The following is a 72,089-nucleotide window of genomic DNA, read 5'->3' on the forward strand; positions in this document are numbered from 1 at the left end:
ATTAAAAAGACTTAATGTGTCACACAATCAATTCTTTATTTGTAATGCCAATACCAAATACAGGGGATTAGGCCTAGACATGATTTCCTTGAAACAGTGGATCATCCAAATTGGATTTTATATAAACTGTAGAAAACAAGATAAAAGACAATGAAATGGCTGCTAATGCCCCATGTAATATTGACACTGGTGAACCATTCTGTATCCTTCACGTATTATTGTGTTGTTCACAGAGATAAAGCAGTTCAATCTGAGTATAATGCTCACATCATCTGGAAAATAATGTTAACGACAAAATAGATACTTCCAAGGAGATAGGGAGATACAGACAGCTGTTGTCAGACTCAGGCTGGGTTTTGTGTTGGTGTATATAAATTTAGGGCTGGAGGCTGTAGAGAAGAATAGGGAGCTGTAACTACTGCATTCCGAGATGTAACTTTCTGTTGACAAAGTAATGGCAGAAGGTCAAGCTCTGGTCTAGCTGACCCAGTTTTTTCAATCACAATGGCCAGCATTGCTCACTCTATTCCCCTTTTCACCAGAAGAAGCTCTGGGTCTTGACCACACACTATCTCAAGTAGATCAGCAAACTAGGTTCCAACCTAAGACCATGATGCTCTCAGGTAAGTCTATGGACTCGGACAGTAGTTGTCTACAAGACCTTCAGTGAACGTGGACACTTGAAAAAGCAGGGCCAGTTCTATCATTAGGCATGGTGAGGCAGATTAGTCAATTGGTGGATGTTGGGGAGTCTGGAACAGGAGTGAGATGGTGGACGACAGTGTTGCTTGTGCCATGAGGCTGATTCTGTGCTACCCTGCTGCCCTCAGGAGTGATGGGGCATGCTGCTTAAACAAACCTGTAAGCACCTCTTGTTGTACTTTAGGACCATGACAAGCTTGTCATTTTACTTTCTTACAGGTTTATGCCCTCATTCACCCTCAGGAAGGGGTGAACCTGCAATGTCTGTTTTCTCTTTCAGGTAAGATAATGCAAACCTTCCATCCTTTGGAGTCTTAACAATAAAACTGATGCTTCCCATCACTAATAAAATAACAACAACAACCTGTAAGAAAAGATCTGTTATATAAAGATCTGGTGGAAAAACAGATTTGCTTCTAACAATATTGTACCCCACAATTTGCACAATTTGCTTCAGTCATTTTTTACGTTTGTTTAGTTGACTACATACTTTATGATAATATTTGCATGGAGTGGATATGTTCACTGTAATTATTTGAGAGACTTTTATATGTATTTATATAACCTGCTTCTAAAGCCTAACGAGAAGCATGTTTACGCAGTCCAGATTCTAGAAGAATATTCAGGTTTTACAAATGCTATTGCCTGTTTGCTTATAGAAAGCAGACAACACAATGAAATTCAACTTAAAAGTAGTCCCCAAGTTTCAAAACTCTAATATTATGTATTCAGAATGATTGTTTCATTTTTCAGGTTTTCATTTTGCAGGATTCTTAGATATTTTAGTTCTAATACTTTGCAGGGAACATATAAAAAGTACCTGGAGCTTTATAAATTCAAAGAGTGATAGGCAGATAGCCTGGAAAGATTACATATAACATATTCTGAGATTGAAAGTGTTTCAGACTCCATTTTCTTTTTTATAGTTGTCTACTCTGGCATCAATCCTGATAAATTGACTTTAAATGTATCAGATGAATCCATGCAAATGTAAATGTGAAGTCAAAATTAGATTTTTGTTATGCAGAAGTGTCCTGTCTGAGCCTGAATAATATTACTGTAGGATCTGTCTGCAGCTGTAGCATTTGGGCTGTGATCCTATGCACTGAACACATTTCTGAGTGAACATACATAGGATTGCATGGTAAATGTTTTATGAGCACAATCTCATCTGCGGATCCTACAAAATTCAGTGGAGCTGAACCCCAAGTATAGAATCATAGAACTGTAGCACTGGAAGGGACCCTGAGGGTTATCTAGTCCAAATCTAGTAATTTAAAGTTTTAGGTTAGGATTTTCAAGTAGTCTTTTTCAACATACTGCTGTTATTTGATAACATTCTGCAAAACCGCAGGCTATGCCAAAATGCATTGTATAAAAGACAAATGCCATACACAATGGATAATGACTAGTGTGTTTGTGTTACAGGGCTAGGAGTGTGATCAAGTTAACATGGTCTAATAAAGTGCTTGTTGAACTTGTCAATAAAAATCCTGGTTCAGCTTTGTACTAAAATTTTGAGGTGTTCACCAACCAGAAGTCCATCTGAGTTTGCTTTGTCCTCCCGGCCTCAAAATAATGGCTATAGCTTCCTCATCCCTTTGAGCAGAAGTGGATAAAATTTGCAGACGTGCCATCACTTACCTGGGACTAACCCCCACAGGCCTCAGGAGGACTTCCCTTTGACTAGAAATATATAGGGCTGTGCAGCCAGAGTTCTCTTTCTCCTTTTATGAGCAACATTTGAGAAACTTGCTAACCTAAGGTACTGTAGACAGGCGCATACATAAAAAGGGAATTAATTTCAAAGTATAAGTATCATGTATGGTTCAGAGTGAAGCGGGTGACCCTCAGGGCCCTCTAAGACTTCTCAAAACACAAGGCCTGGTGAAAACAAAGAACTCCATGTTTAAGATTCCATTAAGCTTTCACCTTGAAAGCTGAAATTCTCTTTTATCAAGAAATATACCATTCTGTTCTTTATACTCCCTTCTAACCCCATTGTGTGCTTAATTATAGCAAATTAACATTCCGGTTTCTTTGTGTGCAAGAAACAGACAGTAATACATCGCAGACAATAGAAATATTCTCTCTCCCATTTCTGAAGCGTCTTCTTTTCTTATTCCAATCTTTCCTCCCTGCAGCCTTTTAATACTACAGGGCATCCTACATTGCATGTGGGATGCTATTATCAAGGTCAAAAGATAGCTGAAGGAATTTATCACGATGCTGCAGAGGGGATGTGAATCCTGGCAAGACTTTCCTATTTTCTTGCTCTATTGTTAAAATGCAATTTGCATGCTGGCAACATAACTCAGAGAAAATGATACTTAACTCATATTCTATGGTAAAAAAAAATCTCTGGAGATGAAAGAAAAAGAAGTAAAGGGAGCTAAATAGACACAAAGGCTGCAATCCTATACACATTTACCCTGGAGCAAGTTCCACTGAACTCAATGGGATTGACTTCTGAGTAGACACGTGTGGGACTGCACACTCTCAAGCAGAAGGGCAAGGTGAAAAGGACATCTATTAACTCAAAGCATTGTTTTAAATGATTATTCAAGTAAAAATTCGAGGCTGTGTTTATTTAAGCATGTGACAAACAGAGAAGACAATGGATGGTGGATAACCAAACTGGGTAGTTGCAAACCAATTATTTGTACTGTAAATGTCAGAATAATTAAAATATCAATTAATGCTTTTCTAGTTGAGACAGTCCATCTGTAGTTCATCCATTACATAAGGCACATGTAGTGTGTGTGCTGTGTGTGTAACACAAAGATTTATGTGCACTTTGGAGGAATTATTTGGGATATGTACGCTCAGAAAAAAAGCCAAAATGTTACCAAGGTAACCCAAATTCTGCTGTACGAAAGAAGGATGAGACTTCTATTTATATGTATTTAGAATGTGGGTGTAAAGCAGTTTCACAGAATTGATTCTGCATATTCATGACTTCCCCCTCAACTATATGCACACATACAGAGAGAGACATCGGGCTGCGGTGACTGGTAAACGCAAACTGTTATCCACTATGATTAGAAAAAGAAACTTTGGTCTGCAAGAACTTTAAAGAAATACAATTATAGTTTGAACCCAGCAATCTTCTGCTATCTAGAACCCCCAAAGTGTAGGGTTCCTGTGTATCATATCAAAATTCAAATAATGTTATCTTCTTCACAGGTGTTGAATAGACTCATCAATTTTGTCTTATGAGTCATATAGATATTTACTATGTACTTACACATAAATTGTTTTATGTATTCTATAGTATACGTATAGTATAGTATGCAGGTTTTGGTGTCCTCGGGTGTCTTCCCGTGTAAAAGTTGGGGTGTCTAGGCGACGTTTCGACGAGGTCTCACTCGTCATCTCACTCGTCGAAACGTCGCCTAGACACCCCAACTTTTACACGGGAAGACACCCGAGGACACCAAAACCTGCATTCCTGTACCCGTGAAAATCTACGAAAGCATAGTATAGTATATGTATACTAAACCATAGCTTTAACTATACGGACCTTTGTTGGCAAGGTGATGTCTCTGCTTTTTAAGATGCTGTCTAGGTTTGTCATTCCTTTTCTCCCAAGAAGCAGGCATCTTTTAATTTCGTGACTGCTGTCATCATTTGCAGTGGTCATTGAGCCCAAGAAAGTAAAATCTCTCACTACCTCCATTTCTTCCCCTTCTATTTACCAGGAGGTGATGGGACCAGTGGCCATGATCTTACTTTTTTTGATGTTGAGCTTCAGACCATATTTTGCGCTCTCCTCTTTCACCCTCATTAAAAGGTTCTTTAATTCCTCCTCACTTTCTGCCATCAGAGTTGTGTCATCTGCATATCTGAGGTTGTTGATATTTCTTCTGGCAATATCCCCACCATCCATAGTGTACATTTTTTCATAGCCATGAAAAAAAAAATCTTACCTCATGTCAAGCAGACTTTACCTAATAGAGCGGAATACTGTTGTATGCTCCCCTCCCCTCTGTCACTCTTGTAGGTCCACCTACCTGCTCCAGGGTCAGGCGGCATTGTGGAATTGCGCCTTCTGTCCTTGGCTGGATCCGATGAGGGGGCAATTGTCTCAGGGCTTTCCTGATTGGTGAGATCCCTAGATGGGCCTGCACACTAGGCAGGGAAGTCAGATTGCAGACTGCCCACAAATTAGCCAGTTTGCTGGCTTCAGTGGGCACTGTAAGGGATAATGGTCATGACATATGCTTACCCCTTTCTTCCTGCACAGTTATTCCAACAAATCCTCCTCCTCCCCAAAGCTGTATGACATGGGAGGGATGCTTCCATATTGTCTCCTACAGCGAACTGTCCATGAGAGCAGCAAGGGAAGAAACCCCACCTTTGGGCAGTTTTTGCCATAGCAAAAGCAGACAGAATCTCTCCAAGGTTAAGCACTTCCAAGCCTGACTGATATTAACAAGAGATAACTGAGCATTTGTTCAACACTCCCATAGAAACCAGTATGAGGTTAAATGTTCTTTTGTTATTGGATCGTGCTTGTTATTTTCAAAGCTTAAGCATAAATACAAGGGAACAGCATCTGCATAAAGAGTTTGAATGCTGGTTCGAAAAGAGAAAGCCAAAGATGAAAATGCACTACTTCTGAACATTTAACTGGGGTGACTCATGCTCACTCAAGATAATGGCCTGAGATAGGAAAATAACCCCATTTTTTGCTCATGCATTACCCTTTTGATAATATGAACATTATTGTTAGTTCATGGATAACAGAGATATCTACTTGCCTTGCCCTCTTGTTGGGGAAATTTCAATGAAGAAACCACAGGATAAAAATGAAAAAAGCAATAGCCGATGGTAATAGCATCCCATTTTACTAAAGCAGAAAAGTTACATTACACACACACACACACACACCACTGCTGCCATAATCTGCTTCCTTCACCTCAAACCAAATGACTTTTTTAAGTCTTACATTTCTTCAAGGGAACTGATTGCCTCAATGTGTCTTCTGAACAAATGATTATGATCAGAGTCCCATGTAATTCAGAGGCTGCTTCCAAAGCTTAATCTAATAACTTCTGATTAAATACTTCCTGCCGGCGAGCCTTCTTCTGAAGTAATGTGGCCCTCATTTCGTCGGACAATTAAACACATGCCACACCAACATTGTGGCACTGGGGCAAGTGTGATTCCATCACATTCAAAATGATTTGTGATTTTTTTGTACCTTGCCATGTGCCAGAGGAAACAAGGACTAGCATAAGTCAGGGAAGACCAAAATGTTTGCTCTGAACCAATTCTTACTCATTGAGGTAGTTGATTCTACGACACAATTCATGTTTCACTAATGCTTTCACTTGTAAGGAGATGAACAAAGGTTTTCATATCTTAATAAACCTTTAATATAACATCTCTTTTCTAATGTTGTATGTGAAGGACGGGGAACTTGTCACCCTCCAGTTGTTGTCCCATGATCACTGGCCATTGGTCATGCTGGCAAGGGCTGATGGGAGTTGTAGTCCAAATGTGTCTGAAGGGTGCTTGGTTGTGGAAGAATGATATATGCTTTTAAGGCTGCAATTCTACATCACTAGCGAAGAGGGTTAAGCAATCCATTGGTAGGTTTCTAGGCAGTAAAGTAATTCACAAAGAAGCTCATGGTGCTGTTGGGTGACAAATCCAATGTGTCATCCTTTGGCAAGCAAAGTGAAACAGAAAGAAATCTTTATCATGAAACATTAGTATACTATAGATTGTATAAAACAATTTATGTGTAACCTAAGTACATAGTAAACATCCTTATGATTAATAACAAAGAGTCTATGAAACTACTTAACAGCTGTGAAGATAAAACTATTTGAATTTTGATGTGATGCTATCAAGATATAGCTGGAAAATTAGGACATGCTATATGGAAAATTGAAGGAAAGTCAAGGCAGTAAATTTTACACCTGGACTTCTAGAACCTTCCCAGTAATGTGCTATGCACACGTCAGCAACAGCATTGCAAGTCTTCGGGAGCCACATTTAGAATCGTAGAAATGTAAAGATGGAATGGACTGTGAGGGTCAAAATTTAAGTGGGATGCAACAACAGGTAAATATGCTTAAGATAAACAATCACGGGCATTGACACAAAGTCCACAAATCTGTATGCTTGTGAGTACAACAGCGTGTGAGGATTTCTCCTCTTCCCTTGAGCAAGCAGGAGGGAAGGGTTGTTTTTTTAAAAAAGAAAAGTCACATCTTCCTACATAAGTAGAAAGCAGGAAGGTTTCATGAGTATGCAGGGATTGAAGTAGTCAGCTGCTGTACTCACAGATCCTGGATCAGGGTGCCATCTGCCCATAGAAGCTGTTCTGGAGAATGCTGGCTAGTTCCCCAACCCCATTTCACAGCAGTCTCTTGTTCGTAATATGAAGGTGTTCCCTGCATGCAAGCCTGCTTCCACACATTGATTGACCATGGATGGATCAGGGCCAGCATGCATTTTAAATCTTTCACATCCATTCCAAAGATTGTAGTATAGCATCAATCTGGCTATGAATAAAATGCCAATAGTCATGATATCAAAAGAGGCAAACCTCATTCCAGTTCCTCTTAAGAGCAATCTGCTGGAAGGGATGATTCATAAAATGGAACAGGAGGGATAGGGTTGACTTATGGCTAAACCACAAAGTAGGTTTATGTATTTGTTAAAATATGGGAACAGGCTGATATTCTGTAACTCAGGTTTTGCCAACATTGTTCTCCGCAGATTATGGTGGATCCAACTCCCATGAATCCCAGCCAGCATGACCCAGGGATGATGGAAGTTGAAGTCCAACAACATCTGGCAGGCACCACATTGTCTCCCTCTGTAAAACAATGTAAGAATGTAAAGTTAGCAGAAAATAAGCTCTGGATCTAAAGTAAATTATGAATGGTCATATCCATTTAAATGGAAAAGGTTCAAAAATGAAACTGAAATACTGTATGGTTGGCAACTCATCCAATCATATTCATAATTTCCTAAACCTTTTTATGTCTTGGCAGTATGATCTCAGCCAAACAAAAACAAAAAACTATCTACACCAATGGTACTGTGTCTAGCGTTATCAGATAACTATTCAGTTGTGTATAATAAAATGTAGAGTTCTTTCCAAGTTATCTCCATATTAGGTTTGGCAGTATTACAAATCAAGGTAATATAGTATTGGCATCAATCAGATGAATTATGTCTTTCCTTATAGAAATGTGGAGATGATTTATAAGCGGACAAGATCATTTTAGATCACTCAAATATCAAAGTCACCCCCCGATGTTATTAAAATGTTGGATTTGTCTTTGGTCATTTTATGGGTTTCCTCTGATACATGATCACTAAAACTTTCAAGTCTGCTTTGTTGAAGGCATTCTTTATATATTGGTGATGATTTCCTTATCAATTGTCACCAATAAACAAATTGTGTAAACAGTATACCATAAAAAGTATAGTGGTCTAGCAATGTCCCCATTTATGCAGTGAAACGATTGCTCCCACGGTTTTGCCTCAATACTCCCTGAATGACTGGCTTGAATGGGAAAAGTTCAGGGCAGCCAGTGAGGAGGGACAATTCCATGCACCTGCCCTCCTGACAGTGGATTCACTACCTCTTACGGGAGAGGAGTTGGGGCCAAGGCAATGAGAATAATAATATTGTGTGGATGCACCAACAGAGCCAATCCACTGTCAGAACACCTGGTGCTTGACTTTGCCCCTCCTGGCCAGTTGCTATGGCTTCAAGGAGAGAAGGAGCTGAATTGAGCTTGGCTCTCGGCTGTGATGTCAGAGAGGACCCTACACTTTCCTCCACTCTCCACTCAGCAGATATGTAGAATGATTGTGAATATACGAAAACTGCAGGAAGGGAGGAGCCGAATGAGGCTGGATTTGGTGCCAATCCGGTGGAGTGGGCCCTGCTCCCCTTCTTCCCTGGCCTCCTTCTCCTCCAGTGTTGTATCACCTCCAACTCTCCATTCTTTTCAGTGCAGCAATTAATGCATTGCCTTTTCATGTTCATACTTCTATTTAAATAGCACATCCTCTGTTTTTATTTAATCTCACCTTTTCATACGTTGTACAACATCAAACGCTGAAAACAGCATGCCTGAGCAAACAAGCCGGCAGTAGAGTTGCTCTTTTATTCCCTTCTTTATCATTCAATATAATCCTCTGCATACAGATTAACTTTGTTTGCACAACATTTAGTTTTGCTCTACCTGCTTGGAAGATGAAACACTAAATGCTTCAACAAATGGATTACAAGGTCATGTCGTTTCAAGCAGCTTTTTTAAGTAGCTCACCACTATCTGCTGAAAAATCTGCATTGGAATGTTGGACTGTAGAATGAGAAGATGTTTTCATAGCTCACTTACTGCTCTGGGATGCATGATAGATGTACAGAGCCATTGCTTCATGGGCTTGCAAGTCCTTGTGAGACCATGCACAAGGTTGCGTGGAATTCCACTATAATAGTATAACCCCGCCTTACAATATTGTTGTAAAGAAACTGTTCAAGAAAGGCCTCATATATGTATCCATGGCATTGGGAAGTAATGTTTGTATACACTCAAATTATTTCTGATTCGCGGTCTGATTCAAATCTGTTAAACCTGAAGGTCTCTTCCCCACTGACTCCATTAGCTATATTGAGAAATCCAAAACTTGCCACCTTCCGCAGAAATGGATGAAATTTGCAGGCAAGGAAGCCCCCTCTTCCCAAGCGAATAAGCCTGCTAGGCTGCATGAAGATCTATCCAGGGGTTTTCATGAAGGAAACTTAAATGATGTTGTTTGTGTCTGCTCAGCTAAATAGTCTAAGAATCCTCCCTGGTAACCCTCCTTAAGTTTAAAAAATCCCCTTTCAGACCTATATCTCAAAATGCAAGGATGGTGGCAATGTTGTGCTATTTCCTCACTATACCAGTATGTTTATTTTATAACAACATTTCAGTCTGTAGGAAGCAATTTTCTTTAGATTTATTCTTTTTAAAAATATTTGCTTCAAAAACATTTAAACATTTTAATTCATCATAAGGCTTATGGTTGCAATTCCACAGAGAAAACATATATGCTATCAGAAACGAAGAAGAAAGGCTACAATACAAACCACATTTACCAAAGGGGTAAGCCCCACTGAAACAGCGAGAGTTACCTCCAAGGAAACGTTGTTGTTGTTGATCTTGTTAGTAGGAGGAGGAGGAGGAGAAGGGGGAGGAGTATTCATTATATTTGTTACTCAGCCTTCATCATGAGGTTCCAGTGTGGTTGGCCATAATTTGAAAATATAGGTAGAATTCAAAGCAATGGTTGTCTAATCAAACAATCTCCCTTCTCCATACAAATCTGCTCTGCTTTTGATCTGCTTGACCCCACCCCCTAATCTGATTTAGGGGTATTTGGAGGGAGGTGGGAAAGTCCCATTGCACTAAAAGGATTTCTTATTCTGGCTCCCGCTAGCACAACTATTTAGTTGAATCTGGACCGTAAGATTAAAATCAATTGGAATCGATTGAACTTATTTGACTACAAAAATATGCACACATCAAAAACTTTTTGATATCTCTCCTTACATAAGTTGCAATAGCTAGCTGACTATTTTAAATCTTATGACATGGCAATTCTTTGTGTCATCTGTTTGTTAAAAATTAGTTTCTTCCCGTGGAGTATTTTTAATTAAGTATTTTTTGTGACTGGTAATATGTGTGTGTGCATTTTTATTAAACAATATTTATTATTAGAATGGTTGTACTGCAGCCCATGCTTATCTCTGAGTACTTACTAATATTCTTTATCAGGTCCTTTTAGCTGAGAGAGAAGGGATTTTTTATATATAGCTTAGAGTGGCCTGTTTATTGGAGTCTGCTTTTGTAAAAGGCTTCCTAATCCCCTCTTACCGTCTTTAAATCCTAGGTTCCAATTTGCATTGGAATAAAACACCCAGTCCAAGTGTATATAGAGTCTGGAAACTGCCATAGCTAGGAAATTAGGGTGCACGGGATAGTCTCAAAATAAATAGTAGATTAGCTTTACAATGTCTCACACTTCTTGCTGTGTTATGCCAGAAGTGTAGTGTGCATATACCATCTGGTATATGTCGCTGTGCACACTGGAAGAGAAGGGAGATGTCTTTTCCAGAGCTGCGTGTACCGGAGGACCCTCAGAGTTCTGGGGGCTTGCAGGCACCCCCAGGGCGTTTTCCAACAGATGAGGCACATGAATAATGGTGAAAGGAAAACCCTTTGACAGGCTTCTGATTAAAAAGAGAAAGTGGGTAATAGTGTAAAAAAGTGCAACATTCAGGATAACCTACGTTGATGCTTTCTGGCTGCTTAGTAAAAATAGGCTCACCAAGCAAACACCCCCCAAATCACATCAGAGGTGAATTTAGGGGAGCACGACTGGTTCAGTCATAGTGGGCATGGAGCCTCAGCAGCGCTGTAGGGTTCAGCTATTATATGGAATGGAGTGTGAGAGGCAGGGGGCACCAAATTTTGGCATCACACAGGGTGCCTTTTAAATTTGAGACCACACATTTTGAAAGCCCATTGTTTCAAAGAGTTCAAAATGGTGCTGGCTTCATTGTTTCCTGTCCATGTTCTTCATCCAATTAGGTCTAGGCAAATCAGAAACAACAACATGTTGTGGAATATGCAGAAATGGTGAAACTTACTGAAGAATAAGAAATGAAGATAACAAACTTTTTATAAAAGAATGGAAATGGTTTATTGAATATTTATAGATAAATTGTAAACAGATAAGAACATTGTCAGGATTATTGTAATAACCTGCTGTTTTATAAGAATATACAGTGGTACCTCGGGTTACATACGCTTCAGGTTACATACGCTTCAGGTTACAGACTCCGCTAACCCAGAAATAGTGCTTCAGGTCAAGAACTTTGCTTCAGGATGAGAACAGAAATCGTGCTTTGGCATTGCGGCAGCAGCAGGAGGCGCCATTAGCTAAAGTGGTGCTTCAGGTTAAGAACAGTTTCAAGTTAAGAACGGACATCCAGAATGAATTAAGTACTTAACCCAAGGTACCACTGTATATTTAAAGTAGATGAATAAATCAGCAAATTAAGTTAATTTGGATATGCAGAAGATATTAAAAATAAATTTAAGGGACTGCAGAAATAGAGGGAAGGAAGCCAAGTTTCACAATGTTAAAATGATTGTAAAATCAGTGAAATGTATAAACCTGAAAAGCATAAATAAAAAAAGAAACTACAACGTGTATCAGGGCTGCACACATCTGTGAAGTAACAAAGCTTATGCATATTTAAAGGGGAACTTCTAGGGAGGATAGAGTTACTAACCAGGGCAGTCTGGGAATTTCTGCCATCCAGGACAACAGAGAAATACCTAGGACAAATAAAAAAAGCAACAACTATTTTTTTCCTACTTAAAAAAAGGTTTTTAGCATTTTAAAGTAAAATGTCATCATCAGGTCAAGTGAATTGAGGACATTCATGTGTTTGCTTGGTAGAGAACTCAAACTGTGAGCAACAAGCTGCTTAGACCTCTCATTGCCAAATATTAAATATAATATAAATTGGGGGTGACCAGCATCGCTCCAGATGTTGTTGGAGTATAACTCCCATCAACCTCAACCAGCATGGCCAATGACCAGGGATGATGGGAGTTGCAGTCCAATGATATTTGGAAATTCATGGGTTAGCTGCCCTGATCTATAACCTAAATAATAGAAGCTGTTCTGCTGAGATGTTATGCCAGTTTAGGATATTTGAGTTTTCTCTATGTGGAATAGCTTCAAGGATGAGACCTTGTGAAGGGGATAAATCTGGCTCAGCTCATCCACAAACACTGACATCAATATGTGAAAGGAAGGCAGCTGAAAAAATGGACTGCGACATTTATTCCTATTAGCATTTGGGACTCATATCTAAACATCTGCTCTCTTATTGGCCTTGTATTGGAAATATGGGTACTGAAAAATAATTTCTGCTAAAATATAATAAGTTAATATTTCAGAGCATAGCCCAGTTCACACTGACAATTGCGACCGTTTCTAATAAAATATGCTGGATCTCTTCTTGCTAAAATGGCAGAAATAGATCATGTATACTGTCTTGCAATTAAATTCAAAGTTAGTTCAATCTGCTATTATATCATGGGAAACTTGCCCTTAAAACTTCCCGGTTTCTGAAAAGAAAACTGCTACAGCCATCTTCGCTAATGCAGCCCTCATCGAGCAATTTACAGGTGTCAGCATTTTAACTGATGAGTCACGAGCTTTCAACTTTCAGCTGAAAACATTAACATCTGATAGATGTGTAAGAAATTGCTCTCACTGTACTTGCCTCATTATTTAAAAATAGACTTGAAAAGACTCATCTCCCAGTGGGGATGTATCTCATGAACTTCTGAAAGCCTTGGTATTGCTCCCCAAAGTCCAACTTAATATACAGATATTTTCCATTTAATTCTTTCCCAATTATAATTATGACCCCACCTCTTTATTCTTGTGTAATTTTAAAAGTAATAAGTATCCATGAAACCCATAAAACTGATTAACATGAAATGGAAAACAAGGGTGGATATTCAACACTCTACAATAACAAATCAGTAGTTCTGTGTGGACAGAACTAAAGCAATCTGGAAGGACATGCCCATACACCTAGCAGATCATAATACTGTATTCTCTAAGACTCATCGTCCGTGTAGGTGGGTAACTGTTTTTCTGCCTGCTCCAGAGATTTGCCACATCTTTCTTTCTGCAGCCAAACTGAGCATGATATCAGTTTGAAGAAACAATGTATTCTCTGTACAGTGGTACCTCAGGTTACATACGCTTCAGGTTACATACGCTTCAGATTACAGACTCCGCTAACCCAGAATTAGTGCTTCAGGTTAAGAACTTTGCTTCAGGATGAGAACAGAAATCGTGCTTCGGCGGCGCGGCGGCAGCAGGAGGCCCCATTAGCTAAAGTGGTGCTTCAGGTCAAGAACAGTTTCAGGTTAAAAACAGACCTCCAGAACGAATCAAGTACTTATCCCGAGGTACCACTGTAGTCTGCAATGATTGCTGTGGTTATTCCACCGGATGTTCCCAGTACAGTAGAATTTCCAAGAAGGCAGAAACTGATGGTGAAGGAAGATTTTTTATTTATTTGTTTGTTTTCTTTTTTAGGAGAGCATGACAGCCATGCATGTAAATAGGTGTATGTGTGTGGCTGAGCTAGAACTAGCATGGACTAGATTGTTGAACAGGGTCAGCTTATATTTGACCATTTATAAAGGTTGTCTTAAGGTTCATCCACACATTTCATCTTACAACAAAACAAAGCCCCCAAACCTAGTGGTTACGTCAATGACGTGGTTAAGACAATGAGATATGAGCCAGAAAATGCCTTGTTTATATCTCACTCTGCAGAATGCTTGGTTGTTTTCAGCACAGCAGTTCCCACTATTAAAGGGTCAAGTCTGCTTTAAGAAATGGATCATCGGCTTGTCATTTATGGGAGAGAAGTGTCACTCCAAAGAGAAACACAACAAACAAATCTGCCCTGGTGAGGTTCTTACCCTACTTTCACTGTTTTGGATTCCACACAGTTCACTTTTTGTGGATTTCAGCCAATACATTATAAAGCACTAAACTTATATACATTGGTATTTTAAAACACTTTTATGTGGGTTATAAAGCACTAAATTTATAGCTGCCCGTGCAGCAACATGTAGCCTCTTGGTGTGTGCTATAAAATAAAATAAAAACAATGATCATGAGCATTATTAAGGGCAAGTTTATGCAATAATGGCTTGCTATTAAATTATGCCTATCATTCACTCATGGCTTAGTTTCCTGGAAAAAGGCACCATCACATGATATGATTTAAGCTTGACTTGAAATATTACATGATTAAAATACAGATAAATATAAAGCTGATTTACAAGGCAGGAGCAGAGAAATGGATCTGGCTTATGAGCTGGATCCTGACCTCTCGCAATCCAAGGAGCATGAACAGCATGAGGAAGAGAAACACACACACATGCAGAGACTGAATCACATGAGAACCACTTTTTATAATTTCATCTGATTTCCCAACGATATATGTGAACACCAGAACAGAGCCAATTGCCTGGGTTTTCCAGCTGCAGTTGCCATCATCCCCTGGCAGGTTGCTGATTGGGTGGGAAAGACTGACCCAGTCATCTCCCCCATAGTCACATGGGGCATAACCATGGACAGTTCCTCCCTTGTGGCTGAGTATGTGTGTACATATGCATAGATGTGTGCATTTGGTATGAGTGACCTGCTTTTCATGACCACTCAGGTGTATTTCTCTCAGGACTATCCATGTTGTTCATGATAAACCCTGACAAATCTTGAACTTACTGTGTATTTGAGACTCATTCTTTTGCTTGTCTGTTTTACAATTCCACTCGACTTGTTTGGAAAGACTAATCTCTTTTACTTGCCTGGCTGCAAAGAACTCAAGAGACTATTTGCATTTTGCTTTCCTTTTTTTGCTTATAGCCTTCAGCTGTTGATGCTGGTGAATGCTTGGTAATTTCACTTTTGCCTGCAGTTTCCCAGCTGCTTAATGTAGATATCCAAGAGAGTGCCCATGAAGCAAAGGCAGGTTAAACTTAATTGTAAAAACAATCAAATTACTCTTCACTTGCATATCTTTCCAACAGCTGTGGTTTGAGGGTAAGAAAAGAAGCATTTCTGAGGTCAAGGCCACTGAATCCTCTAGTTCAACATCTTATAAACTAAATTCCACCATACAGGTGTCTTCAGAAGATTCAGAAACTGAACATGACAGTAACCCATTGTGTGTGTGTGTAGCTGAGTTAGAACTGGGCAGGGACTAGTGTGCTGAACAGAAAAAGCTCTTAGTCAAAGAATATAAGACAAGCCTGCTGGATTAGGCCAGTGCTCCATCTTAGACCAGTATCTTGTTCTCAGAGGCTGACCAGATGCTTTGGGGAAACCTGCAAGCTGGACATGTGAGCAACAGCACTCTGCCTACCTCTGGTTCCTAGCAGCTCATATGATAGTAGAATCAGAATGCACTTGGCTATTTTTTAAAGCTATCATTAAAGCTACAAGTTTAGTCCAATAGCTTAAAAAAAACCAACCCCCCCCCGAGTGCAGTGGTTTAGACAATGAGCTGTGAGCCAGGAAATGCCTTGTTTAGATCTCACTCTGCAAAGGCCCTTTAGGAGGCCTTAGAAAAACAGCTATAAGCTTCAGAGTATGCCACTCCCATCAATCTTGGATTACACTGTCTTGATTTACAAGAATGTGGCCAGCCTTATTGAGATACTCTTTGTGAATATGTTTAGCACTTTGGAAATTTATTATAGAAGGAAAATGCTATATAATTCTCACACATCTATTATTGCATCCAGAAAGTAGAATAAAAACAGATCTCTGGTTTCCTACAGGTGAACCATGGCATGAACATCTGTTTGTTTTTCCAATAACATTAATACAGAACTTCCAGTGGACTCCACATCTCTATTCCTTACAAGTAGATATCACTCACTGTGGGGTTTTTTTAAAAAATTTTAAATTGTGCAGCACAGAAGCTGGCTGATCAGCTCAACAACCTCCCCACAGCTCCTTCATTATCTTCTCACCAGGCAGCTGGCACAGGCTTCTCAAGTGCTCTCTGAGCTGGTTCACCACTGCTTCCAGCTGGACAGACTCATCCACTTATCTTGTTGAGAACAGTCCCTGTTCCACTGGGACTTCACCCTGCCAATACTTGCAGATTCAGTCTTATTGCAGTTTGCCCAGATAGCTGTCTTTTGCCATGATTAAAGGGACATGAAACTAGTCACAGGTTTAGCAAACAAGCAAACAAAATCAAAGAGCTGCATGCATTTTAAGAAATGCTATTGAGTTAATAGGATAAACTGAAGAGACCTGCTGTAGATGCCTCATTACTGAACGAGAACGGGTGTCCTAGCCTTTTGGAGCTGAAGAGCTAACACGTAGAATTGCTTAACAGTGTCCTCAAGGAATAAAAGCTGTAATATGCAAAATTTCAAAACATTTAATACAGTGCCTCACTTTGTTTTTTATTAAAACACATTCCTCTTACTATCTCTAACTAGCAGCCTTATGTTTGGTGTTGCTTGGGAATTCTAAAAATAAAATAAAATGAAATCAATGCAGTTTTTAAATTAGTGGCTAAAATGAAATGTTCAGTCTACCATCTTGGTTCAAACTGGTGCCCGGTTCTGTCCAAACATAGATTAAAAACCTCGTGTTTGATCCCAGAAACCACATGCAAGATATGGTTACAATACATTAGGAGGTGTCCAACTGCATAGTGAACAAACAATTTTCCAAATTATATATTAGATGCAATTTTGTCCATTAGGAGCAAACTGGAACTATGAGAGAACAACAAATCTTGCTTAAATTACTTGAGAGCTAGTTTGGCCATCCTCAATCAGACTTACTGAACAAAAATCTGATCACCTGTGATTGGGAGTCACTCAATCCTTGCACTCAATACATCAGTTCAGGTTGCGTGAAGGTACTATTTGGCAAGGCAAGCCCTGCATTGCAGTAGGGTGAAGTGATGTGCTTCAGGAGGCAGTGCCGGAATAGTTTAGCGGGGCCATTAAAAGGGCCTTTTCACACACTACACAGGCACAAGCTGTCTCTGCAAGTGTTTGTGTGAAGGAATGTGCAGTTCAGTTATTGTATGCACAGACTTCACCCTTCTCAAACATGACATGCAAGTCACTGCTTGGGTGTAGAGTTGAACTACTGATGTACACAGGTACATACATTGTGCACTTCTTCAATGTTATATGTATACATCCCTAAAGCATTGGCCCTAGCAGTGAGAAGGGGGGCATCAGTCACCCAAATGGGATGGCAAAGCCCTTACCTATGCAGGTGTTAAATCCCAGTCTTCCACACCTATAACTAGCGCAAGGGAGGAAATAGAAGCAGATATACATTTCAGCATGTATTTTTAAATCCTTTGACTGAAACCCAGAATGCTTTTACTAGCTTAGAACACTGATAGTAATTCTATTACCACCGCAATAGCCATCCCTTTCTAATTCTCTAGACACAATTACTGTGCATCATGCAGAGTGAATACAAATCAGCAGAAGAAATAACCACTCCAAAAAAAGCGAAAGGAATCATGGATGGGAAAGTTCCTGCAGGGGATGCTCTTGTACTCTTTAACTTTAGCCAAACAAGTTTGAAATAGAAAAAGAAAAGTGAAAGGAAACAAGGGGGAAATACCTATAAGAGTTCTATATATGATTTATTTTTATTTTTTTTTACTTCTGCCCTTGGCAATTTATACAAAGACAATTAAAATTTTAATTAACACAGTTATCAGTATTTTTAACTGCACTCAGCTAGTTGCCATTATAAAGATGGCAATCAAGAGTTATATCAAGTAAGGGGTTGATTGTGCTTCAATACGACAATAAGAGTTGTGATAAGGTTGCAAATTGCAAAGGAGCTCTCGCTCCTAAATGGAAGGATAGTTTTATTAAGCAACTTGGTCACCCTTTTCACCCAGCTGTACTGATGAATGAGCATGCTCCACAATGCAAACTCAACAGTGAACCTGAATGGAATTGCAAAGGCTAGGAATGGGAATTGCAGCAGTAGCCTTGACCTCCTAGGAATCAGCACTCTTAACTGTTTTTGGTTAATTTATGAGGTCAAAACATTATTTACCTGTACGTATTCATTTATTTTTGGACACTCTTGAGACATGTTTCAGCCAGATGCTAAAAATTAGGTAGCAAAATATGAGAATGAAACGGTAAACAATGCCATTGGTTAAAAGCAAAGCCAGACAACAAGATAGAAAATCCATTTTTTTAAAGTCATTTAGGGCCTTCTCAGTAATGGCAACAAAGGCCTGACATCTAGTTTGAGGAAGGGAGGGTTCTTTTTCATAGATAGATAAATGGATAGATAGATGATAGATAGATAGATATAGATAGATAGATGATAGATAGATCTGCTTTATATGTTTAGTTTGGACTCACAGAAGACTCACAGAAAAAAATGGAACTATTTATAACTAAATTATTCCATTGCTACTTTTGAGAGTGGCCTATAATATATGGTTACCAGATTTTTTAAAATGAATCCAGGGAGACTTTTCAACTTCAGTAGGAATGATAGGATTTTGTATGGGGACTGATTTGTAAATCTAGGGACTCTCCCCGGGAAACGGGGACATCTGGTAACCTACTACTACTACTACTACTACTACTACTACTAATAATAATAATAATAATAATAATTTATTTATACCATGCCCCTCTGGCTGGGTTTCCCTTGTCACTCTTGGCGTCTCCCAACAGAATTAAAAGCACAATAAAACATCAGACATTAAAAACTCCCCTAAACATGGCCGCCTTCAGATTTCTTCTAAAAGTCAGATAGTTGTTGATTTCCTTGACACCTGATGGAAGGGCATTCCACAGGAAGGGCGTCACTACTGAGAAAGGCCGCTGCCCTTGCAGCAAATACAATTCAGTATATGAAAGGTGGGGAACAAGGTTTTCAGTGGCTACTAAGCATGATCTATCTGCATTATCCCTGGTTAGAGAGCTGGCAGTTTCATACATGTGGCATGTCTTTCACACATGCAGGAAGCCACCCCGAATCCAGAATTTCAACAACCTCTCCCACCCCCATTCTCATATCCATTCTGCTCAATGCAGCACCACTGCTGATAGGAAGCCCCTGCTTCCATTTCCTACCCCACCCCACCACAGGGCGATGTCAAGTCACAGCTCCATAGTTTCCACGTCTCAGACAAAATACATGGGAGTCTTATAAATGGGAATCTTTATCTCAACTGGTATCTGTACTGGATCTGAAATTATTTTACACATGTGCTGTTATTCTTTTAATCCACACCCCACCCCCGTATCTCTGTGTATATACATAGCTATTTTAATTTTATATATGTTTCTATCAATCATTTCGGGCACACAGGTGGCGCTGTGGGTTAAACCACAGAGCCTAGGACTTGCTGATCGGAAGGTTGGCGGTTCGAATCCCTGTGACGGGGTTAGCTCCCATTGCCCAGTCCCTGCTCCTGCCAACCTAAAAGTTGCAGTTCGAAAGCACATCAAAGTGCAAGTAGGTAAATAGGTACCGCTTCAGCGGGAAGATAAACGGCGTTTCCGTGCGCTGCTCTGGTTCGCCAGAAGCGGCTTAGTCATGCTGGCCACATGACCCGGAAGCTGTACGCCGGCTCCCTCGGCCAATAAAGCGAGATGAGCACCGCAACCCCAGAGTCGGTCACGACTGGACCTAATGGTCGGGGTACCTTTAGCTTATCAATCATTTCAGGATATATCACTGGAAATGATTCATAAATGAAAATAACAATAGACCACAGTCCTAAGCACACTTCAAAGGGTGAAAGCCCCATTGAACGCTGTGGGAGTGACTTCAAAGTCAACATTCAAAGAGAAAAAAATCATAATATTTTGGTTAAAGCTTCACATTAGATGTGTATATAAAGTGAAATCAGGTGGAATGTATCTCAACAGCAAACATGTAGCTTGCAGGTAATATAGAACATAGAGAAAATAGTCCATTCCCTTCATGGTCTGCTCTCATAGTCCTTGGCAAGACTAGCCAAAGAGGGACGGATGTTGCTTTCTCCAGCAGGCTCCCTGACTGTAAAAGGAAGGGAGCATGCTTGAAAATATCTCAACACATGCACTCAGATCCTGTGCTAAACTAAAGCAAACGCATAAGCTGCATTAGGCCAACTTACAAAGCTGCAATCCTAAGCATACTGACGAGGAGGCAAGCTCTATTAAACTCAGTGGGACTCGCTTCCAAGATGAAATTATGTATATTGTAAGCAATTTCCTTCTGATGGGGCACATTTTGAAAATTGATTAGCTCTTTAAAAACAACCACATTTAATCATAGGGATTTTCATATACACAAAAAAAAAGACTGCACTTAGATATGAAGATCATTAAAGTAAATGATTTTTTCTTCTTTTGCATTGCAGTAATGTCTATACAGAAAAAAATTAAATTTAACCCATAGACTAAAATAATCAAGTTAACCCAGTCACCTGGTCGAGAGATCAACAAATCCTCAGAAATACTGACATATATATATATACTAGAAATCTGCTGCCAAATTGGCTTTCAATTTGTTTGCTTTTCTCAAGCTTTCCTAGTTAAACCTCTCTTGTTTGAAGTTGAGTGTTGTTTCAAAAAATTAATAATAATCTGTGCTTTCCCCCTTCTCTTCCTATTTGCCATGCCACCCCTGCAAAAAAAAGTAGGGCTGCATATACATGATACATTTGAAGTACACGAGGCTCCTTAAAGAACCTTGGGAGTTTGTTAAGAGTGCTAGAAATTGTAGCTCTGGTAAGAGTAAATTACAGTTCCCAGGATAATTTGAGAGGCCTTATGTGCTTTAAATGGGGTGCAGGTGGTGCTGTGGGTTAAACCACAGAGCCTAGGGCTTGCCAATCAGATGATCAGTGGTTTGAATCCCCGCGACGGGGTGAGCTCCCGTTGCTCGGTCCCAGCTCCTGCCCACCTAGCAGTTCAAAAGCATGAAGTGCAAGTAGATAAATAGGTACCGCTCCGACGGGAAGATAAACGGTGTTTCCGTGTGCTGCTCTGGTTTGCCAGAAGTGGCTTAGTCATGCTGGCCACATGACCTGGAAGCTGTCTGTGGACAAACACCAGCTCCCTCGGCCAATAAAGCGAGATGAGCACTGCAACCCCAGAGCTGGTCATGACTGGACCTAATGGTCAGGGATCCCTTTACCTTTACCTTATGTGCTTTAAATGCATGTTGTACTACCTCTTGAAAGGGGAGGTAAACAGGAGCCTAGAAGATGTGTAGGTACTGGTCTTGGAGGAAGTACACAGCCACCATGACTAGTTTCAATTGATAGCCCAGTATTGGACAGTGTGTTGAGGTGATGACATCTGACATGTAGACAACTGAGTTGCTGTTGCATACCAGGAAGGTATGGGGCAGAGGGAGGCAGGGATGGTAGCATGGTGCAAGCACACTGGCAGAGCTAATCTGACTGTGAGTGTTACAGTCCTGGTGCCAAGCTTATATTGCCTGAGATATAATGCTAGTTGTTGGCATAGGAAAAATCAACCCTATGCCTGATACGTAGCCCCAAGATAATCAAGAAAGAGAGAAATGTATTGAGTTGAGAACCATTTTGAGTGAAAACTCAGCATATTCGGGAACTGCTTTCTGAACCTTTGACAGAGCATGACAAAAAGGAAACCTTAATTCAACTGTATAAACGATTGTGATACCGTATATGAATATTTAGGTAGTGTTTTAGAAATTAAGCACACACACACACACCTGTGAAACACTGCACCAAAGTCAGTGTGAGATGTACAATCTCACTCTTTTACAGTGTTTTATCTGTGTGCTTGTGCACTTTCATAATGCACTGTAGGCGAAAATGAACCAAAAGCTGTGGCAGAATGCACGGGCTGAAGTTGGAGAATTGCTTTTACAATTCAGAAGCAATGAAACTCAGGGTTGAATGAAGCACATAAGCATTAAAGGAATGGACTGATGGAAATCCACTCACGCCTAGATTTGTGATCCTCAGAGATAACTTTAGATGCATAGAATATTTCAGCTTCCATCAGCATGAGATATAGTAAAGTTTTTATGTACAATAGGATAACATTTCAGTGATTCCTCTTCAGTCATTCCTCTTCAGCTGATCTCCTAGAGAGAGAAAACACATTGTACTTTATGTAGTTGTTTTGATCATGGCAGTTTTGGAGGGTCCTTTCAGATTTATTTTCACATTGAACTTTGTCTTCCCTGGCAATCTAGGTTTTCTCGTTTGTTGATTTGTTTTACAATCTCCGCTGATATTCTTTATTATTTCCTGTGTGTCGAATTACTGCGTCATAAATATTTAGAATGTGGCCATACTCGGTAAAGCAATCTTTGCATTGCTTTTGTTTAGGCTCTTATTTTTACCCAAGAGCTAAAATATTTAGCTCATAAGAAACACTGCTTGCTGATTTAATGATAGCACAATAATTTGTGTCACCAAATGCTGCCTGGTTTTTTAAATTCATGGCCCTTTAGCTTTTGTTTCTCCCTATATTCTGAGGTATGTTTGTGTGTGAGTTTAAAAACATGCTACCAAGGCCAAATCTCCTTTCTATTTTGTGCCTCATTTCAATTGATGTTCACGACCTGTCTTTCCTTACAGGGTGTGTGTTGATTGCATGAGTTTATCAAAGCATCCCTGCTGCTTAATGTAATAATAGCTTTGATATGAAATTATTGAGAGATCAACTATAATAGCTCAGACTCCAGGTTAAATGCTATAATTATTCTCTTCACAGTGTTTTCCTCTCATGTTTTGAAAATCCCTGTGAGCATATTGTATGATTCTTTTTAATGTCCTATATAGTAGAGAATACATCTTCAATGCTGGCTTCCAAGTAAAAGCAAAGAGAAGAGGGTAAGACAAAAAGGGCTTCTGGCCATGTTCCCCACATTCTAATCCCTTCTTTTAATGCAAGTTCTTTGGTAGATAAAGGGCAAGACTTCTGGCAGGTTTCATTATTAGCTATTTGCCATTTCTAGCTCTATTGTTTCAGAATTGGAATTGGATGCTTTGTTTATCTTAGAAGAATGTAAGCCATCCAAAGGGAAGTTCATTAACAGTGCCCTCTAAATGACTCATTCTGTTCAACTGTTGAACTTGCTCCAAGAAAAGCCACAATCAGAAGACTCTGCAGTGGTGTTTGGCAAATAGTGGCAATTGAAGATGCAGATTCTTTTCATAGCATCTATGAAAGACAGACAATGGTGAGAGCTACATTAAAGACAATTTGTATCCACCAGCTGCAGTGTTGCACCTGAAATTTTGGCTTGGCTTTAGGGAAACAAAGTCCACCCCTTGCTTAGGGACAAGGGAGAAATGCATTTAGTTTGCATTTTAATTGTAATGCAAACTTCCCAGATTTCCACTTCCTGAACCAATATGTGAACTGAAATTTTCCCTGTGAAATTTTTCCAGAATGTTGTGGTGCAGTTCTCCAACTAAAGAATGCATACAAAAATGGGAATATTAGTGAAATAATGTACAAAACACACATTCTGTTAAAGAATATTGCTTGTAAAAATGCTTATACCAGACTAAATTGTGGACACAATGTGCATATTAAGAGAAATCTGCATGAAAGTAAATATGAATTTTTGAGTGGACCTTTTTTGGGGAGATTGCAGTGGGCTGAACTGAATTTAAAATTGGGAAAATAGAAATTGGCAGATTTGTCCATCTCTGTCCCTTGCATTGCCAAAACCCTCTCCACCCCCTTTACCTTAATGTTCATTTCTTTGGGAGCTACTCCTCGATCTCAAGTAACATAAGAAACAGTCCTGAAGAATAACAACAGATTTGAGGTATATGCAATCCAGCTTATTATGACTCAGTGGATCCATCTATGTGGCATTCAGTGAAGCAGAAGCAAGTCACCTCACGATCTTATCCTGCCACAAATTCTGCTTAGTCCTTGACCCAGATGCAAGATAGCTCTTTATTTCTGGATTTTTTGCATATGTTTGCAATTTTTGAAGTTTGGAGTGGGTTTTGAATACACTCTGAAGGCAGTATGTGGATACCTTTTCTTCAAGTAAAGGTTTTGAAAAGCAATTGAAGAACTGGAAAGTGAAGGAACTGAATGCTTAACTAGATGAGAAACCTTTTGCACAATGGCAGCTGGGACCCAGGCACAATCAGTTTTAACCTTTTGCTTCTTGCTTCAATCCATTAGGAGTCTATCTGTTATTAGAGGAAAACTTCTATATGGTGCAAATGGCAGCTTTTCTTCCAACAAAAATGGCAGGTAAGGAGGGCCTAATCCATCTCAGAATTACAACAGCAAGCAAAAGTGTTAAAGTCTCAAAGGCCAGGATCCTCAGCATTTACTTTTGAAAAGCCATTCAAACAGCTGCTAATTGCATAGACTTCAGCTCCCCTAACTTGGCCCTGGAATGCATAGCATTATTGATTTCAGCTCAAGAGGTTTTTTTTAATTAATGATCCATATTTTCAAAATAGGTTTTAGCTGCTTAAGATGATGTAAGGTCCATTCAGTTTAAGGCTCACGTTCATTTTCCACCCATAAAGGAGGCATAGATATAGATAATATTATGTCTTTTATGGGGGGGGGGTGAATGTGAGCCTTAAATCAAATGACCCTGAGATCATTCTTCCATTTCCTGATCTTTCTAGAGCAGGGATGAGGAGCCTGTTGCCCTCTGGTTGTTGCTGTATGACAACTCCCATAATCTCTTACCATTGATCATGTTGGCTGGAGCTAATGGAAATTGGAGTCCAATGAGATATGGAAGGCCCATTCTCGCTGATTCCCCACTCCTGTTCTAGAGAGTGCCTCGGATATATTCCATCCAGGCTGCTGTCTTGGAGATCTCTTAGAAAATTGATTTTCATTATGTTAAGGGGGCCAGGTGTTGAAAAATATATTGAAACAAAATATCCTTATTTAGTAAAACAATTGTGGAAGATTGCTGGAGAAATAATATCAAGTTGTATCCAGTGTCACAGGCCTGATTGGGTAGTGCAGTTTACAGGGGTAGGAGACAATGGCAAATTTCTGTTGTGCAAGCAGAATCCATTCCACACACAGAGAGACCTAGAAGCATAGCAAATGTAGTTTCCAATTGCTTCTTTGTTCAATGCATATCCCACTGTTCCTAGTAGCAATAGATTTTCCCAAGCATCTAATGACTGATAAGGCCTTCAGTCTGAGGCCTTCACAATACAGTGGTACCTCAGGTTAAGAACTTAATTCGTCATGGAGGTCTGTTCTTAACCTGCAACTGTTCTTAACTTGAGGTACCACTTTAGCTTATGGGGCCTCCCGCTGCCACCGCACCACCAGCACACAGTTTCTGTTCTCATCCTGAAGCAAAGTTCTTAACCCAAGGTACTATTTCTGGGTTAGTGGAGTCTGTAACCTGAAGCATCTGTAACCCGAGGTACCACTGTACAGAAATCTCCCCTGCTCTTTTCCTTCCTCAAAAGGGTGAGTTTGGAAAAGAGAAGAATGGTGACGTGGAGAGATAGGAAGGCTCTAATTTGTTCAGGGCCCAATTCAGAAGGGATTTGGATGATGGACCCTTCAGTCTACTTATTTAAATCCTCTCAAACTCAGACCAGCACCTTCACAAATTTCAGTATTTCCCCTCTAATATTATTATGAGTTTGTGAGTGCCAGACCCCTTCAATCCCTGGATCCAGCAAGTGTTAAAATATAAACCAGGTTTGCTTCCTTATGAGGTAATCACCTGGGTGATGGGCCATTATGAGGACAAAGGAAAGGAGGCTCTGTGTGAGATGGCAAATGGGTGACTTGCAGAAGGACAAAGGCAGTTCGGAGCAGAGTTTTGGGGGCTGCGTTGTGAACTAGAATAAAAGTAGCAAGCTGGAGTGTCAGAGTTTGGTTTCTGTTTGACTCCAAGGCTGTGACTATGGGAGAAGACTTCTTTGGGGAGTTGATGCTGTGAACCCTTCCATTGCAGGCTCAGGTTGTATATATGCATAAATAAGCCATATATCATGAAGACACCACAGTCTCCACTGTGCCTAATTCACAAAAGGAAATATGAGCCCCAGGTAAGTACAATCTCACACAGCTCAAAGATTGGGATGTGTGGAACAATATGTTTCCAGTGTTCAGATGGCCCTGAAAGTCAGGTGTTCAGACCTAATTCTATTCAACTACACATCCACATGCTTTGAAATAAATGCCCATGCTAATTTAAAAATCATTCCTACTAACATTGCTCCTGCCAGTGATGCAGAATTCTAAGGACAAGCACAATTATGAAAATATGTATTAAACCTTTATTAATGACTTCTAATACGTATTCTTCCAGCAAGGACCTGTTCACTATGTATGTTGTTTAGTCATGATTATAAGCACTAATTATCATTCCCCCAGATGTTTTTTTTTGTCCTTTGTCAGTAAAATTGAATACAATGTATACTTTTGAAGTGCTGAATTTTTAAAGTAAGAAATGGTAATTAGGAAATGTGAGAAATTAATTCATGTTGTTTATAATTAAAGTAAAAAATGTTAACTTGTATAATGCAATCTAACCTGCTTGTTCACAAACAGAACAATAATGTTGGCAACTGATATGTAGATACAACAAATGCATTATACTAATTTCTAAAGTACTTTACTTTTATTTTGATAGAACATTAGAACATCTCAGCCCAGATAGACTTACTTGGAAATAATTTTATGATTTTTGGTTTATGCAGTCCTCAGCACACACCTTTGTGAGAGTCTGATTATACAAAATACGGGAGACTGAAATGGATTGCCGATATTCCTTCTGGCATTCCTTCTGTGCTTTTAATTGCTGCACGACAAGCAGAAATTTAGCAGGCAGCACTTTCTGGCACAGAAAGGTAGAATCCTGCTAAACGTAAACTGTTTCAGAAAAATCTGAGGCCCCTATTATCCAATGGCCTGCATTCTTAAAGCCTGGAGAAGAGATGATTAAGAGGCAATATGATAGCTATTTTCAAGTATTTGGAGAGCTCTCATAGAACACATTTGCTCTGTGTTCTAAAGGATAAGACATGAGTCAAGAGCAGGGGTCAGCAAACGTTTTCAGCAGGGGGCCGATCAACTATCCCTCAGACCTTGTGGGGGGCCAGACTATATGGGGGGGGAATGAATGAATTCCTATGCCCCACAAATAACCCAGAGATGCATTTTAAATAAAAAGCACACATTCTACTCATGTAAAAACACGCTCATTCCTGGACCGTCCGCAGGCTGGATTTAGAAGGTGATTGGGCCGGATCTGACCCCCAGGCCTTAGTTTGCCCACCCATGGTTCAAATGACAAATACAAACAAAGCAAAATTTCGGTTAAATATTAGGAGAGACTTTGAAGTCTGCCTCAGAAGGTGGTGGATTCTCCTTTGTTGGAGATCTTTAAGCAGAGGCTGGATGGACACCTATCAGGGATACTGCAGTAGTGGATATCTTGCATTTGCATAGGGTTAAACTGGGTGACTTTTAAGGTCCCTTCAGACCCCATAATTCTAGAGGAAACACTCTACACTTGAGCTGTCACTTCATATTGTACATAAAGCATGAATCCTCTTCTGGATGACAATGGATACTCCTGCCATCATGCACTCTGGAATTTATTTTCCCTAGTTCACTGGTGCCCGAAGAACCCCTGAGAACTATGTATCACACCCAATGGCTAATATCAGTCTGCCAGCCTGCCTGCCTTCTGCTCTTTGATATTTATTTGACAGATAGCAATACAATGCAACATATTATACAGAATATATAATGCAAACATACGTTTAAAAACCAGCACAGAACATCTAAATTTATTTTCTTTAAATGTCCACGCAGTCAATTTATGTTGGTCAGTAACATTCTAAGAATCTGCAGTAACATGCAATCAATTCCAGGCTAATCGATATAATACAGTCTGCTGCTGAAATGATTTGTGATCTGATAAATGCAGTCTAGCATTCTGGTTAGGCTTTTAGCCCAGAGGTATTGAGTTCCTTCTTAGTTGCTACATCACTTATTTTAGCATACAGAGTGCCTGATTTTTAAGCTGTTTACTCAGAGATTTAGGTACAGTTGAATATCTTTTATGTTTTTTCCACTGTGGTTTTCTAAAACTTAATTTAAAGGATATGGATTTATATGATGAGCTGTGTGGAACCCTACACAGAGACAGGATGGTGTACTCAGCATGTTCCATGAAATCTATCTTCAACCTACTGCGGCTCAGGAGTTTATATTGGTGCAATACTATATGTTTAGAGGGAATCTTTTAATGATAATTAAATTTGACTTACATGCTGAAGACATGCTGAAGAAATACTGTTATCGTTAATCCTACCATGGGTTTTGCTCTTCTATTAAATTCGTTTTAGGATTCTTGATTACAATATCAATGTGGGGAGGAAGGGGAGAGATAGGGAATGTGGCCAACATTTTAAAGTGTGGTTCATTATCAGCATATAGATGGAGTGAGAACATCTCCACATCCTGAGTCAGCAGGAAAGGATAATTTAAGGAAGATAACGTGTCAAAATGTGTCTCTTGGCCTTTTTTACACCAGATTTATGGAGCAACCATAATCCACGATAAAAAGTCACATCCATGCCAAGTAATATAGAGGATAATTCTAAGTGCCCAGTAGAGTACGTGCAATTATCTTTCAAACTGAATCAGTGCAATGTTGGGACAGCCTGTAACACAGAGATGTCAATCCATTGCACTGATTGGATTTACACACCACATTCATTTTATCTGTAGTTTGCCCCCCAAAAGAGAGGTCAGGAAGGGAAGAAGGTAGACATGACACATTTCAATCTTTTGCTTGTGGGGGGCGGCGGTGATCATAAAAGAAATGAATAGTCATGTTATTCTTTTGCATAGGGATCTTCAGTAGCTTGAATTCCTTATGAGAGAGAGAGAGAGAAAGAGAGAGAGACAGACAGATAGACAGACAGACAGACAGACAGACAGAGAGAGAGAAGGAAATAGGGGGTTGTATGCAGCTTCAGAAAATTATATTGTGATGGTTGAAATGTTGAGGGTTGCATCCAATTATCTTCTACTCATAGAACATTCATTAAAGTTAACAAACCTAAGTTAGCTATGTCTATTAATTATTCTGTGTGTAACTAACATTTCAAGCAATGCTGATGGTTTGACAGAAAAAGTTCTTGATAAGTTTGTTTTCTCTCTCTTTTGAATGTAATGCCCCTCAGCAATGGTCTAAAATAAGGATTTCATAATGCAGCAGGTCAATAAAACTTATCCCAAAGCCCAACATCTATAATCATATATTTCTTTAAGATCAGTTCACAGTTCATGTCAGAATTTCCATGACATATAGCTCATGATAGGCAATGCACATAATTTGTGACTGATTGTGGCTTCTTAGGGCATGCATTGTACATTGCAACCACTTTCTAACAGTGTTAAGTGCCAATATGTTGGAAGCTATGGTCATAAGTGTACTTCATAGTGCAATCCTATATGTTTCTACACAGAAGTAGGCCCCACTGAGCTTACTGCCGGATTAGTGAACTTTGAAGCCATGTTCTTTGTTTGAGTAGAGCTGTAGGATCAACAATATACATAAAAAGCACACCTGTAGTTCATGTACAGTAGCAGCCTCCATCGAGGAATGTCATCATGTATGAAGCAGCTTGTCACAGTTGGTCTCTATGGCATGGTTCCTTAATTCAGGTTCTGCCTGGTGGATTCTTACTTCCCCATTGAGCCAAGGACCTTTCTCATCACAGGGTCTCCCTTCAACAGGCAGCCCCTGTTGATACTTTTCTATTTCCCTGGTTCCTCACTGCATCTGCAGTCCCTGAGTTTCTTCTGAACCTGCCCTTGAGGCTTTTCCTTTAAGAAATCACCCCCCACTGCACACCTTTCTTCTGTGAATTGTGAGATCTTGAAAAACCTTTTCTCCCTTTTGCCTAATCTCCATTCTGTGGTGCTTCTCCTGCCTCACTTTCCCACTCACAATGGCCACCATTTTTTGAGCTGTGAGATGTGTGAGAGTTGTGGTGATCCACTTCTGGCCCAGACCTGTTTCTGTCTGGCCAGGCTGAAAGCAGGTTGCCTGCCTGTCTGGCCAGATTGAAAGCAGGATGCCACAGAGGCCAGCACAAAACACCCTGCTCACTTCCTCACAAGACTCTTCTCAAGATGACCCCTTATTTCTCATGTGAGTTGCAGTGGCTAAATCCCTGTGGCTGTTTTAGCTTTTGATCTTCCTCCCCTCTTTTGAGTTGTCTGAGCGTAATTACTTTAAGTAGGTAGGGGTTTCCCCCTCCTTGCACTTCATATATTAATATCATTAATCATTAGCACCTTTAAATTCACTCTGCATTGCTTTAATAAATGTTAAATTATGAATGTGGACAAAGAAATTACACCTAGGTGATTTTAAAGCACAGCCAGGAAAATAATAGAGTCTCTAGTGAGCTTTCGAGAAATGAGATTAGTCTTGGAGATATGTACCTAAAAGATGGGTTATTAATGAAGTATGGATGAAAGCCAGAAATGGCCAGGAAATATTCATAATGTTTTGTCTGAGTGGCTAAAGCATCATCACATATCTCATTCTCTCCTTTCTTCATATTAGGGAAAGGTACTTTTCAAAAAAGTGCATATTAGGCAAATTCACTTTTAAATGTGTATATTTTAAGAGAACTTTGCGTTAAAATGCTGAAGAATTTCCATGAGGATTTAAACTTGCGCGCGCACACACACACACACACACACTGATGATGAAATATGAAGACCTTAACATAGACCAGAAAAAAATGAGAAAATGAGAGAAACTGAAATTGACAGATTTGTACAATGCATTCTTCGTGTTATTATTACTAATATATGCATTTGTATGCACACTTAACTCCAGTATATATGTTTGTGTACATCTAACTTTGCCATAGAACTGCACTGCAAAATTTGGAGAAGTGCAAATTTGCAGAGAAAGCTGTGTTTCAGTTCACATATTGCTTCACTAGTGCAAATTTGGTAGGTTCACCATGAAATGTGAATGGAAAAAATATATATTTTCCCCGTCCTTACCCGCACCCCAGTAAAAGTGGGTGACCGTCCTTTAGCAATATACTGGAGATGAAAAGACAAAAACACATAGCCAGCCACACTTAAAACACAGCCTGCGAAAGCCTTTCCTCACATATTTGCCATGCCTTCCTTACTGCAAGCACAGCCCCATCTGTTAATAAGCAGGCATTAGCGGAAAGCTGAAAGTTAAACAGTCATTCTGAGTTAAACAAATTCACAGCGTTTGAATGTTTGATTCACAATGCGAATGTCAGTCCTTGGCTGCGGCTTCATCTCCTTAATGTTTTGTTTTAAATTGAAATTGATCCTCTTTGTTCAAAGATTGTAATTTGAAACACCTTACAAGCAATTAGCCTGCAATGAATCTATTTTCAAAATGTGCCCAGCCTAGGCAATATTTATTAACGTGCGCTCTCTCTGGCCCCTTGTTATCGCTGGCGACAGATGATGCAACCCTAACTGTAGCTCAGCGGCACATTGCATGAAGCATTGGAGGTCTGATAACACATTAAACTCTACCATTAGGGGGGCCTTCTTCCTCTTCAGCGTTTCTGCCGGCTCTGCTGAGAAAATTGTTAGTGGCTGGCTGCATTTCCCCCTTCTACGTTTGCACTCCATTGTGCTCATTATGTCACACAGGGCTTAAAACTCCTAACTGCTAAGACTGGCTCATGAGGGTAGCTGATTTATTACACAGTCTCTCCCTCCCCTGAACAATTATTCACAGATGGGTAAGTCCATTACAGGAGGGGAGGGGCTGAGAACATGCCGCAATTTTAAAAGTAGGGTATCATTTCTCAGCGTGAGAAACGTCCCAACAAAAGAAAATGCCATTATAAATCTTACATTTCATTTGTCATTATAAATCTTACATTTCATTTCAATCACGCTCTTGACTAATAACAAGGGCTATTTTGCAGCCACTGTGTTATTAGGGATGTTTATATCATTTAGAAGGCTTGCTGTCAGGAGCCATAGCTAAGGATCAATTCTTTCAAAATACACACACACCGCACAAGAAAGCGTCCTGATGATTTTAAAGTATTTTTAAACACTGTCATTATACCCTTTCATCAATCAAACATTGAGAGGGGCTGATCAGAGAACACACCAATCTTTGACTGCCTGCCTTGCCTTGCCTTGCCTTGCTATTTCTTCCTTTGGGGTATGGCGAGAAATAGCCAGCTAGGAAGGTATCCTTTATCCTTCCCATAAATATCAGGCTAAGAAAGGGATGAGTGAGTTCTGGATGAAAGCCACAACACAAAAGCCATATGTTATTCTCTCTTCAGATTAATCACCTGCTTTGTGGGGAAAGGCCTTAGAAGGCTGTTCTTGGAATAAGAACACTTCTAATACATCAAGTCAGGGCATTGTTTAAATGAAAAGGGGGGATGAAAGCATTTTCTCAAAGACATCTCTCCCCAAACCTCATGCTTTATTTTTTAGGACTGATTTGGTGCATCTGAGGTCTAATGCTCAAGCTTGCTTCGGACAGTGGTTAAAAATAAATAAATTGATATTTACATATAGTTAATATTTTTGAATGGGGTGTTATCTCTCTTCCTTCCCTCATATTATGAAATCCAAGCGATTTCCAGTGTGGTTAATTTGTGATTTACTCATAAGCAAATCAGGGTGTTAGAATTCCTGCTCCGTGATTGCAGTCATTGGATTTTTGTCTATCACATGACGGTATATGTTTTGACTCCACAGAGTGGGAAGTGACGGAAACAGGAAGTTTCTGTTATTGTGTTCTGTGAAATGGGACTATTGTCCTTTGTTCTTTTTCTCTCTGCTGTCTAATGCTAGAGAGAGAGGGAGCCATGTTGCAGTGTTCCGTGTCTGTTTATATGTAAATAAAGTAGACTAGCCAAAATGCTGAGTTGCTGAGGTCTGTCACGCAAGCTGCGAAGACTCTCTGGATCCCTAAGTGTGTCAGTGTCTGTTGGCATCCGTCACTGTGATGTTTGGGCAGAAGAAAGCTTTTGAAGCTCCTGAATGAAAGACCAGGAGGGAGAGAACATGCCAGTCGTTCATGTGTCTCTACCAGGGTCCTACTCGAGTATAGGCCAAGCTCCTGACACAGGGTACTCACTATTTTAAAAAATGGGTTTGGAGTGATATTATCATATCACTGTTGGGTTTACACCAGCTTTGTGAATTATCTGACAGTGGCAGCAATGCCCTCCTGCTACCAGAGTTGCTGCTGCTTGGGGTGAGTCTGGACAATACAGTTGCGCTGACGTCAGTGCCAAATTGGTGGTACCACTCCTGCTGATGCAACAATGCGGCTCCAACATTATTGGTGTTCTGCCCCATCTCAATCCAGGTAATCAGTCACAAAGTTGCTAGGGTTGCTTTGCAGCTCAGCCCCATCACATGGGCCTCAACTAGGTATGAAAGATTCTGTCAATTTCGGTTCTCTCAGTTTCTCATTTCCCACCCTTAATTTCAGTACTTCACAATTCTTCACAAAAGTTCATTTTAGCATGAATTTCGCCTACTAAAAGCATTTTGCTGTGAACTTTTGACTAATGTACATTCTGGTCCCACTTTACAAACATTCACTATGTGGAAATTCACTCATCCAGACATGGGGAATTAGTACCCAAACCTTGCCATACACATTGCAGAGTCAGATACACAAATAGATAGCAGTTTTTACTTCCTTGTTTGCTTTTTGCTAGTTTGTTGAGGAACAGAGGAAGGAAGGGAAGGAGAGCGATCAAACAAATCAGATAGATTTTTCTCTGGGTTTTCCTGTGGCTTTGTTTTGCTTGTTTTGTGGGGTTAAAATTCCATGGTTGGAAACACATTGGAAATGTTTCCATAGGAAACAATGGAAATTGTAGACTCATTGTGCATACCTTTGCCTAACAAACAATTTCCAGGGAAAGTGTTGTGATGGTAAGTGGGACTTGCATGTACATATTTTTGCAAGCAATTTCCCCTAATATAATGTATGTTTGTATTTTGACCCCAACGGATATATTTGTTTGTATGCACACTTTCCCGCAATTTTTGCATTTTTGTAGACATTGGTTGTATAACAGCATCACAAAATTCAGAAAAGTGCGAATTTTGAAGGATGGTTGTGTTTCAGTTCCCATATTGATTTAGAAAATGTGAATTAGGTAGGCTCACTTTTAAATGCAAACTGAATCAATTTCCCCCCCATCCCTATCCACCGCTGTTAGACTATTTAAAATCTTTAATTTCCCACTTTAAATCTCTGGTACTGTACATATATTTTGCTGCAGGAGACTAACAGTTACTCCTCTTGATATAATTATGGATGTTCTTAACTGGATGTACTTGTATTTCTCTCAACAATGTTGTATCTTCATTGAGACCCAGTTTAAATAAATAGAAATGAATCTGTGAGTAGTTCAGAGCCATTGTGATATAGTGGTTAATGTATCAGACTAGGACTTGGAAGTCTACTGTTCAAATCCTCATTCAGTCACAATGCTTACAGGTGACCTTGGGCCAGTCACCAACTCTCAGCTGGGCTGACCTCACAGGTGGGAACCCATATATATATATATATATATATATATATATATATATATATATATATATAAATCAAGCATGCCCTGTTGGTGCTGGAAGCAAAGCTGAAGATAAAAATCAAGTAGGCTTGTGTTCTGTGCATTTTCTCAAATAAATCTACGCAAACACATATTACACTCCTCAGTCCTATCCGCCCTTCATAGCTTTCTTTCCATGCATTTCACTGTGTAGGTTTTATCTCACCCTTCATGAATAGAAATACTCAACCTCCAAATTCAAGTGTAATCCATCTGTGAAAGAAAGATTCCAAACCTAGAACAGTTGCCAACATTTTTTCTTCCTAATCTGCCAGCCTCTCCAAGTATAGCATCATTCATTCATAGTGGAGCGAGAGCTTCAGCTGTTTCACTTAGTTGCCTTGCTCAGATAAATTTATACAGATGACTGAGGCAGAAAATTCTACATGCCCCAGTACACAAGCAGCTCTCTTGAACACACACATGGCTCTCTCAGAATTTAATTCCTGTTGAGCACCCAGAAAGTTCACAACCCTTGAAATATAACTGAGAGCTCCTGTTCTTGGTGGTGTGGGGGGGGGGGAGGGAATCACCTGTGGAAAACATAAAGGAAGAAAAGGACCAGGAATTGAATTAGGACACAATCCTCATGGAAGGTATAAATAAGATGTTTTAAAGTTCCAGGGAAATCAGGTTGCTGCCACTGATGTCGTTACACATCTTAGTTAAACTGATAATCTCCCTGTTTAACACAACTATTGTTTAAATTTCTTCTGGGAAATAAGTGTCCACTGATTTTTCTGCTCATATGAAATTCTACTGCAAATTATTTCCACCCAGTTTTAGCAGCAAAATAGCAGGGTGGGGGGATGAGGAATGCACTGGGTTAAAATAGGCTACAACACTTTGGGGCTAATTTTAATGATCTACAATGAACAAAGGAGCTAATTCATTAAACACCAACCAATCACTGTCCCAGAGTGGCTTCCTAAGGGATCCACCCCATATCTCTAGACCTTTTGGGAAAGATCGCTTCGTTTGGGACCCCAGAGTAGCTGTCTCCCTACATAAAGCCCTTTCTACCAAGATTCTAATGTATTGGGAAATTTCCATTCGCATTACCACCCCATGAGCTTTGTGACATTGAGTGGGCAAATCTGGATGAGCCAAATGAGCTTTCTGGTGTTGGTGTCCCTTCTCCTTATGGTCATGTCCCAAAGCACTCACCATTTCCCCATGTCTTTTCTCTCCCCATCTAGCACTGGAGCCTGATGCTACTACTGCCCATCATCAGTTGCCTGTACCCATCACAGCCTGTCTGCACTCAAAGATCTACATCCACTTTCGTGCTGCATACATTTAAATTTGATTTTGGGATGGGAAGAACTCCAACAGAGTCATTTTTCCAGATAAAATCATTTCTTCTGTTTGCACCTGTTGGCCTGTCATTCACACTGGAGCTCCCCCTCCACTCTCCAGTCTGTCAGTTTCCTTAAGCCTGGGGGCATAGGATTTGCTCTTGGAAAGCACTTAGATTGAAGTGTGTTGGTGAAATTGTTCCTTCTGATTACATGCTAGATTTGTCAGTTGTGAAGGAGCTCCCCCCATTCCTGACGTCAGTGATTTCCTTAAAGGAAGAGACATATGTTTCAATATTGCAAATCTGCCCTTCCACCCAGATTGCAGAGATGCCACAAGGCTTTTTAGAGATCCCTGTTTTGATTTGTGAATGATCGTACATACCCTGCTTTGCTTCCTGGAAGTCCAGAATCACCCCACAGCACCTTGCTTCTCCTTGAGGGTTCATCCAAATCTGATGCACACCCCTAGTATGTATAATTAGATGTCCACAAGTACATCCATGGTATACTTAAGAAGGCAATCTCATTCAGAAGCAAGTCCCATTGAGTTTTTGCAGGAAAATGAGCATAGGACAGCAGCGTAAGCAATTGTAGTCAACAAGTTTATTTTTTGTGTGAGCATGTTGCATTATGTGTGTTTTTGCTGGTTCCTGCATTAAAAAGAAATCAAATTCCATGAAATAAGAAAATAAATGTTCGTTCTATCATCCTTCCTTGAAATAGTCTACAAGCCATAGGAAACTTCTGTGTGTGTGTGTGTGTCACTAAAGTGCCTATGCCAGATCAATAATTAAATCTATATATGGTCATAAATTTTAATTGGAATTGAAACTCTGGGTAGGTTTCCCAGAACTGATAATGAGTTCATTGCTTATGAGATCCCTAGTTTACCTCTTGGCTGTCGTGTAACTTTCCAATAAATTACATCTTGATAATCAGATCAAGAATATATATATATATATATGACAATCAAAATAATCTTTTCTTCCAGCAGTAAAGGAATAGCTCTGAATCTCAGCAGCTTTCCTAGACACAAACACTGATGGATGGAAAAAGAAGAAGAGACAAGTGCACTGAAATGATTTCCAAAGTGTGGGTTGGATTCTAATAAAACCAAGAACAACAACTGTGGCGAGAAAGAGATAGATGTTCAGCTTAATAGCATGATTTCAGTATCTGACGTTTAACCAATTATTGTTGGACTATCCACCATGATAGCTTCAATTCCTGAAAGGTACAATTGTAAGGGGAATGAAAAACTGGTTACAGGACACATTTTGAAATTGCTGCTTTAGGAAGAGTTGTATCTCTGAACTATAGAGTATCAATGTACAAGTAAGTGGGGGAAATGATTGGGCCTTGTAACTGCCATTAGACTTGCATGCAGAAAAGTTATTTTACAAAAAAATGAAATAAAATAACCAACCCAAATGCAGCACATTACAGCTCAACCCTATGTGTGTCTACTCATTTCTGATGATTTGAATGGAACTTCCTTCCTGGTAATACAGCCTTCATTTCTGTATTATGTGTCATCTAAATAGGATTGCTTATACTGTTTCCCCTTAGTTTTCTAGTTGGTTAATCATCATTATTCTCAGGGCTTTTTTACCAGCCGGAACTCACTGGAACCCAGTTCCGGCACCTCTCAGGTGGGAGCCATTGCCATTATAAGAGAATAAGGGAAGCGTTCATGGTGAGTGCTAGAAAAATAGCACTGATGATAATACTAATATTAATACATCCCACATGCCAATCAGCTCTCTGTACCACTCAGCCAGCCCTAACAGAAAAGTATAGCTGTATGACAAAAGAGATCCCTCTGACATGCTTCTAAGCAGAAAAAAAACATGTAACTGATCTGACTGCTGGAAAGTCAGCCCTATTAGGAAGGCTCTTATTCCATCTATTAGGCTGCCTGTCTAGCACAGCCACTATAGCAGATAAGGAAGGTATCAAGACTATTGCAGAAACAGCTCTATGTGATAATCATACAATTGTTCTGAGCGTGTTTAGAGCTATTTCCAGAAGGCCAGAGAAAGATGCATTTCTAACACCGAGGAGCTTTCCTTTTTTAGTTGGGTTAATTTCTATATAAGAGGCATAGAATCAATGTTGTCTGAAAAATAATATTTGGGCATTCTTACATGGAAGCACCACCCCTGTCAATAGATGTGAAAATAATCTGAGTTTTTTTAGAGAGGAGGAGACAGTGGAACTCAGATTATATGTACTGACAATAGTCCAACTTCTGGATGGTCACATGATCCATGCTTTACACTGTAGCATTGAATGAAAAATAACAATAAATTATTTTATTGCAGCCTGCAGAAAACTATGGGAACAGACATAGGACAGGATATGGCTAACTCATAACAGATAAAATAAACATGATCCCTATTCATTCAATCATTCCATGGCTTAATTTCACCAGTATAGATTCCTGGATTTGACCTTCCTAGTCCAGTGGTACCTCGGGCTGCAGAAGCTTCAGGTTACAGACTCTACTAACCCAGAAATAGCACCTCGGGTTAAGTACTTTGCTTCAGGATGAGAACAGAAATCGTGCGGTGGCAAGTTGGCGGCAGTGGGAGGCCCCATTAGCTAAAGTGGTACCTTGGGTTAAGAACAGTTTCAAGTTAAGAATAGACCTCCAGAACGAATTAAGTTCTTAACCCGACGTAACACTGTATACTGGCAGTCTGGCTGTGAAATTAGTTCTATTTTATTTACTTTACTTACACCTGATAGCTTGATTCTGCTTGAGATTAGTATTAGTTATTAATTCTTAAAAAATATTAGTTTGTATGTCATCAAAATATAGAAAATTTGTCTGACTAGCAAGCTTTCAAATTCCAGCTAACTACAGTCTGATTATTATTTTTTTGTCGCCCACATGCTCTGCCTTCTGAGAGCTCTGCTCACTCAAGCAAATAAATGAAACTGAAGTAGGAACTGAAGTGTAAATTCAGCTTTGAGCTTTCTTGTGGCTGAATAATGCCTTTGAGCTGAACAGGTGGAACCCACAAGTTAGTACAAGCAGCTTGAAGCATCTCAGTCCTACCTTTTTGTTCAATTCCTAACTAGATTTTAAAGGTTTTGACGTTATGCAAAAACAAAACCTGATTTCAGTTGTGCTTCTTTTTGCAGAGGCATTGATCATGTGTAAAAGATCCAAAGGTATGCACTCCTACTTTAAGTAATTATTTGCAAACCTTGTCTAATTTTGTCCTTAAAGATGCAAGAACACAATCTCAGATGCAATGGCAACACATGGAACAGGGTCAGGTATGTGTTGCAGTATGGTATGTCTGATTGTTTCATATTCTTTCTCCAAAGTCAAATTTATGACTTGCTATTGACTAGAATAATCTTTTCCAATGTCAGAAAGTGGAATATGAATAATGGAGCAATGATTGTAGAAATGTATTTTGCATGAAAGATAATGTGATGTGGCAGAAAAAGTAGTTGATTGGATTGGAAGACAGATGGCGTAGCATAACAAATCTCTCATTGTCCAAGCTTACGTAAGAATTTCAGATTTAGCCTCATTCAAATATAAACCAGAGATAACCTTTCCTAAATTGTTGGAAAGGTGAGGCATCAGTTGCTGAGCTTCTCATTCAATGCATGCAGTAACAATATGAAATAATCTGAGCCATCTTAAACTGAATCAGAACACCAGTCCATCTGCTTTTCGACACTGAACTGTGAGAGAAAATTTGAAATTCTGAAATTTGCAACAGAACTGGGGGGTCATTGTTAAGTCAAACCACCGTAAGAATTTCAAGGAATCTGTTGAAATGTTAATGAAATTTAAAGGCATTCCAACAAGACTTGTGAGGATTCGACCTGTGTAATCAAGTCAAAACAACTTGACTCTAGCTACATTGGGCTACAGTGGAATTTCTAGGACTAGAGTGCTTATGCAAGAGAAGCAACACAAACCAGGGGTGAGTAAAGCCCCAAATAAATCTCAGACAAATCCATCAATTTAAGAGTAAGGAAAACCCAAAATGCTTTGTTTTAAAGCAATGTTTGGTTTCCCTTGCTCTTGCATTTTGGGTAAGGATGAGTAATGATGAGAAGAAGGTGCATGAGGCCACCAGTTTGCTGAACCTAAGTTGGTTTGGGTCAGATCAGTGCCTGGATAGGAGATCTCCTGGGAACCACATGTATGTTGTATTGAGTTCCATGATGGAAGAAAGATGGGATACATAAGAAAATGAAAATAATAAATATGGATGGGTGTGGGGCATGTTTCATTCATTGACTGAGGGCTTAGGTCGATCTAGTCCATATTGAATGGGAGTGCTTAAAAACAAAGGATGAGGGCGTTGGAATTTGATTAGAGAACTCATTTCTGAAAGTTGTGAGAAGGGTTTCACCAGACCTCTTTTCTGACTGGCAATGGATCTCCAAGGTCGGAGAGGTTTTCCTTGCCCTGTACCATAAAATCTCAGTAACTGGAGGATGAACCTGGGAAAATATGGACATGCAACACCCAGTACTGGTGGGTGGGGCAGGGGACTACTTGGTTAGCTGACTTCCTAATGCCAGGACCACTGCTGGTTACTGCAAGGAAGAGGGTTAGGTTGGTGCAGTGTAGGAGCAGCAGGGGGAGTGTCAAATTGTCTGTCTTTGTGTTTGCACTACCCTGATGCTTCCTTCTCTCAGTAAGCCCATCATTCAGAAGCCAGGTAAGCAGCACAGTGCCACCCCACCCTACTCCACTGACCGCTACTGGCAACTCATAGATTCTGGCACTGAACTGTGGTGTAGCCCTCGTCTGAACCATAGAGAAACATGATTGGATTTCTTTATGATGACATTTATTTGGAAAGAGCAAGGACATGGAAGTCAAGATCTGTGAAAGTGGCATTCGTGGTGGAGAGTAAATGGTTACAGATGAAATTACCTACCCCTGGAGGAATATTGTGGTGCAATGCTTTCTCTAAGTTGTACCATTTCAGACTACAGAGAAGAGGGTCATGTGTTTAGATGTGGGAGCAGCTTACTGGAGGAGGGTAAATGAATCTGCAGTATTGTGGGAAGATGACAGAGACTGAATTGTAGTATTTCTGAATGTGCATTGTGGCTAGAAATCTTCTATTTCCCTATGAATTTACTTTATACTGCCTAAATCCCTTTCCTTTTGTAAGTCTTGGCTTCCATCTCTTTGCTTCTCTCTCTGCCCCATTCTTAAATGTAAATGGGGGGGGGGACTCAGTGAGAGAGAGAGCCAGTCTCTGGGCTTGAATGGACGGTCCATGCCATGGCTCAGTGGGAGGCCACATGTTTTGTATGCATCAAGTTCCAGATTCAGTTCCCCTGAATGCTTCCTCTCTCTCTCTCTCTCTCTCTCTCTCTCTCTCTCTCTCTCTCTCTCTCTCTCTCACACACACACACACACACACACAAATCAGAACACACATGGACCTCTGGATCAGAGCCAAACATTATCTGTGCTCCAACTCTGACTTTTTATTCATTTCCCATGCACATATTTGATTTCCCTTCTTTCTGCTTTTTTGCTTTCAAAAGTAGATTCGGAAAACATAGCCTGCCACAACAGATTTCTTCCAAGCTGGATATTTTGCCATTACTGTCTGGCATCTAAGCTGGAAGCATTAGCATTTCTGTATTCATCAACTTTTTAAAGAGCAAAGGCTCAAACAAATCCACAAAGTTCTTCTGAAACATCGCCAGTTAAATGAATCTGCGTCTTTCATCTGCAAGCTTCATTAATAAAACCTCTCATGGTTCAAACTACACATGATGCTCAAAATGTCAAAAATAGTCAGTACCTCCTCTGCCCTCTGTGATCTCCCACCCCAAACTGGCCACAAAAGATGGTGAGTTTTGGAATACACTTATTTCCCACATGAGTGGGCAAAGAATATCACATATCCCTTGTATAAAAGGCTGCTTTGGATTTCAAAAACATTCACGTATGTAGTTTTGACTCACAGATGACCTTTCAAGAGCAGTTAGCTGGTACAGGAGCCAAAATGAAGTAGCCATTTGTGGTCTTCCAACTGTAATTGGACTTCAACTCCTATCAGCCCCAGCCAGAATGGGCCATTGTCATGGACAATGTGAGCTGTATTCCAACAGCATCTGGAGGGCTCAGGATCCACAACTCAGGCAACAGACCTTGGGCAATAGCAGAACCTTGATAAGTGCTAAGGCAGTTGGAAAACCATGCACACTGATGGTGTAGCATAAATAACTAACCTAAAAGCCAAACTGGAGATTTAATGGATAAATGGCTAATTATTATATTGCTATAACAGGCTTTGAAAACTTTAACTCACTAACCAATCAACTTCCAAACTAATGAAAATCTTTATTTGCAAAAACTCAGGTTTTTGGGTTTTTGCCTATTTTGTTTTTCAGGGAAGGGATTTCAGGGAAATAAATACATTGTAAATAAATTCACTGAAACTGGTGTCATTTTGCTGAATCTACATTTTCACCTGGAATCAATAGATGTATCTATTCCAAGTTCCAACCAATACATTTCTATTTTTATATTAAAATGTTTTCTTTCAAATACATATTTTATGGAATCCAATACCTTTATTGTCAAAACTAATGCATTTTAATCCATATCAATGTATTTATTCCAAACCCGAGTCTTTTACAGTCAGGAGTATTTGCCCATCCATTGCATATTTATTTTTCACAACAGATTGTATATTTTGGGGCCAAGGGCAACACACCATATTACTATGAATAAATATCAAGCACTTTGATAACTTTCTGTATACATTGGTGGAAATTGCATTTTGCTTTTTTGGAAGCCATCATGCTTTGCATTAAATTGGGGTGTCATGACTGTAGTGAAGATCTTGCTGTTCAAACTTCTACTGAAAGCACAACAACATCCCTATGTTCTGTACACCTTCTTAAGATCCATGACAAAAAAGGGGGAAGCACCATGAAGAACAATAAAATTGCAAGTGGCATGGATGGAGGAAATAGTTCTGAGTCTTTGAAGACAGGAATTTCAATTTGAGCTGATCACTGGCCTCCACTATCTGCTATCTAAGAGGCAGATGGAATCTGATGGCCTATATACCGGTGTTCCCCCCCCCCCTTAGAACAGGCAAGTGGAATATAATAAAACAAAAATCTGATTGGCTGATGCAATCTATGTATTGATATGAGATCATACCATATGTTTGAATTAATATAAATTACATATGAAAGTTAATACATATAGTATTCAACTAAATGCTACAGAAAGTAAATCAATTGAAATTAATGAACCTGAGTTAGTAAAATGAATGAATGACCTTTAGTGGATTTACTCTCCATAAGACTAGTACTGAATACTGCCTTATACCCTGATTCACTTCAGTGCTCCCTAAGGAAGGAATTCAACTTAGTGCTAAGGCAACCATTCCATCAATGTTTCTGCTTGCCAGACAGAACAATCCTCCCTCCTTCTCCTGCCATGCTGTCTCTGGGGTTCTTACAACCTGCCTCCTGAGCCAATGTGGGGGATGCAGAGAGGAAAGCCTGCTTTGCACAGGCTTCTGCTCACGGGTCCTATTAATTAAATCCAGCCCTCCATTTCTATACCCTGTATTAGTTCAATGCTATAGTAATGAGATCCTATACATGCTTACCTGGGAGTAAACATAATGGGAGTTCCATCATAATCAACATCCATAGAATCATACAGTGAGAATTTCAAGATTAGATGTAGGCAAGGCTCATTGTGCAGATTATGCAAGAATTTGGCCCCTGACTTTTCAGTGATAGCAACCTGCCTGAAGGCAGAACTTACGCCTCAGTGCCTGTGAGATCAAAAATTCCCCTCTCATTGGTTCACCATATGTGAATATACAGAGATTTATAACAGTACTGGTACATCTTTCTGCTTTAGCAATAGATATAGAAATTAGCAGTGCCCAGACTTTTTCGCACAACCATATGTCATGCTGATATTATTGAGCACAAACAGAACACTTAATAAAGTATTATATTGTTAACATACTGAAAAATCTGTAAGGGAAATATTCCAAACTAAATAACACAATTGCAGACACAAACACAAATATGGAATACATCCCTCATCTACTTCATTGCCACTGGTCTTGGGTCCTGTGTGATATTTTCCCATGGTTAAAAACATAATAATAGCATTGATGGATCAGACCAAAGGTCCATTTAGTTCCACATCTTGTGCTCATAGTTGCCAGCCAAATGCTTAGGGAAAGAGCACAAACAGGACCTGAGCACAACTCCCCACTCAAGATTCCCAACAATTGGTATTTCAGAGTCATATTGCAATGCAGGGAGAACATGTAGTGAAGGGAGAATATGGCTGCTCTTGCTATGCACACCCTGGCCCTCACTTGACTATTTGATAGGCCTCAGCTCTATGGACTGTCAGCTGGCCCTGGAATTCAGATTCGCTACCAGTCAAAGTTGGGTCCAATACAGTCAGTTCAATCTGTGTGTCTCCTACCCTTGCTTTGAACTCCCGTGCTTATGCTCCTCTCACAGTCAGCTGTGTTGTCAGCCTGCTTACATCTCCCTGCCAAACTTTATGCCTTGTGACAGAGTTGTAACTTTAAAGATGCTTTAGAGGACTCCTTATTTTTCCCAAAGAATAAAAAAGTAGTAATAAGGGAAAGTGGCATAGCAATATAAAAGCAAAAGCTTGTCTGTGGGGCATGTGTCAGTACTAGAAGAAACCGCGGCTGCAGTGACTTGGCACTCCGATTATATTGTTTGTGAAGAGACTTTTCCAAATTGCTTACTCCAAAGGATAATCTTTATCTGTCAGGAGCCAGTGTTGTAAAACAGAAAACAGGGGCAGTTGACAAAAGAAACGGATTACTACCTGGAACACCGCTTGACCTTTCAAAAGCATACACACAAGCTCAGACATTGTTTGCAGAGTGATGTGGTACAATACTTCAACTTTCCATTTTCCCGAAGAGATGCAGTTAGCTAATTACATAATATTAGAGTAGTGTGAGAGGGGAAACCTTTGCCATGATTTTCAGAGATATTTCCTCCATGCTGAAAGGTGACATCTCATGATTCTGTTGCTTGTACACAAAGGCAGAGATGCAATTTCCCCTCGCCCTGAAGTGGACATGTAGGAGAGGGGTGGCATTGCATCCTGGTTGGGGCTTCAAGTGTGTTGCCACTGGGAAGTGGGGCCAAGAATAGATATACAGTGGTACCTCAGGTTTCATATGCTTAAGGTTATAGACTCTGCTAACCCAGAAATATTACCTCAGGTTAAGAGCTTTGCTTCAGGATGAGAACAGAAACCGTGCTTCGGCGGTGCAGTGGCAGCAGGAGGCCCCATTAGCTAAAGTGGTGCTTCAGGTTAAGAACAGTTTCAGGTTAAGTACAGACCTCCGGAACGAATTAAGTACTTAACCTGAGGTAACACTGTAAAAACCAAACCTACCCTTCATTTACCCTCTTTGAGACATTTTCCACCAGCTCCTACCCACCTGCTGACAAGTAGTTGCGTGTTGAGTCCCACAGTGCCACCCCCCAAAAATTCACACTTCACACTTCAATTTTTGTTTAGGTTTTTGGCATAATTTTGGCCACAACTTTATTTCAATACAAAAAATGTGAGTGGTTGCTTAGGCATTGGTTTGACTATCTGTCCTTGCCCCCCAAGGACAGAGCTGGTCCCTTCCGGACACCACCGGAAGCCAGCATGGGAAACAAGTATTGAGGCCGGGAATCAGTCCAACACTTCTCACCCTCATGTTCCGGTGGGGCTTGCACGGCCCAAGTCCGGCACCACGGACAAGGACGAAAGAATGGCAAGCCCCTGGATTCCTTTAACGGAATTCCCTTTCCGCATCATTTGGAGGGATAGGCACTTACCCCTCCAAGAACCAATTAACCAATGCCTAACCGCCAACCTTACAAGTTGTGACGATTTGCTACGCAGTAGGCAAAAACCAAATGGCAACAGCCAATCAACCAAATGGCAAAATTCCTACCAGGCCCGCGCACCAAGACGAACGACCCCATGACAGGCAAAGCAAGGTCAATAGAACCAAAGAACCACCCTATAAAAGGGAGGGGGCGGGTGATCCGTTGCAAAACAGCCAAGAGGACTTCCCATCGTCCGGCTCCAATATTTATAGATTCTGACCCTTCCTCCGAATTGGCAACACTCAAAAATCCCCAGCAACCCAATTAACCCTTTACAGGTTTGGGTTCCTAAATTTGCCTAGTCATGACACAGTGGCCTGTTCCCCCAACCGCAACAAGTGCTCTCTGTTAGGGAGAACACGCTATAACAAAGCAAGTGCATCCAATTGTTTCTTTGCCAAGTAGGGTTTTTTTTTGGGGGGGGGGTTAGCTTGAGATGGGAAAACAGAGTTGTTCTTTGCCAACTCTACACTGATCCTTAGAGGAATCAGTGCTTTTCCTGAATGGTGCCAACCCTTTGGAGCAGCAAGTCTGCCTTCCTCTTTCCACTCCTGTGAAGTTTGGATTTAACACAATGGTATGAACTTTGCCATAAACAAATTTCTGGAAAGCTTAAGTAGGGTTGCCATATTTCAAGAAGTAAAAATATGGATCCAAAAAGTGGGAAGATTTCAAAAATCCAGACATTTTCCCCTGGACACTAATTCTGTCACTGGAAAATCTAGACATATGGCAACCATAGTTTAAGGCTGCAGTCCTAATCTCACTCTTTATTTTCAATTTCAACCTATGCGTAAGTTGTGGGATGTGTTTTTAAAATGCCTGTACAGTTACATATTTTTGTTGCAGGCTTTTCCTTTGCACACTGCATGGAGGCAGAGATAGTCGTGGTCAAATCTGAGCTGGTTTCAAAATCTTTACTGTTGTGAGACTAGAATATTTGAAGGATCATTTCTTCCCATGTCAACCTGCCCATCATTTGTGGTCATCTTTGGAGGCTGCTTGGCGTTATACCATCAGGGAAGGTGCAACTGGTGCTGAAGGACCAAAGTCTCTTCAGAGGCAGCACCCAGATGATGAAACTCCCAAAAAAGTTTAGACCAGCTTCTCCTGTCATTCTTTAGGGGGACAATTGAGATGTTTTTGCTGTGAGAGGCATTTAATGTGCTTTGATTTTTATCAGTTATTATTTGTTTTACTGGGGTTTGAGTGCCCTAGGGTTTGAGTGTAAAGTGTTTTGGGGGGGTCTCTTTTTTGAGCCAAAAAGCAGTATAGAATGCCTTATAAATAAAATAGTAAATACATATTTGCGGAAGTCTAGCTGGCTGTAGAAAAATCAGAGAAAAGCTAAGTAGGAGAGACTGGTGGATCAAGTAGATAATGCGAAATCATCTCCTTCCAAAGTTTGTGTGAAATGTGCCCAAATATTCTTTAGACAAGTCAGTTCTTCCAGGTTGATTCAGCCACACAGCTGGTTCAAACTGCAACGACTGTGTTCATTTTTCTTCCCCTGCTGTGAATCCTCTCACTGCCAGTTCAGCATAGCTAGGTAATTCTCAAACAGCTGTCATGGATAGTCTTTTAAATTAAAGATCTATCACTTGACAAGATTATTGAAAAAATGAACAGTAAAAGACAGCTGCATTCCTCTCAAATGTGAACTACATAGAGGAGAATTAAATGCACATAACCCACAGTGCTGCATAATGTAAATCACTTGAACATTTGTATCATTTTGCAGAATGCAAAGACTTTTGGACTTTTGCTACCAGTTGTACAATACACACATAGCTGTGATGGGTTTCGTCAGAGAGATGGGACTCCGCTATACAGCTACAAATAAAACGTTTTATGTGTGTTTTAAGTGCAATATACAATGTGACACTAGATGATGATGGTGAGCCTTATGGAAAATTCAATGTTTTTTTAAAAACCACTTTAAAAAAGCATTTTCAGAACAGTTTTTATATGTGTGTAGATTCCACCATGGAGAAGGCAATTGACTGTTTGCTGAATATGGTATGTCAACAAACTATGTGATCAAATTGTGGTCTTTCCCACTGCATCCCCTTTTTGAGATGTCAGAACGATGCAAGATAAACATATCTGCATAAAGGCCTCCATGTGGCATGTCCACATTGCATGTTATATTACGAGGATAATAATAATAATAATAGCCAAAATGTATATATTAATTGATTGTAAAAGGAACACACCTCTATGTTGTTTACAAGAATATATAATAAAACATTAAAATTCACGATAAAACAAGTTTAAAATATTTTAAAAATATTTAAATTGACAGTAGCTAAAAAAATAAAACACACGGACAGGAACCACGCACTCACAGTGCCTCTGTTTTGCCAGGATTCAAGGTCAATTTATTTTCCCTTTTCCATCCTACCACTGCATCCAGACACTGGTTCAGGGACTGCACAGTTGGTAGCTTACCTCCAGAGCTCCCATTGTCTTTTTAATGTAGGTATTAATTAAATAGCATTGGGTATAGACCACTTTGACTTTAGAATCATAGAATTGTAGAGTTCGAATGGATCCTAAGGATCATTTAGTCCAACCGTTGCAATGCAGGAATCTCAACTAGGTCATACTTTAAAAAAATAAAATCAAGCAGTATATACATTTGATATGATCTGATGATCTGATCTGATGATATAATATCTAGTGCTATTGTAACATAACCACCAGGGGCCTGAAGAGCACTGTCCCAATGCTTATCTCTGGACTCCATAGGGAGGACCAGAACCACTATAACACAGTACTCCCAATTTCCATTCCATAGAGCAGTTTCAGGATGATATCATGGTTAATAGTATCAAAAGCCACAGATGATTATGATTAATTTTTTCTTTATGACTTGCGGGCCACCAAAGCAGTGCACAACATATTCAAATACAATTAAAACCAACAAAACATTAATAAAATTCAGCAATATAATTGTCAGCTAATACCATCATGCCAAGGGACAAAAATAACAGCCTCAGTTGCCATAAAAAGCACTCTGGGAAATTAGTATTTACCAGCAATAATAATAATATTAATAAGCCAAATGTATCTCCCAAGAGAATGAATTGCAGAACCTCCCGTTCCTGGATCTTCACCCCAGCTAAGCATGTAAGCTAGGCTCAACTGTGTTTTTAGATTCATGGCTATACTTCACAAAGCATAATACTCTTCTCTTTTGCCTATGGAAAATCTCACACACATTTCCACATGGCACCTGAACATATATTTATTGCATGTGTCCAAAACCCCTTTTTGAGAAATCTCTTTAAGATTTATCTAGCAACTCTCTTTGTAATAAGCCAAAGGCATGTTTTGCAACTCACCCTTTTCATGTTTGGGAGCTTTTCTTTAAAAGATTAGTTCAAAGCACTGAAAATAAGTTTGTTTTGAGTCGGGAAATGAAATGATTTCACCATCTTCAACCGGATTTGGATCAACCCACATGCCAGCTGGATACACATTAAACTCATCTCCCCTCCTTGCCCCCCAGTCTTTTATAGATAGAAGCTTGAAGTTGCATTTCCAAGAATTCATGGCTAAAAACGAACAACTTTCCCCTGCTTTTGAGAAAGCTTCTGGATTTGCTTTTTCTACAGCACCATTTGTATTCTGACCATAACTGGGAGAGGTTTATACCACCGTTCAAAGTGTGCCCAATTTATTTAACCCAAAGGTTCACTTTCAATAAATACCTATGCTTTAGAGACTCACAATTAACATTAGAGACCTGTTCCAGAGTACTTTATTCCTGGCTAGTTTCCACTGATTTTAATAGAAAGCAACCCTCTGCACGCTTATTTGTAAATACCGTATTTTTCTGTGTATAAAACTAGGGTGTTTTTTTTAACCAAAAATATAGGTTTAAAATTGGAGCTCATCTTATACACGGGTAGTGCTGAGGGGTGTTTTCTTAATTTGGAGTCTCCCAAAATATACACAGAAATATACATGGAAAAATACGGCAATTCCCAATGTGTTCAATGGGATTTACTCCTAAGAAAATGTGCATACTGTTGAAACCTTTGATTTCATGGTGCTCATGGTTACAATCCATACTTCTAAAATGTGCATGAATGTTTGGTAAGTTGAGGGGTTCCTTTCTCCTAGGGAAACCAGCCTTCATTTCCAGATGCTAGGTATATGAAATAAAGAGGAACAGGTGTTGTACACCTGAAAAACGGAGGAATTTAGAGCCATAGAATTGCAGAGTTGGAAAGGACCCTGAGGGTCATCTAGTCCAAGCCCCTGCAATGCAGGAATCTCAACTAAAGCATCCATGACAGAAGTGTGAAGGAGTCTTATGGGGCAACAATTTCCACAGTTAAGGTGAGTTCCTTTCTCTTAGCCACCAGCCAAGTTTGCACCACACTCAGGGCACAGAGAAGGGGTTATCAGCCAGATCTACCTGGTACATATGGAGCAGGTCCCTAAGGTATACTGGTGGTTAAAGGCAACCACCAACACTTTGAATTGTGTCTGGGAGCTTCCTGGGAACTATTGCAGCCCTTAAAGGGCAGTTGTAAACCTTGCTGCTGCACTCTGGTTTCCAATGGTTCCTCAAAGGAGACCATACTGCAATACAGTCATACCTCGAGTTACAGCCGCTTCAGGTTGCGTTTCTTTGGGTTACGCACCCGCCAAAACCCAGAAGTACTGGAACGGGCTAAATTGTGCTTTGCGCATGCATAGAAGCGCCGAATTGCAACCTGCGCATGTGCAGACATGCCGCTGCGGGTTGCGAATGTGCATCCCGCACGGATCACGTTCGCAACCCGAGCATCCACTGTAATCCAGTCCTGATGTATATGTCTTGATGTAAGGCAAGTTTCACTATGTATAATCTGTGTGGCCACCAAAGGACTATCTGCAGTCAGATGTTATAATTAACATTTCTTCAGAGAAATTAGATGTAGATAAATCTATCCTCCTTCACTAGCCAATTCCAGATTTTCTCCTTACCAGGAGCATTTCTGCCTTGCCTGGCACAAATGTCAATTTTGAAAGCTAGTGCTCAGGGATCATAGTCAGACATGGTTAATAAATGCCTTGAACAAATAAACATGGTAAGTTCTGTTCTTATGAAGTTCAACTGAGCACCCACCAAGATTCTAAAGAATTTTTAAATTCTACAAGGCAGGAAAAAAAATGAAGTCTCTTTCGCAGGGGAAGAAGTCTTTGAAGAAATCAGAAAACAAGTTTCGGCACTGTACCAGTGGAAACTGAAAAATTGCAACCCCCATCCGCTGGGAATCCAGGATCTGGCACTACATTATATCACCCCATAAGTAAGCAGAAGGAACCAAGGGGGGAAAAATGTCCTCAGTAGGTGAATTGTGTTTTTCTTACAGCAGGGCAGAGAATGCTGCAGATGGTAAGGGAAAAGATGCCAGGCCAAGCCTGCCAGACTTCTGGAATACTGAGCACTGCTGTTGTTCAGAGAGGCCAATTAAATTCCAGCCTTGCAATCTATGCTGAGATCTTTCATAATGACTCTGAAGAAATACTGATGCCTTTTACATATGTTTTCTTCTATTGTTCGAATCAGCGGTGGGTACATGAATCTTCGCAGAAATGCCCATCTGGTACACAGGCATTTACATTCATATTTGCAAGCTAGATTGCTGTATTTCATAAAGATCTTGCCCATTTGTTATGAAGTGTGGAAAGGACAGAGAAAAAGAGAAAGAGAGACAGAGAGACAGAGTACGCGTAGTGACCTGATGTTGGCTTCATTTCATCAGTATACATTCGTACTGCCCAATTTTCAAAAGAATTCTTAGGCTGCACAATATGCGTTGAAGAGTCAAAGGTAGCTACTGATCTATTGCCATGACGTTTCCCAATATGTGCCATGGGTGAATATTTACCATGCCGGCTGCACCTATTTAAGAGGCACAATATATTTTTCCTTGTGAGACCTTCTTCTTCTTTTTTAGAGGATTTGAGAATGGTTTCTCAGTCTGAATGTGCTGCTTTAATATCTTTGATCCTTTTAGTGCAGGCATAGGCAAACTCGGCCCTCCAGATGTTTTAGGACTACAACTCCCACCATCCCTAGCTAAAAGGACCAGTGGTCAGTGATGATGAGAATTGTAGTCTCAAAACATCTGGAGGGCCGAGTTTGCCTATGCCTGTTTTAGTGCAAATTGTTTGGAGCTGACATTTATTTTGCATCAGTCATCATGACTGATAGGGTTAATGTAAAGTTTTTCTTTATAAATGAGAAACATCAGAGCCTCAAAGTGTGCTCTTTTTTCAGTGTGCCAGCTGGATCCTGGTCAGGATCCTGCTTATCTCAAAGTTTCTTCTCTTTAAACAGCATACAAGTTAATTCCAAAATACACAAAGAATTGTGGGTCTAGCCCTCCTTTCCTTTGTGTGCCTTAACTCTCTTCTGTTTCTTTGGCCGTTCTCTCCAGTCTTTAGCTTGAATCAGATTCCCTCCCATTGTACTTGCATTCCTTTTATCTATCCTTAGATCTAGAACTAACTATTCTTCTAGAAAAAGAGTTTCTGGAACTCACCACAGACACCTCCCTTGTTCTCTCTTAATGGCAATGGTGCCTACCTGAGAGGTGCTGGAACTGGATTCCAGTGAGTTCTGGCTAAAAAAAGAAGAAGCCCTGCTTAGATTCTTAGTCCTGCCTCACTCCCAACCCAACGATCATGCCTGCTCCTCCGAATGCAGCCACAATACATGCCTGAAGTCTCCTATGACTCCTTCATTCCCTTTCTGGACCACCCATGTTTACAGTTGGATCAGTTTCAAACAAAATCAGCTTGCCTTGTTCAACCCTCTGCCTCACAGTTGTTATTGTTTAGTTGTTTAGTCGTGTCCGACTCTTCGTGACCCCATGGACTAGAGCACATTCCTGTCTTCCACTGCCTCCCGCAATTTGGTCAAACTCATGCTGGTAGCTTCAAGAACACTGTCCAACCATCTCGTCCTCTGTTGTCCCTTTCTCCTTGTGCCCTCCATCTTTCCCAGCATCAGGGTCTTTCACAGGGAGTCTTCTCTTCTCATGAGGTGGCCAAAGTACTGGAGCCTCAGCTTCAGGATCTGTCCTTCCGGTGAGCACTCAGGGCTGATTCCTTAAGAATGGATAGGTTTGATCTTCTTGCAGTCCATGGGACTCTCAAGAGCCTCCTCTAGCACAGTGTTTCCCAACCTTGTGCCTCCAGCTGTTTTTGAACTACAACTCCCATCATCCCTGACTAGCAAGACCAGTGGCAAGGGATGATGGGAATTGTAGTCCAAAAACAGCTGGAGGCACAAGGTTGGGAAACACTGCTCTAGCACCATAATTCAAAAGCATCAATTCTTTGGCAATCAGCCTTCTTTATGGTCCAGCTCTCACTTCCATACATCACTACTGGGAAAACCATAGCTTTGACTATACGGACCTTTGTTGGCAAGGTGATGTCTCTGTATGGGTTATTTCCCATATTGAAAATGGGACACTGGGGGTGGAGATGTATCAGCATTTGCCCCCACTTCAAATTCCATCACTACAAATGAGGGTGCCATTACTGTGCACTAGCTATAGATTTGGTGTCTTGCTTTGACAGCAGAATTAACAGCTATCTTATTATATACTAAGGGGTTAAACCACAGAGCCTAGAACTTGCTGATCAGAAGGTCAGCGGTTCGAATCCCTGTGACGGGGTGCGCTCCCATTGCTCGGTCCCAGCTCCTGCCAACCTAGCAGTTCAAAAGCACATCAAAGTGCAAGTAGATAAATAGGTACCGCTCTGGCGGGAAGGTAAACGGTGTTTCCGTGTGTTGCTCTGGTTCGCCAGAAGCGGCTTAGTCATGCTGGCCACATGACCTGGAGGCTGTATGCCGGCTCCCTCGGCCAATAAAGCGAGATGAGCGCCGCAACCCCAGAGTCGGCCACGACTGGACCTAATGATCAGGGGTCCCTTTATTATATACTGCATTTTTTAAAAAATTGGAAATGCCAGCTGGGCCTTTTTTAATGGCAACTCCTGTTGAGTAAACAAACAAAGCACCCCTCTAGCCCAGTCTCTCCTGTTTTTAATGGAGCATGAAGGCCAAAACATCTTATGTAGAATATATCGCTGCAGCAAGCATAGCAAATCTATTTTGCCATGGGGTGGCAGAAACCATAAGTACACCACTGTTCCCAGGGGCATTCTTGAGATGAAAAGTGAATGCCCCCATTTCCCAACTTTATTTCATTTCCCTTGCCAACCTCTTCTCCATTTCCAACTTTACAGATATTCCATAAACATTCCTGTTTTCTGTCAGCTTGCAGCAATTTCTCCTTTTTAAAAAAATAAAATAAAATGGAATGAATGCCATCAGGAAAATGACTGCTATGTGAGGAACACAACAGATGCAGAGGAAAATTACTGGCAAGTCTTCACTATTCTTTTCATATTTCAAATTTACTTTGATTCTGTGAATTTTACTGTTTCTTGATTTGTGATAAAAATGCATAAAGTTTTTGATTAGTTTATCACATTGTGGAACCAAACAACCAAGTATGACAGAATTTAATTTTGTTGCCGATGAGCCATTCCCTTGATGCATTGGCTGGGATCACCCAATCAAAGGCTGGCTAAAGGTTAGGAAATGCGCCATTGTGTGTATGTCAGAAGACATTTTCATAGGAATATGAATAACTCATTCCGTTCAGTGATTTGAAAATGGTGTGTTTGTGTGGGAGGGAGAAAAAAGATTGAAACAGAGACCTTGCTCCATGCATCAAAGTTATTTTCAGCAAAGCCCTCTCTCCACTTTTCTGCACCACTGCTCCTTGTTATTAACTTTTTCTGTCTAATGAAAACAAACTTTCCAGGTTTAATTTAAACCTTGTCTGTTTTTCACAAACATGTAAAAGCTAGTCTGTGAATGCAGAAAATATAGAAAATGCATATATGAGAAATACCTGTGTGATCGTGATATGTCACACACACGCGTGCCATGGGTCAGCTAGAATCTAAAAGAGCTACTTAGACTCACAAAAGAGTTCAAAAGCTCAGTGATATTGGTGACCTTCATGCTATTGTACAATTATTTCTCAAACTCATTTTGGCTCCAAAAGATGTTTGCCGTTCGGATACAGAATGAGAAACAGGGGCTGCTGTTCAAGAACAATTTCTTAGGCTACAGTCCAGTGCACACTGACTTGGGAGTAAGTTCCGCTGAACTTGGAGATACTGGCTTCTGAGTCAAAAAGCATAGGTTTGCCATGCAGTAAGATGCAATCTTAGGCTGCTCTGCACAAGCTGTTATCAAATAAACTTTTTGGGGGGGGGCGCTTTAAAGGTATGACATGTACACAGCTTCATTTTTGAGCAAATGTGCATAAGATTTGGCTTAATGCTTCTTTGGATTGACAGAACCAGTTCCATGTCTATGTAGATCCAAGGCATCACTAACCCACAGTACACACAGATAGGGGTCACAGTTTAAAGTTGCATATAGACCTCATGGACATAGAGAGCTTATTGTGGATATATGTATTTTCAGCCTTTCATCCCACATTTACTACAATTCCTGACCACAGCACAAAACAGGGTTTAGAGTGTGCAGTTCAAACATCTTAATATGGATTTAAAGATGTTGCTTTCTGATTTTAAAACTTATTAATTTTAGCGAATATAGATTTCCCCCATTTCATTGGATAGGATTACACAATTTGAGTGATCCTAGCTGTCTTAAAACAAACAACAAACTATATATTGGATTATTTCCCTGAGTACCAGAGATGCTTGTGTTCCCCTCCTCCCTCCTCCCTCCTTCTTCTTGATCCATAGAAATAATATGAAACCAGAGCCTATGAATAAAACAGGAGATTGATTTAACACAAGGATTATTTTTGGCATTCAGTATGTGTGAAGAGCATATTAATAGTAGCCACCCTTTTTATGATTGAAAGATAGGAATAATGAACTGGCATGGAGCCTTTGTAATGCACAGCCAACATGCAGTCTCTTTGAAACCAATATATTGCAAGGGGAAGGAAATAAAATAACACCAACCACCAATAGCTAGAATTGAACAAGCCACAGTTTTAATATGGAAGATACCACAGCATGTGTGGTAGACCCGATTAAACCATTATGTTGAGTCTCTCAGGTAGACTGGCATGCATTGCTAGCTCCCCCAATGAGCTCATCCTTACACTACTCCTGGAAAATGACCCATTCTTTGTTCTGAAGTAGGTGTGAGGTGTGCAGAACACGCCTTGATGGGAGATGTCCCTGCTAACACCTGCACTGAATTGCAAGGTGACTTAGGGTGATTCAGGGGAAGCTCAGGTGTTCTTGAGTCAGAGTGACAAAGCATCTCAACCAGGGAAATTGGAGAATTCTGAGGGACATGGAAAGAAGCTAATGTTATCTTATTCATCTCATATCTGGGACAGAAGTCAATCCAATGAATATGGTTGTATACCACTTCAAAAATGTTGCTTATCTTTCATTTCATTGCAACCTAATATTTATCTCATTTGTTTCCCTCTCAACTCACTTATGAAACATCTCTAATTTGAAGCCTGGAACTGAGTAACAAACCTTTACATGGAAGATCTGACCCATGCTGACTCTTCTGCCTATTGGAACTTAATCAGTAGGAGAAGACCTGACTCAGGTTTGCACCTTTTCCCTTTACAATACCCCAAGGTTGATTTTTTGTGAGCTGGCACTCAGGTATTACAACATGGTGGTGGCAATGTTACTAGTGGGTAAATTACACAAAGTGGTATCTCTGCAGTCCGTCCTTACATGGGAGGTCATAGTTAGGGAGTCAATTCACGACAAGGTATATTGCAAAAGAACTGTGTGTTTAGACATGATGGTTAATCTCCGTGTCAGTGGGGAAAGTAAAGTCTCAAAATGTTTAACTTTTATCTTAACTTTGTTTAAATTATAATACTAAAAAAACAACAACACCCCAATAAAATATGAATTTTCCTTTAATTTCTTTTACAGTGTTGATTGTAAGCAAAGTTGAAAGCAGCACATGAAAGTGTGGATCGCCTCAGCACTCAGCTTCACCAAAAGAGGCTCAGAAGGCAAAACAAGATTAGCTTAACTAGAATCATTTTAACTGGAGCTAATGGGAATAGAAAACAGCGATCCAGATTAGAAGAGACATTAAATGTATATAAGGTCGATTTCTTCAAGAGAAGCCAGACAGCACTACTGGGATGGGATGGCAATACTCACTGAGGGGTAGAAACATCAAAATATTTCATTTTCAAGAAGCACTTCAATTATATACATTACATACTCATATCTTTTTATATCAACACAATTCAACTAGTTTGAGCCTTTTTCTTCTTCAAAGTTTAGTCTGTACACTGTGTTTGTGCACACACATTTGGGCACTATTTCCCATAAAACAGAAGTTCTGTGGTTTCAGTTTATAAATTTGTAAGGTAAGAATAAATGAAATCCACAGCTAATTACAATGGGAGAGGAATTCACCTGGGGAAGGGGAGAGGGGGATAGTGAGCATTCATTCTTAAGCCATCTCTCCCTTTGCAAACTATGGTTTGTCGGGAACCACCACCACAGCACTACCTTGGTTGCAGACTGCCACACCCTACTTTCTTCACATCCTCCAGCTCTGCCAATTCATATGTAATGTTTAAAATGCGGCAACGTTTCTGGTGGGGTCCCAATATTTCTCATCCTAATATATGGCTTCATATGAACTACCTAAACAGCCCCAACCTGGTCCCTGCTTTCTTTTGACCCATCTTGAGCATTTGTTTGCATAATATAGTGGAGCAGCAGGGCAGAGTAATTATGGCAATCAGTCTCTAAGCACATTAATCTGCACTAAACTGCAGGGAGTAAATGATGCAGAAAGAAACCCAACAGCGAAACATTTCTTTTGTTTGTGGCAGATCCCATACTGCGTTTAAATCGCACAAGACCAACCTGTAATTTATTTCATGGCTGCATGAATATTAGCAATTAAAATACATGACAAAAATATTTACGTTGCAGAGGCTTATAAAGCATTTAGCTCGTTACCTAATAAACATGCTGCTGTAAACAATAAACAGTGTGGACTATGGGCAGTTGAATTTTTGCTTGGTCTGTTGAGGTCAAGGACTTAAGTGTGCTGAACTACAGCTCCCATCATCCCTTGCCATTGGCCATGCTGCTTAGGGGTGATGGCAGTTGCAGTCTGCAGGTTTTCCCCACCAGACTGAAATCAAGTGCATCACAAGTGCTAATACAGTGCCTTAAGAAATGTGTGAAATGTTGCCAAAGGCTATGACCTGACACCTTGCCTAGACAAAGGGCTCCCATCCCCTTAGATCAGTGTTTCCCAACCTTGTGCCTCCAGCTGTTTTTGGACTACAATTCCCATCATCCCTTGCCACTGGTCTTGCTAGTCAGGGATGATGGGAGTTGTAGTTCAAAAACAGCTGGAGGCACAAGGTTGGGAAACACTGCCTTAGATACACATACGAAATTGACTTATCCTGAAGCAGATAATTTGTCTATCTATCCCAGTAACTGGCTACTCTGACGGGTGACGGAGGCGGAGGTCCTTCCTAGTTTTGCTACCTAAATTTCTCCTAAACTGGAGGTGGCTGAAATTGAATCTTGTGAATTCCACAAATGGCAATGGGCTAGAGTCCCTCTCTATGAAGAGAAGCATATCATTTGGATGTTGCTGGGCATAAAACTTTTGAGAATTATGATATGTCGTGATCAGCTATCAGTTACCACTCCGCCAACTCTGGATTGAGCAGATGAGACCAATAGTGAGTACAATAATCTAAAAAGTGGTTTCTGCACATGCTGTAGAGAGAAGTGAGGGGCAGATGGAGTTTGTCAAGCTGGGAAAGCAGCCCTTGTAGGAGAAAGAAAACTCTGATCATAAACCTCTGATGTCTTGTGTGATATCTTTGGGAGAAGAAAAGGCTCAGGAGTAAACCCTACACAAATCTGGAGTGGAGTCCCTAAAACTGTTGGATGGAGCCTTGTACTGTTACATTTGGCAATTCCTGCAGCCAAACATATTGCTCTGCTTTCCTCTGTACCACACCAGCGAGGCTGAGAGAGGGGTCTTGTTGTCTGGGCAGCCCAGGGCCTCCATACACCCTGCCCAGGCTTGCACCCCAAGAAGATTACTTCGATGCTACTAATGTAGCAGTTTTACTTCAATCCCAAAAGGGTACTCCATTGTCTCTCAAGATAGACAGATGCCAACAACAACAACAACAACACCTCTGAATGGCCAACTTTTACATTAGCTCTGGTCTACTATTATTGCTTAGGATTGGAGTTTATAAGTTATTCCTACTGCACACTCGAACTCTGTGGTTACTAAGTTTTCAGTTTCACCCCAGGCCTGCTTCCAGCACCTTTACAACTGTCCGCCATCAGACCTTCTCTTATCCTTGTTTCATACTGTATTTTCTTTTGTTTTATGAAGAAAATTTTCTTGGTTTTATCCATTACATGTGGACTCCACAACATTTCTGCTTCAGCCTCAGGCCTTTTGACTGAATTATTTACTTTGGTTTTTGGACACATTGCCATGAAAAGCTCCTGGGCTCAAAGTATTTGTAGTCCAGCATTTTCTTCCACTGTGAGGGTGTTAAGCAGATATGGGACAAAGCATTCTTTGAAGATGAGATGAGTCTTGGGTGTGGAGATTTTTAAGAAATTTAACTTCTTGCCTTTAAGTATGTGGTCAAGTTTTTGTTTTGTTTTTTCCTTTATGTTTTCTGCCCACTCCCTTCCTTGCTATCACTTCATCAGTCTGGAACAGAATGCCCCTGGGGGCGCATTGGAGGGGGGATAACTATTCACATATGCCAGTGGCTGTAGTTGTGAATAGTCAATTTCATTTGTTGTGAAAATGTCTGGGTTTAAATGTTATTACAACCATAAACTGAAAATATTGCCATGCTCTCCAGATATGTATTATAGACCTAAAGCAATCTATTTTGGGCATATATATTTTTATGAACCATCCTTCTGATTTTTAGAGATTACCAGATTTCCCAGTAATGCAAATTCAATTGTGACACATTAAAATGTCAATGTCACTCCTTTATTTTATGCGCTAAAGCCATTAGCAACAGAGAACACTATGCCTGCTTCATCCAATTCCATCCCGTGGGTTGAATGTGATGGTAGACCTATTGAATTTAATAGAATTAATTAGTTATTTAAGTCTGTTGATTTCAATGGGTGTACTCTGAGTATGACTTTGTCACCCGCAACCTTCTGAGACATCATCTTCTTTTGATTCTTCACTTCTTTTCCTTTTCCAAAATTAACCTGCAGGAATAGATTAACTTTGTATGTGTCACATCAAAATTGTGTCACAAGTAATTTGTTAAAGAGCACGGCTAAATGCTTTTAGGGACACTTTACTACATGCTTTAAGTTAAATATCAATATGTGTTATATCAGAATTAGATGTAGCAGAAACCTTACCTGGGGAAAAAATATGCCGCAGTGGCTTCCCTAAGGACACCATTGGTCTTTGATGAGGAAGACAGATTTGGAAAACTCTCTTTAAGACTCAGAAAGAATGGCTAGTTGAAATTAAATATATGCATTCCCATAGCTCTCTATTTCAACTTACATAAAAGCATATAGGCAGCTAATTTCCTTGGGGGAGTGGGTGTAGTAACATACAACTTTGGGGGGAATTCCAGAGTCTAATGGCATCAATGAGATTTTGAAGGCCACTGAAGGTCTACCATATAAGTTGCTGTAGCTATGTTCAGGGCTCCTGAAATAAGATGTGGGATATCATTGAATCAGCACCAAAGGTGCACCCAGCAATAGACACATTTTATCAACATATATGATGTGAGAAGAAACAAGTGAATTCAATGAACTGAAAAATTGTGTAAAAAATATACACACCCAGTGTTCAGTGTTAAACTCAGAACCAAGTGGAACAATTGAGATCTTCTGGCTAGGTATCTCACTTAGAATATCCTTGGTGCTAAAAAGGAGAGATGAGAGGGATATTATATGTAAGCTCCATTGTCATAAGCAGGTACTATAAAATCAGCTCTTTAAGAAAGAAAGAAAAAGTGTGAAGCAGTGGGATACCAGTTTATTCTCTCATTTTTATGGACAGAAACCAAAGAACAAAAAAGTAATATATTAAACAATGGTTGGTATGAAAAGCTCGTATGGAAAGGGCTGTGTGAAAGTAGTGTTTCCTGCTGAGTCCTTAGCTTTTGCTAAAAAGCCACTAGCTAAAGATTCCCAATTTTTCCTTACCAAGTACAAAACCAGTGACAAACTTGTGTGCATGATTAACACAAAGGTGGATATCCTGTGGTCTTCCATATGCTTTTTGACTCCAACTCCCAACAGTTTTAACTATTGTGGCCAGTGGTGAGGGTTTATGGGAATTATAGTCTAAAAGCATGCGGATGGCCAAAATTTGGATGGCGCCTGTCTACATAGAAGGGAGAGATACTTTTGTAACTTGTAAAAGCCCCAAACTAAAATATGAAACTATTCTTAGTGCTAAAAGAAACAACTTCATTTGTACTAGATGGGGTGGGGTTGGGCATAAGCGAGAAACAATTTTCATTTTATTTTGTTCACCTCAAAGTTATTAAAACATAAAAATCACTGTGCCCTTGACTTCCCCTTTCTCCAAAAGTTTCTCCATATATTTTCTTTTCTTTTTGTGAGCAAAAATCAAATGCTATGCTCTGTTTAATTAAGATTTTAGATCGAACCCTTTGGAGAAAAGATTGTTAAAATGTATTATTAATTATCCATTGTTATTACAGCATGCAAATCTGTTGTACCCCATAAATAACAAATGAAGCTTCCTAGAAATAAAACAAAGGGTTGATTAAAATGAACTGTAATTGTTCTAATTGCACATTTTGGCCAATTAGCAAATAAATGTAGACTGGAGAGTGGGATAACCAGTCGTTACAAGCTTATTTTTCAATTGAGAAGTTAGTTGTAAGTGAAGTTATTTTTCGTATTTCAAAACATAGTGTAACAGTGAAATATCAAGGCATTATTTTCAAGATGTCTTTGCATTTATCAGAGTGAAATAAGACAGTGAGTGCTTTGAGGTTTTTGGTTCTGTCTTGCCAGCTTGAGTCACTATTTACTCCACTAGAATTGGGTTATCAGACGTCCCCGTTTCCTGGGGACAGTCCCCAGATTTGCAAATAAGTTCCCAGACAAATTCCATCCCCAGAATGTCCCCAGATTTCATCTAATGTCCCCGGGAAATGCAGCAGCGGCAGTCTCAGCAGCCCAGAGCAGTTGGCTCTGACTGGCTTCAGGAGCTGTTTGGAAGTCCCCATATGATGGTGGTGCAGGGGTTCTAAGATGCAGCTTCCAGGTTGCCTCCACCTTCCCTGACCCCAGCAACTAAGCTGTGAAGGGAGGCTTCACGCTGCCTTTCGGAGCAGCTCCATCCCAAATCCTACTTGTGTGCAAGCAGGAAGGGACAGGGATCTCTCAGTTAGGCAACGGGAAGCCTTGCTTCCCAGCTTCCCAAGCCTTCTCACCATGCTCTTGGCCCTCCTTCTCTGCCTTCCATGCCTGACCCACTGCACACCGCTTCCCCACCACAACCACCGCCAAAGAACCAACAACTCAGGGGCTGCCCAGGCTCATGGAGAAAGGAGATAGAAGCCTTGGAGAAAGGAGAAATGTGGCGGTTGAGGTCAAGGCAGCGGGCCGCCCCTCTGCCACCGCCATCTCTGCAGCATCAACGTCCCAAACGTGTGGTATTTATTTATTTATTTAAAGCGTCCCTGGATTCATTGAAAAAAATCTGGTAACCTTACACTAGAAATGCCTCTGCTCTGACTGCCTTCAGCACCTCAGCAACTCTGTAACATGTCTGTAGTGTAGCCACCTGGCCTTCTGCAACTACCTTTGTGAGACATTACAAGATTAATGGCTATGCACCTGCCAAAGCTTCTTTCAATAGGTGATTACTACAGCAGGTGGTTCCTCAGTAGGGCAGGGTCTGTAGACGGTTTCACCCATCAGAGTAGGTTCGGTAAATCCCTTCAGAGGATCCCCTCCTCCCTGCAGGAAAATGTTACATTGGAATTCCTATGATGGTCCATTTTCTGCAGGGAATGGAGGAGATTCTATTTCCCCATCTTGTCTACACACCAAACTGGCCTGAAATGTTCAGAAGTCCCTACTTTGAGCTATGATTAGAGATGGGTGAATATTACAATTGTGGTTTCTCTTTGTTTCTCTGTTCCCCAGGTCTCCACATCTCTCTCTCTCTCTCTCATTCTCTCTCTCTCTCTCTCTCTCTCTCTCTCTCTCTCTGTGTGTGTGTGTTTAAAGAAAAGATTTCATGAAAATTCATCAGTGCAAATTTCTCCTAAGGTACATATGTCTGTATGCAATTTTGCCTAATATAGACAATTTGGAAAGCAATTTCCTCAAACATAACACATTTTTGCATATTATTAACACAATGGTAATGCATTTTAATGCACATTTTACCCAGGTCTAGGCATTTTTACACACATTACTTTGCTGGAGAATTGCATTGCAAAATTCAGAGAAATCCACATTTCAAAGGAGATTTGTGCTTCAGTTCACCTATTGTTTTGGAAAGTGTGAACAAAGTAGGTTTGTTGGGAGAGCCTATCCCTGTTTGCCTGTGCAACAGGGTTCAGTAGTAGATTCTTATAGAAACCAAATTTCATTTCAATGAACTATCTGATAAATAGCCCTTCTCTTGAAGGTAGATAATCTCTGTAAATGGCTTTAGGAAGAAAACATGGACTTTCAGCACTATGATAGGGTGGAGGACACAAGTAACAGGAATGCATTTGATAACACATTTTTGAAGTCTGCAGCTTCTTGCACTTGCACAACTTTTCATTTATATCTGCCAATGCGTTTTGACATTAACAACCTAATATGAACTTTTTACCTATGTCCCTCAAGTGGTTCAAGATATTTTTACTTGAACTGTTCACCAGTCTTCTGGCCAATAGGAACATGGACCATTAGCTGCAAGCTTGAGCTTTTCTGAAAGCATGCCCTGTATATTTTTATGCAGTAAGAGGGTATTTTTGGACCCTGTGGTTCTCTAGAGGACTATGACCAGGATACAGAAGCTTTTAAGCCAGGTGAAACAGGATGTGAACTCTGAGAGCTTCCTGTAAAAAATCTCAGACTGAATACCCCTTAGAGTGCAGCTGTCTAGATAGGTTTAGTGTTCTAATTTCAGTAACTGTTTACACTAATGGTGCCTTGCATCTGTAATTAGGATCAGCTTTTTCGACCATCATTTTAAAGAAATCCTGTGGGAAGATGAGATTGAAATATCACAATAACTTCTCCTGTCCTACGTCTCCTCTGCCTCTATAATTTTTGTGCTATTCTGTTTGTATGCAATAACTTCTATTTTTATGGGGCAAATCATTAACATATGATTGTCAGACTGTGAATCAGGATATAGAATTGTGATAATGGAATTGCTAGTTTAATCAAAATCCTGGTTTTATGTAACTTCCATATTATTCATGTAGGCAAAGACTTGGATACTTAATTAATGACTCCAGCCCAGGTCTACGTGTAGCATCCAATAACTGTGGTGCAGAATTGGAATGTACACACATGTTCAGGTGGAATCCAGAAATTCAGTGCAAATTTATTTATTAAGGAAGATTTTTATACTGCTTCATCATCAGAAACAATTTACATTAAACCTTTACATAAAACAATTTAAAATATACAGTAAAAATACTCATAAAATCAAACCTTAAAAACATGCTGACATAAAAATGGAATAATCTGTTTTAAAACCAAATATAGTTAATAAAATTATTTGGTAAGATTGCATGTCTGGGGAGGCACTGAAAACAATGAAGTTGGCATACTCCCAGAGGAAATATGCAGGTACATCATCATTAAAGCATCTTTCTACATGTGGCTCTTCCTTGCTGGACTGGTGAAAATGTGTTTGCAAATTATTGGTTTCCATACAAAGCTGCAAAATGACAGGCTGGTCAGTTTCCAGGTATGTGTGAGCACAGATCAAGAAGGTAAGGTAGGCTTCTCATAAAACTGACACTGTACATTTCAACATTTGCCCTTCATGAGTTTTTGTTTCAGTTGCTTGATTTCCAGTCCCCTTCAACTAAAATCCTTGGAATAAAATAGCAGAAAGAAAGAATAAATAAATAACACATTTAAAGAAAACTTCAACTGTTAGGTGGGGGAGACACGCACACCTCAAATAATATACAATGACTGAAGGTTTGAAATGGAATGAACCTTCTGAGAATCAACATTCTATCATGCCTAACAGAAGCTTTCCACATTATGAGATTTCCGAGGCAAATAAATGAAATATTTGAGGAAGTAGCCATGAAGTAAAAGAAGAACAAAACAAACCCTTGGAAAAGGTCAGGCATCCAATGTATGCTGAAGAATACAGATTGCAAAATCTGTCAAGAGCCTAGGACACAATCTAAATGAGAGATTAGAAGGAGCAATATAGGTGATAAAAGTCAGAGTGTATACCGAGGAAGATTTCTTGTATACAGGTGGAGAAAATGCGTAATAAAAAAGTAATCGAAAAGAGATGGATTGAGACACACAGAAGTGACGAGCCAATAAAAGGAAGGCTTTGCATTTACTAGTTATGAAAAAGTAACCTGAGTGGCTGGGATCATCAGAAATGGTGAGATTATGGCATAGTGAATCCCAGTTTTTTCAATAGCATTCATTTATTAAGCACCCTCCCCACAATTCACTGCAGGGGAAAGGAAATAAATCCATTCATGGATTTATTGTATGCAACGAAATAGTCCTGTTGGTTCAAGGACTTCTGTCTGTACAAGAGGACTTCATCTTCCCAGATCTATTCTGTGGGTTCTCTCAACTGTCCTGAGTAGTTTGGGTGTGGGGAAGGGAAAGGGAAAGGAAGTATTGTTGTACAGGTGGAAGTCTTTCACTGAGAGGATGGCCTTATGGAATACAACCCACAATCTTAACTATATTATGGACTCAAGTTGATAAGTATTTGGGAAGGTATCTATCAGTCTAAATACAGTGATACAATAACTATGCATAATAAAAAGTATAATTGTATCATTACAGCATAATACCACACACACACACACACACACACACACACACTTAATAGTTTATTTAACATAAATTGGAATTTAAGTGAGCATAAAGTGAAACAATATGTCAAGTAAAAAAATATGTAATAACGTCAACATCTAAAAGTAGGCCCCAAATTGATAGCGTTTGTACTGAGTACAATGTATTCCATACTGGTGTCCCCCACTTAGGTGGGGATTACGTTTCAGGTCCCTGCACGCATAGGTGAAATCACCTTAAGTGGGGAACACCCTCTTAAAAGCCTCCAAAAAGCCCGCTCTCTCTCTCTCCAGTCCAGACCAAAATATCTAGAGGCCAGCTGGAGGCTGAAGGACACACAGGAATATGGCTGCTGCAATGGGTCCACCCCACACATCAGTGGTTAGGTAGGGAGGCTGAGCAGCCTAAGCAAAACTCCACTGAGCCTCAAGTGTCTTCAGGGCTTCCTCCACCCTCACTGACATCTTCCTTGGGCTCCAGGAAAGGCCTCCTCACAAGCCACAAGGACTTTCCAGCTCTCTCCCACCACTTCTCTCTGCCTGGTATGATCCTATTTATTTATTTGCTGGTACTGTGGATAGACGTGGTCACGCATGAATAGAATGTGCATAAGTGGGGGGTGGGTGCCTGTATTTTATGACTCAGATATCAGAGTTCCTCTGGAAGCAACTGCCTTTTGAAGGCTCTCAAGGCATGATGATAGGGCAAGGCAGGTGGAAACAATTGTCCTATGATGAGAAATACAACGTCTCTTTTCCCTCAGTGTCAGGCGTGGTCAGCAGGTTTGGCCCCCATTGCAGTCCTGCTTCCCATAGTGCAACAGTGATGTTCACCATCTGTGAAAAAGCATAGCTGTGTATTTGATGTAGTGTTACAAAGAGCATTTACAGACTGGCTCTCACTGACAAGGAGTCCACATGTGTAGCAGATTGTCCATTTCTCTGCAGCAAGAGCACAGGGGCATATTGCCCTTCTTAGGAGAGCTTGCAGTTTTCAATCCATCCTCTAGATACACCTATGGCACATGATTGGGACATTTTGATTCCTTGCTCATTACTATATGTGGGGGGGGGGGAGAGTAAAGTTGACATTACATAGCTTGTTAAGAGCTTCCTTTGCTTTTAACAGAACAATGGAAGCTGTCTTTGAAAGCCAGATTAAAAGAGACTCAAAAATAATTGCTGACTCAAAAATGCTATTCATTTCCCCATTTCTGGGAAAAGCATATTTAGCATTGATTTTTACACACACACACACACACACACACACACACACACACACACACTTCCCTACAATTACTATGATAAAGAAACAGAACTTTATGCAACAATAGAAATGTGTGGCTTAAAAATTGCTTTCTTGGTGAGCAGAAATTTGACCTTAAATGTTTTCTGGAAAAAACACCAGAGTTTTCTTTCTTTGCTCTTCATAGAATTGGGAAGAAGAAAACAAATTTATTAAACCTTTTCTTGCTTCCCAGGAGTTAACAGTCGGTTTTGGCACTCTTCTTATCCATTCTGCTTTCTAACATAATACATGCTGTCTCTTCCTCATACAACTTTTATCTCCGGCCACAAGAGGGTCTGCCGTTTTGACCACACATTGGATCAGTCACTGTTCAGCTCATGAAAGTCTCCCAAATCAGACCCCAATAGTCCACTGCAATCATTTTTGGAGCCCAGATACAGAACTCCACTGCTGCAGTCTATATGGCAGCCTATTACAATTGTGGTACATAATGTGAAAGAGATCCCAACAAATGGTGTAAGTACTTGGCAGAGCAAGTAAAAAAGAAGACACTCCAGAAGGGCCTCTTACAAAATGAGCATCTGTGCTGGCTGGGTGAAAATACACCCCGCATTTGATATTTTAAAGGGAATATTCTAGACTATCAGGAAGGGGTCCAAAGAGAGTTCAGTCCCCACCCCCACCCCTTCAAATATCTACAGGTCTATACAAATACACAGAGAGATCTTGCAAAATGTGAAGGTTTTACTTCTCCTGCACACAAAAAGGCCTTTGAAAAGAAATAAATAAATAGAAAGGCTGTATAAAATTATTGGTAATATGTTGCTTGCAGAATGATAGCTACCTCTTGGAAATAATATATTCTAGGAATAATTAAAAATGGAGTAATAAAAAGTGTATGAAGGAGATATATAAGCTGACATGGTAAAAACAAAACAGATCCTTTGAAGAGAAACACACACACACTGCAAGTGAAACCTAGAGTAAGGAGCTGTTCTGCAGTTTTGAGGTTGCCTGAGTGGTGTTATAGGGATCAAGAATCCTAACATTCACACACACACACACCAAGCTGCATCCAGTGCCAGCTCTCTGATGAGTAAGTGCAAGGTACACATTTTCAAACACTTATTTGTTACATTCACACTTTATATTTTTTGGCATGCACTTAGATGTACTGATAAAAAAGCGACGAGGCCTAAATATCATAAAAAGTACAGGCAACAAGAAAACCCAGTTAAATCTTGTGACATTCAAGTGGCACCGTCTACCTATTGCTACAATTTTCAGAATTGTTTCAAAACGGCTGGAACAATTATAGCCTCATTTTTTTTTGAAATTATGGTAAACTAACTATTCTTTATATAATGTGCAATGATCGAAATTTCTGTCTAAAATGAATCTGTAATTTAAGATAGCCCTCTAAAGCCTGCTGCTGCTGCAGACTATTCCCACTGAGTGTCAGGTTGCCGCTAACTGAACAAACAGTTCAGTTTTCAAGGACATTTAAAATGCAAGTCCACAACAATGTATGTAAAAATGACTCCATGATCTGGGAAAAATTCTTTGTTATCTTGCTTTATGGGAACATATACCATTTGCAGATATGGGCAGTATGGAGGCCACATGAAGCACATATCTGATTCCTAGATATCAGGCTGGTTCACATATGCTGAGGACAGAACCAGATACCGACTTGTAAGTGCAAATGAGATGTCATAGACGAACACAGAGAACAACATCCAGTTGGTGTTCCTAGTACCATAATTCCAACAGGAGGTGCTCACTAATGGTGGAGGAAGGAGAGATATTTGCCCATTCCCTTGTACCCCTAGCAACAACCAGTGCCCCTCAAAATCTGTTCTAGTGGAACCCAACATTGTAGGGCTTAGCTTCTTGACTTCTTTTCTGAATGGCCAGAAAAAGGTATATTCAACAGTGTCTTTCTCTCCACTGTGGAGTGGAAGACATTGTGGTTTTAAATTTTTCAGGTCCCTCCTCCTCCTTCCATGTTGACCTACTGCTCTGGACAGAGGAAACTACATCCAGCCATCTCAGTAGGAAATAATCGTTCCAAGCATGTCATTTCCATTTCAGAGTCTTGAATGGCAAGCTGTATATCTATAGAAAGACTGGTCTCTTTCCTTCTCTTTTGAATCTTTTTTCCCATATGTAATTGTAATTACATGTTCCAGGCTTGCATTGCAACACTGGAAACAAATTCAAGAGCTTAACACACGTAAACACCTGATGTTGTTGGACTTCCAGTTCCATTATCCCCAACCATTGGCTCTGCTGGATGAGGCTGATGGGAGATGGGATCTGACAACTTCAGGACACCTCTGGCTTAAATAAGCCCTGGATAGGTTAAAGTAGTTGTAGAGATGTAAAGAAAACTGTAGAAATGGGGAAGAATAACCATCCATGTTTCTTTGCTTAGATATATAGATCTAAACCAGGCTTCCTCAACCTCGGCCCTCCAGATGTTTTGAGACTACAATTCCCAGCATCCCTGACCGCTGGTCCTGCTAGCTAGGGATCATGGGATTTGTAGGCCAAAAAACATCTGGAGGGCCAAGGCTGAAGAAGCCTGATCTAAACTATGCATTACCATAATCTCAAAAATCTGAAATATCCTGAACAACATCTACTAAAGAATTTTACAACAGACTTTCTTATTTTAAGCATTAGTTGTGTTGCTTCAGAAAAGCAATAGGAAAGAAAAGGTTTTTTGTGAAAGATCTGGTTTCTATATGCTGATGTCATCCTAGGCTGGGTAAATCTTTGGTCTAAGGCAGATCACTGAGCCATTTCTTGCATTATGAGTACGTGTCCATCAGTCTCCACAGGCACATTCAATCCCTTGAAAAGCACATTTCCCCCCAGCCACACAAAAGCTAAAGACTGCCCTATTAAGCCTCAGCAGAGGGTCACCACAGAGATGATACCTCATTCAATTTCCACCAAAGGTTCCATATTAGGGATGTGAATTGGCTACATTACGTTACTGCACATGGTTTAGCAAAAGTGATTGAACATTAAACAGTACAGAAATGGTCACATTGACATTTTAAAGCTTTACTCAAATCCATGTGTTTCTTAAATTCACACTTTCTGAAACCCTTGCTGGTTTGTGTCATTTCTAATTGTTTGAATAGTTGTATCCTACTCTTCTGTTCAGAATAGATTGACAGGGTTCGGCTTACAACAGAGATTAAAAAACACCATCCCAAACATGCAAGTTAAAAACAACAAACAGATAAAACAGAACATTCCTGCCATCTAATTCTGTTATAGATTTGCTTTGAAGTTTGTAAAGTTCAGCTAAGGATAGATACAAAAATTGGATGTTATCAGACACTTGCCGTTAACAATTAGGATGTAATCCTATACACATTTCCTGGGAATAAGTGCATTTGAATTCAATAGGGCTTAGTTCTCAATAGATGTGTATGTGCACTATTAGCTGATTAACTAATCAATTTTAAACATTTTGACTGATTGCATAGGTGCCTATGACAATTCAGGAGCCGAATTCTCCCCTTCCCAAGAATACATGTATTTGTTTGAAAAAAGAAAACTGATGACACAGTTGCAATCTTTGAAGGAACACTCTTCCTCTTGTAGACTAAAGGGAATGACTCTGTTAAGATGGCAACATCTGACTGCCTCACTTAAAAACAAAGAGAAGGGCCACCCCTCCCTTCAGAACTATTGTTTTCTTCAGCTGCACACCTATTTTTCTTCTCCACAGGATACTCCCCCCTTTTATTATTTTTTAACATTGTTTGCCGAGGGAAATGCTGAATGTGCAGAGTGGAAAAGTCACAGGCCTACTTTTCCAGTCGACACACAAATATCCCTCACTGATCCTGAGGGACAGTCACCCAACGCCCATTCCCCCACAGTAGTGACCAGTGTCCTCAAGACTTAGCAAAGCACTGTAGGGGAGGTTTCCCCAAATCATTTCCCCAAAGACTACTTGGCAAGCAAAGATGGCTTGCCATACATTTCACACACATTGATGTGACTGCTGCTTTGTTACCTGGCACCCTCAGCCATAGTCTGTATTCAACACATGCATAGAGATGTCTGGACCAATGATGCTGGGACTGCATAACACCACGAAGACAGATATCTGGGGTCATTGTTTGGTCAATTAGGTTCTAAGTACTTTGCAGAAATGAGCAACAATTTCCCAATAACAGTGCTGGGGGGGACGGGACAGAAAAGTCAATACTCTTCTGTTTCCTCTGTAGAGTTATTTTATTTTTCTCTCTGTAGGTTTAATGGCCATGCTGGCCTGCTAAGAGTCAAGTTGTACTTTCAATGTACAGTCCAGGAGAGATGGTAATCAATCAGACAGGATTTCCTTTAAAATGTTCCCTCTTTTCAAATCAGCACTGAAGCTAGTTGGGTTGGCTTGAAAGGAAGGATTGGAAAGGGAAAGGAGCCTGTTGCCATGCAAGATGGGGAGAAGTGCCAGTGAGAATGGGGTAGCATTTCCATTTCCTACCCACCTTTAC

At 40.1% G+C, this 72,089-nt stretch overlaps 1 long non-coding RNA gene across 1 annotated transcript; it reads left to right on the plus strand.

Moving 5' to 3' along the window:
• Positions 1-23,049: 23,049 nt before the first annotated feature.
• Positions 23,050-37,390, plus strand: LOC309367706. Its single transcript, XR_014167298.1, has 4 exons — positions 23,050-23,188; positions 24,507-24,578; positions 26,278-26,371; positions 37,259-37,390. It is a non-coding gene; the product is annotated as an uncharacterized lncRNA (long non-coding RNA).
• Positions 37,391-72,089: the final 34,699 nt, after the last annotated feature.

Source organism: Podarcis melisellensis, assembly GCF_964234715.1.
Source record: "Podarcis melisellensis genome assembly, chromosome: 4".
Taxonomy (NCBI): domain Eukaryota; kingdom Metazoa; phylum Chordata; class Lepidosauria; order Squamata; family Lacertidae; genus Podarcis; species Podarcis melisellensis.